This window comes from Myiozetetes cayanensis, unplaced genomic scaffold, assembly GCF_022539395.1.
Source record: "Myiozetetes cayanensis isolate MyiCay16 unplaced genomic scaffold, myiCay2020 scf7, whole genome shotgun sequence".
Taxonomy (NCBI): domain Eukaryota; kingdom Metazoa; phylum Chordata; class Aves; order Passeriformes; family Tyrannidae; genus Myiozetetes; species Myiozetetes cayanensis.
The window spans coordinates 43,629,724-43,701,812 of record NW_026087964.1 but is presented as its reverse complement, the minus strand read 5'-3'; positions in this window follow the sequence as shown (position 1 = coordinate 43,701,812).

Sequence of the window (72,089 nt, the reverse complement as noted above, 5' to 3'; positions counted from 1 at the left end):
AAAAGTGCTACATTTCCCATTTTAGGTAACTCTTTCGAATCACATCACAGGACAGTGAAGTAGATGTTGTCAGCAACAGAGTGTTTCCAGTTTATTCTGAGGATTAGACATAGACAAGTGGTATATGCATCTATCTGTAAACATCTTTTATCACATCTGAGGAAATCAATAGGTAATAAAGCATCTGAGGTGTTCTTCTAATTGTATTTTATAAACTGTATTATTTTAGAAAAAAACTTAATTGTAAATACACTGGCTTGAATATAATCTACTACTGATAATGCAAAATTTTGATTTTTGTTTTTTCCACATTTTCTGTATGGGTCAGGATTATGACATCTCAGGGATTTGAAATGTTCAACAAGACCTTAAACTGCTTTCCTGTTTATGGAAAACATGCCTTTCTAGGAAGAGTAGCTACTAATTGCACGAGCAACCTTCTCATGTGGGAATGTAAATAATAATTTTGTTGCACAATATATTTTGCTGTATCCCAAGTCATAATGTTGTTATGAATTAGGACATATATGCAGAAATATATAGAAAGCATTGAGCTCCTAGTTAATAAAAATATTAAGCCAAAAGTGATCCTGCTGGATGAGAAGGATGAAAGGATAAAAAAATCTTAATGAAATTTTATTCTTCGTTCAAAAAAGTTTTTAAGTTTTTGCTCTCTATTAAGATTATAAATGTTGATAATGCCAATTCCAGCTCGGGAAAAAAAGTCCCCTTTGTTTCTCAGTCTCTTTGGAGAAAATTTGGAGGAGAGCACTCATCTACAAATCTGAATCCAGGCTATTTAACTTCTTCCATAACCAACCTTGGCTGTAGTATTTGAAATTTTTTCTATTCTGAGGTGTCTTTCTAGTATGAAACACGTTTCAGAAATATTCAAAGAGGTTGATATGCGCTTCTAATTTAAATAAAACACTTTGAAAATTTTCTTTGTAGAACTGAACATTAAAAAATCAAAGAAAAAGGGAGGAGTCAGCACTTTCATTTATTAAGTAATAAGCTTCATTTTTTGGTATCTGATTTCCATTCCCTGAACTTCATGCACAGTCAATCACTGTGCCTGGTTTTACAAACTTAGATGCAGAACTGAAGCAGAGGGGCTTTGGAAGAGAAGACAGTTCTGGCAAAACAAACCCAATGAGCAGCCACAGGGTTTGCCAGAGCTCTTGCTTGGCATTGTTGCTGTGAGCACAGGAATATGTGGGAGCAGGGGTGGTGGGAGCTGCTCAGACAACCCCATGGGTGGGCAGAGAAGCAGCTTTGCAGGGACCCAGAGCGCAGCCCCAGCTGCACTGTGCCCAGTGCTGGTAAATAATACAGCTCCTGCTGCAGAATTGCTCCTTGATGTGATGTCTAATTTTGTCTGCCCTTGCATTTGTTGGGAAGGTGATTCCTGTTCAAAGGTGTTTTACAACAACCCTCTCTGCAAGGAGTGACATGTGAGCGTGACATGTGAGCATGACATGTAGACAGGTGAAAAAGATGTGTCACCCCTAGCCTTCTGAAGGCATGGTGCATCTAGGCCCACAGATGGGACACTTTTGAGTGGTTGAACACACAGCTAACTACAGTAAGCAATGCTCTAAACCTACATGTCCTGCCAATGATAAGAAAAAGAAAGTGTTTCTTCCTTGTTTTTTTAATCATACATCAATCTGTTTTGACTACCTTGTAACACAGTAACATACTCTAGTAAAATTTCCAATACAAGTGTGCCTTTCATTAGGGTGCTATTCTAGGTGCTCACCCAGGACCATTGGGCTGCAGAACTGCCCAGAGTTTGAGCGAAAGAGCTCTTCTCTACAGACGCTACTGGGACTTTGGCAACAGTCCTGTTGGATGAGATTAGCAAAGAACTTGTTTTGCTTTTCACTACTTTACTATTATTCAGTGTGAATCAAAAGCTTGGTTCTTCAGCTGAAATAAAGTTGTAAACAAGTACTGTTATCTACAAATAATAGAGCTTTTTTCTGCCTTCAAATAAACAACATATTTAAGTTTACTTTTTTTTCCTTTCATACTTCATAGATAATATAGCTCTCTAACTGGTACCTTTCAGGAAACAGGTTTTAACTGTGATGTGGTTCTCAAGGTGTGTAAATGACTCCAAAAAAATCTCAGAATTTGAACCATCCACATTTTTGTAATGTGGTGTGAGTTACAGTTAAACCATAGTATGTGCATTTGTTTTGTGCTACATGGAAAGGCAGTGCTAAAATTGCTATTGTTATATTCTGCGGCCCAAGTCAACTGGCTGTTCTTCCAGGCAGCTTATACTGTGTTCATTAAGAGAATATTAATTTGCAGAATGATAGGGTGTCCTTTTCTGGTCTCATTCTACTAGCTTGTCTTATGTAGAAGAACATCGATCTTCATGCACCTCCACGTGCAGACATGAGTGCAGCTTTGGAGGATGAGGACAGTGATGTTTCCTGAGAAATTATTACAATTAAATCAGAGCATAAATTAATGATTCTAGAAATGAGTCAGAGCTTCCTTCTGTAATACAAGTAGTATATCTCCATTATATCACTACACCTGGTTATGGAAGAATGCAATTCCCTCTCTGGTCTGCAGAAATCTGTAACTGATAGATATGCTTTTACATCTTAACTTGGCAAAATCTGGTAGCATACTATGCTTGCCAAATTGTTTAGCTTTGTGTACTAAACAAAAACACAGTAAATTAAAGCAGGTATTTGAAATCTGTAAACTTTGGTAAGCATACAGTTGCAAGACTAAGGAATGAATGAAATACAGTAATCTGGAAAAATAAAGGCATTTACACTGGCTTCTGTTGCCTTTCAGAAACTTTCAAGGCAAGGTGACATGCATACACCCATCACCATTGTTTTTTAGAGCAAGTAATCAACAAATCCACCCAAATGCAAAATTACCAAGAACTAGCAGTAAGGCCCCTGTAAGTGTTGAACCCTTTCTTGTACCTGCAAAAGCTATGGCACAGGAATCCAAAACTGATGCCTGTTGTTGGAGTCATCCTTGCCCCCTTGTTTCCTGACTTTAATGTGATAGTTCCCAAAAAGATGGGGCAAATTTTTTGGAATTTATTTCCATTCAAGGTGTGGATCCATAGAACACCAGAGATCTGTGATGTCTCAATTCTTGCCATAAATATGGGGCTCCATAATCTTCCAGCTTGCTTTGCTATTAGTCTACTATATAACTTCCTTCCACATTTGTAAGGCCTCTTCCCCCGATGTTAACATTTACATAGGCACTTCTGTCAAAAAAAAAAAGAATTAATAAGATGCTTTGTGAGTCTTAGCCCTGTTATATACCAAAATGGTAATCAACAGGCTGAGCAATAAATCATTCTTAAATTTTTAGCCCCTTATGTTCAGCCAGCCAGTTATTATCCAGCATGCAGAAAACAGAGTATGGATCATAAAAAACATGTAAGGGGTAGTTAAACTGAGAAATGCCAATGATTTTTGTTTAGTGCATACATATATTTTCCTTTTGTACAGAAGTACTTGCTTTGACACCATCAACCTGGATCAGTATTAGGACACTGAAATGAATGTCCACATATAAAGGTGGTTTAGAATTATTTTTTTTAACTATATAGCTGAAAATTACAACTTAATTCTCTAAAGTTCAAAAATGCATGCATTTAAATTTAGTTGGCTAATTTTGTATATAAAATAAAAAAAAGAACAGAATGACCTTTTGACTGTCAGGTATAAAGATCATTATGTTCAGCTTGATTTTTGCCAGGTGTTATTTGTTTGGTTTGGAGGTTTTTTTCTGCTTAGTCAAAGAACCTCATGTCCTCCCTCTGTTAAAATGTTGGAGAGTTTTGGCTGTTAATTTCAGTGGTGGCAGGACCAGACCTCTCATTATTGATGGTTTCTTCAGGCATTCAGAAAGAAAAGTGTTTGAAATGTCCAGATTCTGTTGGAGATATAACCTTTAGAAAAGTTTGTCTCTATCATAAATATTAATCACAGTGCAGTGGTTGGTCTATAATGTTCAACAGATGGGATTTAAATGTCTGGAAGGAGTCTGCTGTTATCAGTTATGAACAACTAATTGCTGTCCACATTAGAGCATTTACTTTGGTTTACGGTAATTAGGTTTTAACACTCTGCCATCAGAGGTCCTATGGTATATTTATACTTAGTAGAACTTCGCCATTGCCACGTGGGAGCTCAGCTCTGGCTCCTGTTACTACATCAGTGCCTGTGTGTTGGGTGGCCCTGCAGTGGGGACCTGATTTCTTCCTCTGCCTCTGCAGGCCACCTTCCTGGAAGGACCTGAAGTGTTGCTAGCAGTTTGGTGAAGGGTCCTTACAGCGAGCCTTCAACCATGTGGGCTCAAAAACCCCTCATGTTCTGTTCAGTAAACAGCAGACACCTGGGAAGTTGATTCTTCGTTCAGACATAAACCTGTTCCCCCTGTTGTAACCCAACTAGGAGCTGAGGTGGCTTCCCACAAGGTCACATGCTTCTACCAGCAGCCCTGAACAGAGTAGTTTACATTTTAGTCAGCAGTGTTAAAAGCAGCATATCCTGATGCAGTACAGGATGATGGGGAAAAAAACTTGATTTTTACAGTGGGTTTCTGTGCTGCTTTTCTCCTTTTTTTGTTGCTTGTTTGTTTGTTTTGTGGTTTGTTTTTTTTTTTTAGTCTCTCTATGAAGTATTAAGGTAGCACTGAATAGTTTAGCTTAAAACCCAGACCTCACCCTCTATGTTTCAGCAGATGTAGAAATTATATCACCTCCAACATTGTGTGAAACTTGTGAATATATGAATGTGTTTGACTGCAGAAATCATTTTGTATAAACTCCATAAACTCCATGTGTAAGTTCAGCGTCCCAGTCTGTTTTAATTGCTTAGTTCAGCAATATCTCTGTTTCCATCTTGGGCCAGTAGTTCACGTCAGAGTTGGGATAAGTCAAAGCTATCAGAAAAAGACTGGTGAATTCAGGAGTTTTCTTCAAAATTAGCACTCTGATAATCACTCTGCGAAGGATTTTTCTTGACTTAAAATGTTAAACTATGAATTCACATTGCCTTTGCTAAATAGTTTATTTCTTTTAGTTTCCTTTGTGGGTGTGTATGGGTACGTATCACCAAACAGCTCTAGCTAAAGTGGTAACAGTGCTTAGTGCCGATGGTTTTAAGAAGCGATTCATCAGCTCAACAGGGAGATTTTCAAGCGACAGTTTTCTTTCAAAATCATCTTTCCTGATACAAGAAACTGTTGGCTCCTGTGTTTGTGGGTAGGATGAACCATTGCCTAGAACAAATCAGTCTGAGTATGAAGTACCTAGGAGTGTAATACTGCACTACATTTAGTCTTACAGAAACTATATGAATAAAAGTGGTTTAGATGCCCAAAAATAAGTTATGTAAACCTAACATTCTGGGTTTGGGAATTGTTTGACATGTATATTCTTTATGTCACTAGTAGAGTTCTTTCCACAACGCCTAACATACTAGCTGTAGTGTCACAGGCAGGACAATAGACAGGTAAGCTTCAATGAGAAATCAGAATTGTTTAAATACATGCCCTTGTTGCTATTGAATTACATTAACAAAGAGGAGAAATCAATTTACTAACATGCTAGATGTGTTTTTTCACATGAGCCAGGTTACACCTCTGGAACTCAAACTCTTCGCAAGCAAAACTGCACAGATGGTTTGCAGACTTTAAGTACTTGTCTACGACAAAAATCTCTGTGGGTTTTGTGGTTCTCTGTTTTTTCCCAAAACATTCTAACATCCTATGACGTATTTAGATAATTGATGTCACTTCCATCAGGGCGCAATACGCTTTCCCAAGAGAAGTGGTGAAAGCTCCAGATTTTGAATCATTTAAATTAGGATTGGGGGAGTTCAGTCATAAAAAACCCAAACCCGTTCACGGTTAAGTTGATGTTCAGTTTTGCCTACCATCATCCTTCTGCCAACAGGTCCTGTGATTCTGACACAATGAGTTGCGCTGCCCTCAAAATGAATATAAAAAATATATATAACTATCAAATAGACAGCTCCTTGGCTGTAGCAGACACAAAAGGTTCAAATTTTAATATTCCTCTCAAAAAGACATTCCTCATGATAAAGCTCCACTGAGTACCTGGGAAATGGGTCTATGCAGCATCAAAAACTGTGCCTGGGAGCAATTAATAATGACTTTTAAGCAGCTTCTTCTGGGTATTACAACTGATGAACTTGACTATAGATGCCATTACTGCCCCTCTGTGCCTGGTGCCAGCAGTTCTGTACCTGGTTTGCATTTCATTGCTACCCATTTGACCCCTGAAAGCTAACATATGCTAATATTTAATTCTTATCAGTGCTTACTCTATCCCAGAATATGACTGTGAGAGAGCATGGCTAAAATAAATCACTGAACCATAAACTGAGTCCTAGCATTGTAGGAACAGGAACTTTTTTTTGCCCTGGATGAAGTACAAAATATATGTTTCTCATAGGTATATCTACATATGGGCTAGCTGCATTTATGGGTAAAAGAAAAACTTAAAGAAACTTTTATGGCAGCAAGAGGTCACATACTTTTCAGAAGTACCAACAAACAACCAAAGTTATTTAGTTTTTTTGTACTTCTTAATCGTACAAAATATGAGCTGTAACTGTAATATGTAACAACCACGATTGCCAGAGAACAAGAATTTCACACATCAATGGGGTTTGTAATTTTTTTTTTCTTCTTTCAGAACCAGAAGCTTTGAATACAGATCTAGATGGGGGTTTTAAGTCACGTGTTTTCATTCATGTGAAAGTAAGGAGCTGCTAATGAACTGGGTGCTCATTATGCCCACTGACACTAGGCACAAGGGTTGTAGGAAGGATGATTCACGTCCAGTACACATCAAATAGTCTATGTCAAAGCCTTTGGTATATTGATGGTTAGAGAACATACACTAACAGAATTCTTTGTGATGAATGTCCCAGTGATATATGACAGTTTGCTGCCAGATTAAAATGACAGGAATTTAACACTAACTGTGAGCATAGGAGAGAAAGCAATTTTTCACCTACAGTTATTGTTCGCGCAGCTAAAATAATGGCTGACAAAAACAGCATTCTGCAAAACACTTTGCCAAACAGCTTTATATTCCTGTTTAAATATGAATAAGCATATTACTTTTTTAACCTTGCATTTCCAATAATTCCTTTGAACTTCAAGATTCCCAGAAAAACAGCCTGAATCTAGACAAATTTTTTTGCTAAATTTTATAAAGAATAGAGGGATCTTTTCACACCATGCTGGACTTAACCTTAACCATGTAAGATGAAGAAATATGTTGTCTGGCTCAATAATATCTGCAGTTTTAGGAAGATATTGAAGAGATTACATTCTTCTGGAAGTGACATCCTAGAGCACATTTTCTTGAAATGGGCCCAACTCAGAAATTTGTACAGAAATCATAAGGAGTCATCACAGAGGGAAAGTATGTTGTTATTGATGCAGGTTCTCAATCTTGGACGAACTGGTCTCATAATTTATTTTTAAATACAAAAGATCTTGAGTATTTCTTCTACTGTTCTCTAGAGATTATTCCAAGCATTAGAATTAGACATGGGATACACACTGGTTTTTATGCTAAATGTATGGCAATTTTAAATTCTTTAGTTCATGTTAATTTTTTTTTAATTCTTGACAAATAATTTAAAGGTAATCATAGTAAAGAATTTGTTTCCTGCTTTCTAGAGAAAATTCTATTCTAATTCAGGCAGTTGTCATATTTATATTTGGGTGTGGTGGAAAGGATATAGCATATATGTGTCTGTGCAAAGGCAGGAGCTTAAAGCCTGAAAGTATTGGTAAGAGACAACTAAGAGGCTTCTCAAAGCACTTCAGCAGCACCTCGGGTCACAATGGCAAGCCCTCTCTGCTATTTCAGCTCTTGGGAAGATGTTGCTGTGCCAAATCACTGTGATGTGTTAGACCCTTTAGCAGCTCAGTGCAAAGTGGGTGGATGCTCACTTATCACTTGACTGGTGCTAAAGAGTTATTTTACTCATGACTGGAGCAGTGCTTGGACCCCCGGTGTCAGTTCCTGGCCCTGCTGACATCAGTGAGACTTTGCTGTGGACTTCAACAGAATCAGTGTTTCACCTCAGGTCTCCAGATGTGAAAGGTTAATGCATTAACCCACTGCAGCATTTAAGCTCCATGGGCTTGATACCTATTTCAATATATTTTAGTGCAAGTCTGTAAATATGACATTCAGAGGTGGTTCCCAAGAGAACAGGGTACCTGGTAATCAGAAATGGTGCTAGCGTGAATAATGTATATCACAGGGATTTTGCGAGACTGTCAAAAGGGAGATATGACTTACCCAGAGCTTGTGTTTGAGGCAGTACTCTAGGAATTGTAAGTTGACAGAGCCTTTAAGAATTTCTATATGCATAAAGCATATCTGCATGATGGTGATATCTAGAGTCCCCAGTAGATTATCCAAACCCCATTGTGCCAGGCACTATACAAATACAGTCTTTCTCCACAGAACTTGCAATGTAAGCATATAAGATGTGTAAAGTGCTGGATAATGAAGTCTTGTTATTCTTATTTTACAAACTGGGAACCTGGGCCTTGAAAGGTTAAGTGATTTGCCCAGGAGCACATAAGATTTCTGTGGTAGAGCTATGGTTTGAATCCAGATTAGCAACTTCCTTAATCCAACTCCTTAATGAAATAAGTGCTTCATAAAGCATAATCAAAGCTATCCTTACTTAAAAACCTATATTGACATCACAAGGAAAAACGAACCTGAGCATTCTTCCAATGGCATTGTGATTATCCCTGGAAAGTATTAATATATCTGCATATAACTTTAGCTTGTGTCAGGGAAAAAAAAAAAAAAAAAGTGTTTTTTCCATTAAATTGAACAGAAGTTATAATACTCTCTAGTTCACTGACTGGTTATCCCAGAAATGCTAAAGTTCTACAGCACACACAGTACTACGCTAATGCAGCAGAAATGTGTAAAATCTTGTGTGCATTCAAGTGATACGCATCTAAACCAGAAAAAATGAGGCTTCACCTTGGACTTACTGTTCAGTGAACTATTTTCACTAGAGTGCGTGTGTATTTTATATGGTAAACTGCACCTTCTTTGCACATCATAGAGTAGCTCTTTTTCAGAGCTTGGGAAGCTTCAACGCTTCAGGGATGGAACTTTTCTTTTTAAGATTGTTAAATCCTGGGATCTAGTTTCTAATCTCTCCGGTGTCCTGTTGTTTCCTTATTTTCCAAGGTGAAGGAAAAAGAAGACAATATTAACTATTCCAGTGCCTGCTGTCAGTGTAAATTGTGGAAACAGGTCCAGTCTTACTTGCATAGCTACTGTCAAGATGAAAAAATTATACTTTCCAGTGAAATTTTTATCCATTAGTGTTTCAGTAACATCAGAGGGTTATAGAAAAGCTTTTGCAGCCAAAAAAATGTGGATCTATTTTTTAGATCATTGACTCTGCTTATTTTAAAATGTTTCTTTCCTCAAATAATTTCAGTTCCAACTTTCCGTCTCTCTATTTTTTTTTTCAGTGAAAAAGACCATGCAGAGGAAAAATTTGAAAAACTTTTTAAAATAGAAAAAAGGTGACTGTAAAATCATGAAGAGCACCTTGGCCATTTAAAACCTCTGAAACCACTTTTTTCCACGTTTCATTAAACTCTAGATCTCAGGTTGACAAGTTTCTGCAACAGAAGTCACTGACAATTGTTTGGCTTTGTAGCAAGAAAAATAACTAAATTAAACTAGTGAGAGCTGAGGGGTTGAACACATGATTTTAGTTCCAATATCACCAAACTCAAAGCAGTTACAAGAACAAGTTTACAAGAGGATCCAGTTTTGCAAACTTTAAACCCACTCCAGCAAAATTAATGACTTATGACAAAGAAGCAGAGAAAGCTACAGACTAACAGAAAGCCTAAAGAAGGCAAATTGCATTTCATCAATAGTAGAACACCTCCTAAAATAGAGCTTTAGAGACAGTTAAAATTCAGAATAGACATTTTAAAGTGCTTTAAGAAGTTCAAACTCTAGTAATATAACAAACTGCACCTTTGCTAAACTACTAAGAGAAGCAGAAAAGCTGTTATTTAAAACATCTTCAATGCAACTGTCTGTGTGATGTTAATATTTAAGGACAAACTTTGGTTTTCAAGTTTACACTGTTTTGGAAATTGTTGTAATATGAAATTTACATTCACATTGTCAGACTTAGAGGGTTACACGAGCAAACACACACACGTATTGAAATTACTCCCATGAAGTCCAATTCAAACACTAAAAGATCACTTTTTTCAAGCTTCCAACTTTCAGCTGGCACTCTCTTTGTTCACTAGACAATGACAAAAAAGGCACAGACATATATCAGGTGCAGTCCTGGCCTGAAAAATCAAGTCATTCTACAAATTATGTTCTCTTGCCCCAGAAACCTGATTGCTGTGTAGATAGCTATACCTGACTTCTGTGAGAAAATCAATTCTTACTACTCCTTTAATCCTGCTCACTCTGCAAAGCCAAGGCAGCGATTTGAAAGGGAGTTCAGACCTTCTGTATCATCCATGCAGTTTTCTGATTTTTATCTGTCCATGCCAGCCACGGGTACATTATGAAGGGGTTAATTATAGCCTTGCTTGCCCTTTGAAATAGCAACTAGTAGTAGCAATAAAAAGGAACAGCAAACATTTGAGGAAATCTGCAGAGCTGAGAGGGAAACGGACATTTGCTACTGAGTAGGCAACCACTTAAAACTGGAAATCAACAGAGGTAGTGCACTGGGATCCTGCTACACTGGGATCTTACTACACTGCTTTTACAGAGGTGGGAGCAGAGCTCTGCTTTGTGAGTTGCTTAAGGTGAGAGAGAAAATATCTGGTAGCCCAATACCCACTGAGGTAAATTTTGGGTTATCTTCCCTGAATTGTACTTCTCTACTGGAAGGGGAAACTAGATTTTTAGTGAGTGTCTTGACTTAGTTCTCATGGTAAGGGCCATGCAAATTACAAAGTGTCTTACCAAATGCTTTCAGCTGCAGCTGCCTCCCAAGTCCAAGAAAAAAAATTGTAGTTGGTTGTTTCTCTGCTATAAGCTCAATGATGCAATGCTTTGTGAAATCCAGGTACACAATTCAGATTGAAACCTCTTTCTCAGAATCAGTGAATCGCACCTCTGAAAACTTGACTCTAGGCCAAAGTAGATGGAAGTTTTTTAGCCAGCTTACAGTTGCATAATGCATAATAGTCTTTTGACTTACTGACTTGGAACTTGTAACCATTTGTCTTGTTTTAGTGCAGAGTTGATATTTGATGATTAGTAAATCCAGAAGATATCAACACAGTTTGAAAATGAAGTTCACAGTGCATTTACTGCTCGACTGCCAAAAAAAAAAAAAAAAAAAAAATTCAAGTGCATGGTTCTATTCTCTCAGATGAAAAGAAAATGGCTAGGGTTACTAGCTGGCTCTGTGCAGCATGTGGAGTACTGTAGTTTTACTGTGTGATAATCAGTGCTTCAGAACGTGTTTTCAATTACCAGCAAGTCCCAAGTCTGCTGCTGACTCTGTCCCAGATACACAATGTTTAACATGATTTGGAGCATTGCATAATACGGAATGGAAGGTAAACCAAACTCTCTGAAAAGACATTTTTGCAAACATTTTTAGTCTTCTAATCTGTGAGAAAATTCTCTTATTCTGAGAATTTAAGTGTTGAGATTGCCTCCAACTTGAAGTCATTAGGTTCTATTTTATTAATTCGGTCTATGTGATGCTGATCTCTACCATTTGTTTTTCTTAATTTATGTGCATTAAAGCATTGCCCAGAGGCTTGAGAATTGTAGGGAGTGCTTTCAGAAGGACAGAACATCAATGCCTATCAGTGAATGAAATACTTATTAGGAGCAAGAGTTCATTCCTTGCCTTAAATGGGCAACTGAATTCTTCAAAGGATATGTCTATGGAAGCCAATCTCCAAACAGTATAAACGAAAGAGGAGCAGGCTAAGGAGAAAGGAAGGTAATAATGACTGTGAGGAGTAAGAATGAAAGGAGTAGCTGGGAAAGACATTTAAAAACATGGGGAGAAGTGTCAGTGATCAGCAGAGGCATATATATATATGTGTGTATGTGTACTTTTTCCTAAATGACTGATGTGCAGATTGAAGGTCTGAGGTACAATTCAGTTATAAAGGCTTCACTGCTCTACTGTAAGCAATGCTCCATCCAGTTGCTATAACCCTGCTGTGACTGCAAGATCACATGAATTACTAAAAGCTAAGCCATATTATCTTGCAGTTATAGAATCCTAGAATGGTTTGGGTTGGATGGGACCTTAAAGGTTGTCTAGTTCCAACTCCACTGCCATGGGCAGTGATACCTTCCACTAGACCAGGTTGTTCAAAGCCCCATCCAACCTCGCTTTGAACACTTCCATGTTGAGGTGGACAAAGAGTTTACAAATGACTTGTTATTACAGGTCAGCAGCTGTTACCTGTTTCATTGCTTTAGATTGGACAGTCAGGGCCTAGGGGATAAATAGAGACAGAACTCACTGGTATGGATGAGAGTTTTCAGGAAAGGAAGGCTAGTTTTGAATATTCTCGTCTCCTTACATGTCTAATACTGCTTTTGGTTCTGGAATTACAAATCTGAACCCTTCATAGGCAAACAGATCTTACTCTGTGTTCTATTACAAGTGCTATCTTGTTTGTGCAAACTCTGTAAAAACTGTTTGGAGCTAGGGTGTAGGGAGACATTCTGGCTGGGACTACTTCATTTATTATGCCAGCATGTATGCTGGCAACAACTAACCAGTATGTCTAACGATGATATGGCTAGTATTGCTAACATAAGTATTTCTACCTTTTCTTCTGGATAACTTTAGATTTAAGGAGTCCTCAAGCTTTGACAAATTCTGGCAACAGCTATAAATCAACTTCATTTAATACCCAGTATTTCCCTAAGGCATTTACTTTCAAAGGCTCTTAGGCTCCTTTCTGTACTTTTGGTAAATTTCCAGCTTTTATGTCCTTGCAATAAAATGGAAATAACACAGTTGGGTCTATATAAATGGCCATATAGTAATAATATATCAACAGAAACTTTGCTAGGAGAGGACTCTGCAAAATGTAGTTGTAACAGAGCTTACAGGCAGAATGTACTAGATATTAAAAACAAGTAGAGTGAGATCAAGAATATTCTTCATTTCAGATGTGACTGTTGGCAACCTGATCTGGTCTACCTCCACACAAACCAACTGAAGCAGCTGAAAAATTATATACATGTAGCCCACATACTAAGCTAATATCAGATGTACAGTATACTGCACAGCATCCCAAAGTAGGTTAGATAGAATGTAGGGTGATTTAAATGGCAAGAGGAACAGGGAGGTGCAACCACACTAAAATATTTCATGTTTCTAGGAAGAATCAAGGGCTGGCTGTGGCAGGTAGTAAGTTGATCACTAGGCATCCCAGTACTGGCACATGGCAACAGAAATTTCTGAGCCAGCAGGCTTGGCTTTATAATTGTAAGGGGAGTTCAGGTAAAACAAAGAAGATTCAGCACTCTCCCTTTTTGGGAGATTAGAGTTAGTTATTTCTGAATTAATAGGGTATTAGGCAAGTATGAACACACTATAATTGATTCAGTTATTTCCAATTGACTCTTTGTCAGGAACTTCTAAAACAAAAGTATATCCATAAAATTACCTTCAGGAAACATTGGTATTATTTAACCATAAGAAAAGGCATCAGCTTTTTTTTTTAACTCAAGTATGAGAAAACACAACTAGTAAGAGACTTTTTTTTCAGCACCTGAAAAAAAAAAAAATCCAACAGATGGTTTCCATTTGCCAAAGAAGTGACCAAAAATCTGATTGCTTAAAACCAAAATTAATCTATATCTATATATAGTTAATAGCAGTAAGAATTCTTTAGCCTTGGAATAAGAAAATGTTTTTTTATAATCATGGAGTAAATGACTTTATCAAATAGATTTTTTTTTTCCAGTCTAAACTGGTATTTATAATCACTGTAAGACTTAAGCAGTGAGTAAGATGAGTGTTGCTATGCACCAGTTCATATTTATCTTGTTTAAGATGAATCATTGCCATTGAAGTTTAGGGCAAAAAACTCAGGAGTGGCTAAAGAGCTAGGATTGTGTATCCTGAAGAAAAGGAGGCTCGAAGGAGACCTTATTGTTCCCTACAACTACCTGAAAGGAGGTTGTTGTGAGGTGGGAATTGGTCTCTTCTCCCACATTACAAGCAATAGGACAAGAGGAAATGGCCTCAAGTGGCATCAGGGGAAGTTTAGATTGTATATTAGGAAAAATTACTGGTTATTGTTCATTGGAACAGACTGCGTTGGGAAGTGGTTGAGTCACCACCTCTGGAAGTATTTAAAAGGTGTGTAGATGTTGCACTTAGGGTTATGGTTTAGTGGTGGGTGGGTTTTACACAAGTTAACAGCTGGACTTAATGATCTTCGAGGTCTTTTCCGACCTAAATAATTCTATGATTTCTTATGTCAAATTATGGTCTTAATCTCTGGCTTCTCCTGCACTTATCTGGGGGAAAAGACAACTGGCATAGTGGTTCTGACCCTTTTCTGAAGCACGATGTAACTAGGACCCTCCACGCCTTTCTGAATCATGACGTCTGCCTAAGTCTTAAGCTAAAAGAGGTTTGACCAAGACTTGGATTCTTATCCAATCTGAAAAAATCTATATTTTTGGAAGTTCACGTTTCAGGCCCACTTGCAAACAAAATTAATCATAGTCTATCCTGCTCTCTTCCCTTTAGAAACTGTTGTTGCAATTCACCTTGAGCATCTTGGCTATGCTAAATACGCAGCATATTAGTTATCCCTTCTTTGAAGTGAAACTTTCATCATGCAAGGACAAAACAAAAATGAAATTTGTATATTTTCATGCAAATACATCATCATGATTATTTGCTATCAAAGTTAAAAGCCAATTGATCTCATCATTTCCAGACAGAGTGAATTGAGGACTATTACATCAATATTCATGTAAGCAGAGCTTAGAGACTTTGATTGTCAATAACTTTTTAAAATCAGATTCTTGGGTATCATATTTTATAGGAAAATATGAAGAAAGAAATATTCAGTTGGTTATATGCATTCTTTTAGTCCTTCAAATGGCAAGCCAAGAAATATGAATAAAGCAAATTCCCTTCTAGCTCACTAGTCCGTAAGTGCTCATATTTTCATCCCATTTCTCTTGGAACTTGAGATCAGAGATGTTTCTGGGGTTGCATTTTTAACTATTTGTTGTTGTTGTTACATTCAATATTCACATGAGCAGGCTCCTAGTTTTTTGTTTCCTTGGTTTTGTTTAGTTGTTTAGGCTTCACTAAAGGGTCTTGTTCATAAAAACATATATATTATTCAAGCAACATCTAACAATTGTTGTTACCTTCAAAAGTGTGGAATTTGTTTGGATATCACCAGATATGATTTGTAGTTCACTTAATCACACTTCTCTTAGTAGAAGTGAGAACCTATTCGTTACTTAGAGAATGTATAATTGTAGTAAGAATTAGATAAAAAAGGGGCACTGAAATTCAAGACAGAAATATTTAATAAACTATAAAGAGACACTACCCCTTTCTTTTTATTTTTTACACAAACAGAAGAGCACAAACCGAAAACCTAGACTGGGAATAAACTGCACATAAGCAAATAATAAGAGACATGAATTAATTTGCTTAGCAACTGAAATAAGATCTCCTAGGTTTGTCTTACTTTCACTTTAACCTACACTAAATGCTTTGGAAGAAAGTTCAAACAATGTTTCCCTAATTCTGTAAATATGCTATATATTGAGGAGGAGCTCTACTGTTTCAAGCAATCCCCACAAGCTTGTCATGTAAAACTGGTGTAGGCAAACTAATTCAGTCTTCTGAACATTTATATTCTTTCACATGACGCAAGTCAGGGATAATTGTACTGAAATAATCTTGTGCTGGTACAATTTCAATCAAGGTGGCATTGAGAATAATTAATTCCAGGATGAAAAAGATGTGAAAGCCGTTCAAACATTTAATAGAGAACGTGACTGATACTGCTCCCACCCTGTCAATCCTTGGGAATAAGGCCTTATAGTAACCCTTATAAGGGCTTAAGCTTTCCTTCAGACTAGTTCATAGGATATCCAAAACTTTTGTGGTTGCTTCAGACCCACCTCTGATTTAAGCGCATGAAAGAATGGTGGCACAGACCCCACAAGATTGGGGAGAACTCTTCTCTCCTGTGGATGTTGTGGAGCATATCATAGAATCATAGAATGGCTTGGGTTGAAAGGGATCCTAAAGATTGTCTAATTCCAACCTCCCTGCCATGGACAGGAATGTCTTTCACTATACCAGATTGCTTAGATTCCATCCAAACTGGCCTTGAACACTTGCAGGGATGAGGCATCCACAACTTCTCGGGGGGAACCTGTTTCAGTGCCTCACCACCCTCACACTTGAGGATTTCTTTCTGTCATCTAATCTAAATCTACTCTTTCATGTTCTGCACAAAGATAGCAATCTCAGTTGTGTGCAATATTTGGCAATAATAGGTTGACAATAGTAAATGGGCTTCTTTAAATAATTATAAATATGTTTGACTTATGAGATATATGTTGGGTAAATTTTCTTGTTTCTTAAAAATAATTTTTTTCTTATTGGACATCACTAATGTCACTTTAGCTCCATTTACAGATAGCTGAAGACTCTTTGGCAGTGTATCCTCTCTTCTTAATTATAATTTCTTGTGCAAAAGCTTCACGTCTCTAGATCATATTCTTACAATGTTTAAATTTTGCCTGAAAAATGCTGAGGCAAGGCTAGGTCATCTATATTTTTGGTTAAGAATTTAGCAATCTCTAGACACTAAGTGATACTGGTGTAGTCTAGTCTGTGTTGCTGTCAGCACATTTAAAATGGTGTTGAAAAACTGAAGAGGTCAAAGAGGACATAAAAATGAATTAAGGACAAAGGGAGAAAATGTACTGTGGTGAGGGAATTAAAAGTAATGCAGATATAATTGTATTACAATGTTAAATGTCTTTATGGGGAGAAGAGGAATGGATAGTAAAAGGGCTTTTCCATCTAGTAGAGAAGCATGACAAGAAACTATGGCCTTCTAGTTAAAAATGAACTACAAAGGTTTGAGAGAGAATAACCAACTAAACAGGGAAACCTCAGCAGTAACATTAGGAGTCCATTCTCCACCTTTTACTTTCTTCATATTTAAGATGAAATACATTTCTACAACAGATTTTGCACTAAAAAAATTAACTTTTGGATTGAATGTAGGCACACTTCAGTTACTTTTATTGCTTTTGTAGGAAAGTGTAAATAAAAGACCTATTTTTCTAGATCATTAACGTTTTGTGGTGGGTTTGTTTGGTTGTATTTTGGTTTTTATTCATAATAAGACCATGGGATGCCTTATATGCATACTGGATTTCTAGGTACCCCTAAAACACTTTATCAATATCTTGGACCACCTCACAATAAGCTTATGTAGTCTTAGAGGTTCTCCAAACTGCTTAAGTAACCTGTTTTGTCTCTCTGTGTTGGTTACAGGTCCTAATTCTTAGAGTTAAGATACAGTAAACACTAGCTTTTTTCTTTCCTATGTTTCTTACAGAAAGAGACGCGTATGTGAAAAAATAAACCTCAGCCTATTGTTCCTCTTTTACCTCAAATCTTAACAGATTTTTTTTTTTTTTTTGGTCCTAAACTTTGCCTAAAGGTTGCCAAGTCTCTAGTACTGTTCTTCCAGTCTACCCAAAAGGCAAATGTAGATTAGGTGCACAGCTGGCCTGAACTGGTGTTGAAATGGAGCTTTTTGGCTGCATCATGGCAGACTCCTTTCCTCCCTGGAGCTGCTTTCTCTTACCCTTCACTCATTCAGCATGGTGTATAAACAGAGAAACTGAGTGTATCTGTGCTTTTTGCTGTTCTTTTCTAAAGAGAGTGCCCAAAACAGCACAGTGGCTCATAAAATAATTGTGATATGCTTTATCAGCACAGTATACAAGCCAGTACACTGGCACTGGAATTATAATATGACTCCAACACTACTTAACTGCTCAGATAAAAGGAGAGTTGGACTTGATTGTATCATTGAGAGGAGAGTGGTTGTAGGCTTGTATGTGTAGGTTTCTTCATAATTAGTTCTCCCCTTTTGATGGGAAAAATTTCTCTGGCAGACTCATTTTGTAGCTGAAGCTCCAGCACATGGTGATGCTGGGAGAAATAACGTGGCTTATTTTATTCAGAAGATAAGATATACTACAATCGCCTGATCTTGCAGGGTTTGTAGCTTATTCAGTAAGCACTAATGCAACAACACAGGGAACTGCAGACTTTGGGGTCTAATATGGACTTCTCTCTTTTTTTTTTCCTTTTTTATCCTCCTTTTCATTAGCTGTTTGAGATCTACTACCCCAGTTCCATCCTGACTCTGAACAAAATGCCCAGTGTGAGTATACCCCTTACTTTTACTTATTTCTGGCATTTTCCAGTCAGGACCCTTCTTGCCTGCCTTACTAGAGCAAATGGCCTAGCAGAGCTAGATAGCAGGCTAAGAGACTGGGCAGGATTTGGACAAGGAAAACGGGAGGTTAGTGACTAAAAAAATGGTATAGCAGAGAAAGACTGGGCTGGCTGCACCAGGCTATGCATTTAGTGCAGAACAGGTAATAATATTTATGTCTATAATAATGATGTCCTTTTAGCTCAGTAAAAGTTATATCAAGATCAGACAAAAAAGAATCCAAACAGGCTAGGAAGTGGGACACAGCAGAAATTCTCCACTAAATAAGGACTTGCTTCCAGCTATCCATTCCTGCTAAAACTGGCTACACAATTCCTGTAAAGTATATATGCAGTTTTAAGCATATGTGAGAGTAGGGTTAGTCTGAGAAACAGGTATCATTATGGCCTGACAAAACACAGGTGTACCAAATGTTCGCTCGCTTTTAGATGTTTTGATAGCTTGTGTCACACCAGAAGCCCCGGTTTTCTTCTACTTTTGGCCAAATTACTCTTCCTTTGAAGTCCAATGGGTATTGATAGGGCTGCGTTTCCATAAATAGTCTATACATATGTACTTACATTTTGGGAGAGTCTAGAGAACTGTAATTAATTCTGTTTCACATTCACTTTCTTAACCCTTAAAAGTCAATAGATAAAATCACTTTATAGCATGTTTTTCCTGAAAGATTGCTACTATTTCTTGTATAGTATATACTGTAAGAAGCAATACCTTTTTAAATTTAAAATTTGTCACATGTGCAGCTATTGCAGCAACATTTTTTTATATATAAAGGTGAAAACCACATTTCTTAATTTTGTTTTTCTCAGATTCTTATTTTTAATCACAAACTTTTCAGATAAAAATTTACATAGAATTAATTAGCTGCAAAAATGATACATATCTTACAATCAATATTTTATGAGAATACTATATACTTTACAAACGTCTTAAGGATTAAAATTGTTTGTTTCTGCACATAAGTTTCATGAGGAAAAAGTACTTTTGCTCCGTTTAAGCTCTAGTGAAAACAGCACTACTAACAAGGATAAAGAAAAATGTACCCTTTTTCATTTATGGTTAATGTTTAGATATTCATTACTTCTGCAAAATGCTTTAAAGAATGCTCTGAGTATTGCAATAGCCTTAAACTACTAAACAACACTATTGATTAGTTTTAAAAATTGCTATATAGCATAATATCAGTCAGCAGTTGCTTAAAAAAAACAATAACAGAGAATTATATCTAGTCACATCAGAGTGCAAGGTTTAATTTAATTTCTAGTGTTTCTGACCCATTAACCACTATTGAGAGCATATTGTGATACAGTCTGTATTACCACCTAGCTACAAGACTTGTTTTCATCAGCACCTGAGACTGGAGGCAGAGGGGAAAGAGAGAGGGTCTGGGAATTATAATGCCTCATCTGCTCAGGTCATTCAGTGCCTTGCAAGTTTAATCAGGCTTTCTTCATCCTCCATTAAACTCATTAGGTCCTGTTAGGTTAGTGCTCAATGTTGATCTGTATCTTGGTGAAGACAATTGCTGCTGATTAACTATAATTACCAGTAATGGTCCCAACCTGCTTTCAAGCAGACTGTTGCTGTCATCTTGTCCAGGCCCCTGCTCTGTGATGAGCAGTCCAAATCTGCTAACAGTTTGCTGGCTTGCTGTTTGAACCAACAAGTTGCTTCTTGTGTGGGCTCATACCCTCACCCTTGTACCTGCCATCTGTAAACATCCCAGCTCTGCTCCAGGTATGCAAAAATGTATAGGTAAAGAAAACAGGAATGACTGGTATGGGGAGGGAGAAACAACAAAAGCAAGGAATTAAAAATAAAATACAAAATAGGACAAATAACTAAGGATTAAAAAGGCTATAAAGCTCAATGCTAACAAAGGAATCTAATACTTTGTGCTTTGAAGTCCAAGGTAATAAAAGTAGGGCCCAATCTCTAAATGTGTCCCGTGTGTGAATAATCTTAGTTTGAGTCTGCTTTTCTATGTATTTCTATCAGATTATTTTGCAAATAGCTGTCCTTAGCATCAGACCTTCTATATTGCAAATACTGCTTAAAGCAATTTTAAGTTGTGGATGGGTTTCTAGTTAGCCTTGTGAAAGCGCCTCTATATGCTTACACTTCACAAAGACCATAAATAATCATGAGTCGGGTCAGAATTTATAGTTAATTGTGGTGTGAATGCCAAGGTCATATAAATGTTTATGTTCCCGATTCATAGTTACAAATAATGCCTGCTAAATTTCTAGCAGACTGTAAGTAATCCGGGGAGTGAAACTCAACCCTAGTTATTTATGCCTCTTTTCTGCAAACATCAAAAGAATTATTATCTTAAAACAAAAGCAATAACAAAAAGCATTGCCATGGTCTGGACATAAGGGCAGTGTGTAATGCCACTCTAGGCAGCCAACATAACGGGCAAACTCTCATAAAGCCCAGATTTCAAACATGCACCTAATATTCAATCTGATGGGGCAAAATCAGATAATTTCACCAGAGGGCAGAGTCTCACAGAGAATCCTTTGGGCTAACACTCTCGTGTGTTTGTAGACAAGCCTGTAATTTCCCTTGCTGATAGCAGTTCTCACAGTGAGATGAGCAGTGTGGGTGGGGTAAGTGTGAGCTCCCTCAGCTGAAGCTGTAACAAACTAAAGCGGTCACATAGAATCTGGGTCTTGCCTGGCCATCCTGCAGTGTGAAGGCAGAGCATGTGTTCACTGGTGTGTACCTGGCAGATCTGACATAGCCAAGAGCTGGGAATACTGGAATTTGACACAGACTGTAGCAACTCCATTGTCACAGAATCACAGAATATGCTGAGTTGGAAGGGACTCACCAAGGATCATCGAGTCCAACCCTACTCCGGACTGTGCACTTAGTGTGATCTTCAAAAGAGTAATTTAAGGCAAGAAATTTATGAGGAGGGAGAATACAGTGAAGAAATCCCAATATTTACATATTTACTCAACATGTATCTCAAAAATTCTCCTTGAGGATAAAAGAAAGCCATTTAGGTTGCAAAGTTAAAGTCTTAAATATTGCATCTGTTTGTCCAGCATTAATTGCATTAGGAGCTGATCTCCCTCAAAGCACTGAATAAAGCAAGGAAAATTAATATTCTCATGTAATTACAGACTGTATAGTAGTTGGGGTTTTTAAATATATGTATGTAAGATCAGAAGTAGAATTGACCAGCAGTTCTAAACATGGTATTTTCTTACTTCCAAATACTTGGATTTTGCATTCTAGGTGATTCTTTTTTAACATATTCAACACTTACTATGCTTCATTTAAAGAAAGGAAAAATAATATTTTCTGCTGATTTAGCAGGCCTTATTATGGGTACAGCCTTATTGAAGTTTCTAGACACATAATTTTACTGATACCAGAATGCATCCAGAAAAATTGTCATTTTTAAAGATGACTCTGTACCTACCATTTTATGTTTCTTTATGTGGTAAAATGTAATGGCAATCAATACTGGTTTACAATTGCTTTATGTCTCTACAACAGATTCATATCTTTCAACACAGCAAAGTACAAGAATAAGTCTCTTTGTTTTTAAATAAACATCTGCAAAAAATTATTTTTCTCTAGTATGTACAGTCTCTGCGAAAAGGATCTGATAAATTGAAATAACACCCATTAACTGCTCAATCCTGAGATGAGCTAGATAGCTATTTTCGACATAGTTTTCCTTGAAACACATGCGTCTCAAATTTCATCATAAAAGAATCTTTTGTATCACACTAAAGCACCTTCAATGTATAATACACCCAAGGCTTATCTATATTTATGTACTGTAGTCATACTTGTATAAACAAATACACACTGCATAAATGTATGTGTTCTACTTCTGGGAGTATTTATGGTTCTAAAGCATATGTGCTTTCAGAATCTGCACATTTATATACCTAAATATTTGTGCATGACATGTATGTGTTTTACAGACAGACACAAAACACACTACATGCTCTGTGTAGTTTAATTTTTTCTGTCAAGTGTTTTCATTCCACATTGAATATTTGGCCTGTAAAATTAAGCCAATTTCTAGGCGAGAAATAGTAAAACTTTAGCATAAAGAAATGTAATGGACATGATATATAGCAAATGTATTCAGCATTCTGATTGCCAAATTACATTTAATCAAGATTGGCCCGTGTTTTTTTAACACTGGCTATAGCTTTAAAGAGGATTCTCTTATATACTTTATATATATATACATTTGTGGGTTTATCTCTCTCTCTAAAAATATACATATACATATAAATACTACTACTTTTTTTTTTTTTTTTTTAAAACCAAAATGACTAAGTCTTTGCAGTTTTTGCAAGGAAATGGAGACTTCTGGCCAGGAAATCACATCCCAGAAAGATCACGTTCTTGTGACAATTTATCATGGAAAAAGCCATGTCTTTCAATTGAGATGTAAAGCTGTGGTCTTGCAGTTTTGTGGTCAATGAAGATGCTTGGGGATTTTTTTGCTATCTCTTGCAAGAAAAGCATTATTAGCCCCTGAAGTCTTGGTTGCATTCCAATCTTAATAACTATATTTTGCCTACATAATTCCCACTGTAGCTTCAGGTGGATTGTGGAATTTTCTTCACTTCCTGTCATAAACTACTCTGTGGTGTTGCTGTGTGCTGTGTAACAGCTGCTGTGCTCCTCTGCTACTGTTCAGTGCTTCTCCCCAAACTTCTGACCCTCTTTATTTAATCCTCCATCATCTTTTGTTGAGTTTGTACCAGTATTTCAAACAGAACATATTACAAACCATTACCAAATGGGAGTTCATACAAAAGCTTAATGTACTATTTTTCAGTTGCATCTCCTGTATCTGCTTGACACTCTACGCATGGCATATCAAGAACTTAAAAAAAAACATATGCAAGCAATACAGACTTTGGGGGGCTCCACCTGCTCTGCAAGTCTCATCCATTAGTGATAAATGGGGATTAAACAGCAATTAAATGTATTTCAGACAGGCTGCACCCAGGTAGTGTCATAAGCACATAACTTTCTTGCAGAAGATGCTGAGGCAGCAGGGGAAAAGGAGGGTGTTAGATGATTTTTCTTTTTTCTCCTCCTCCCCTTCCTGCCCACCAAAATAATAATATTTTTACTGGAATTTTGGTCAAAAGATATTCCAAATTTTTACTCTTTTCTGTTTCAGTTTTAGGGATTTTGTTCAGGGAAAAGACTCACACTTTTTCTCCAATAATTTATTTCTTGATTGACCTATTTTTTTATAATTTTTTTACTATTTGTTTCATCATAACTTCTTAATTCATACATGTTCTTGTTTTTATTTAATAGCCAGAGCACTGTCTTCTTCTGTTTAGGATTGACTGACAGTGGAATATTCTGGCTAAGAGCTATAGAGTCAAACCACAGACCGAGACACTGTACAGACTGTACATCCTCAGAGTCTGCCAGCAGACTGTTCCTCACAAAATATTACCAAGTCTAACTATGAATTCTGGAATAACACTTTCTTGGCAATTTGTAAAGACAATGCGGAGTATAGTTAGTAAGTTTACATTTCTTGCCAGAAAACCATAATCCATTGCATGCGTTGATACATGACAAACCTTTGCTATGATTATTTGTCAGCAGTTGTGCATATAAGAATTGTGTGCTTTCATTCATCGGCATTCTCTGTGCTTGTACATCCTCTTGGCCTCGTTGTTCCCATTTTGGTGAAGCAGGGAGGGCTGGAAATCGCAGCACCTTGCAGTGATGCATTCCTCATAGCGGCACTGTGTGGGTGCTGGTTTCTGGGTGGTTACCTTCTTGCTTGTCCTTCCTTGTAGCAGCACTTGTGGGAGTTGTACCTGCACAAGATAGAATTCCAGTGACTGTCCTCTGGATGGGCAATACTCTGAAACAAAGGACTAAACATTAGTGGATTCTGCCTTTAGCTGTTTTTGCAAGGGGTGGTGTGTTGGGAGAGCTGCTACAGGGTAACAAGCTCGATTGGTGCTCTTGCCAGGTCCCTGCCATGCCTCCAGAAGGCCAGAGTGGCAGCAGCTGAGAGCCCCTTGCTTACGTGGTAGATCACAAATTTTATGGCTTGCCCATTTGTTTGGAAGACAGTTTTACATACAGGTTATTTCATGTCAATTTTAACTTCCTGTCTTTTTAAAGCAGCGTAGAGATAGAAAACTCTGTAAACCAGTAACTGTTTGTGCTAATTGTATTGCTGTCGTAAAAAATCTGCAAAATGAACGAAACCCAACTATACACAAAATACGAACAAACTTGGATTACCTGTTAAGAGCTCTCATTTCCTTACTATTGTCATCATCCCTAATAAATAGGATTGAAGCTGTCTTTTACCCATCATTTCGAAGGACTTCTCATTGCTGCCGTTTGAAGCTGCAGATAAGTTGCAAAAAACTAATTTGTCTTGTAAAGAAAAAATATTATGTTTTAAAAAACGAGACAGAACAAGAGCAGCACTGAAAAAATATATTGCCCCACTCCTTTGAACTCAACCCCACTGCTACTGCTGTCAACAGAGAAAATCCCATCCTCTCCCCCAGCATGAGGCAATACTTAAATATTTATCTTCCTCCGAAATGGCAGACAAGACTTCATGTTATTTCTGTCAATTCCGAGGAGGTGGCTTCCTCTCCAGCGTGAGCCTCACTACGTTTGGGAGTGGGGGGGTGTAATATTTATTATTATTGTTATTCTTACTACTCCCCGTACCCCCGTGCGCACTTGCGGGTGCTGTTCCATGGGCGGTGCTGCCCCCGCCGCCCGGCCCGGCGATGAAGTTCAAAGCCGGTCCCTGACCCCCCCCTAGGCCGTGCGGCCGCGGCCAGCGCCATTTCCCGGCATTCCGCAAGCGGGTGCTGCCATCTAGTGCCAGGGACGGCGCCGCGCCGGGGGCGGCCGGAGCGGCTCGCCGCGCCAGCCCTCGGGGCGTTCGGGAAGCGGCGCCGATGCCCGGCCGTGCCGATGGGTGCGCATCGCGGGGAGCGGGGGGGATGGGGTGTGGGAAGGCGCCCGCCGGCTTCGTCCCGTGGCCGCCCGGGCCCCTCCGGCAGCGGAGCCGTGTGCTCCGAGCGCCCCGCGGGCGGGCAAGGCGGCGGTGCCGTGGCCGGGGCTGAGCCGAGGGGCAGCAGCGCTCTCCCGGCGACCGCTCCCGGGAAAGGCTCGTCCGCTGTGCCAAGGGCGAAGCCTCGAGGTTCTGCTGATCTGTTTTGGTTTTGTTTCGGAGGGTTCTTTTGGTTTGGTGATTTTTGTTTGTTTGTTTCTTTGTTTTTGTTTTTGTTTTTGTTTTTGTTTTTTCGCGTTTGACTGTCACGGCTCTAGGGCGCTTTTGACTTTAAAAAAAAGCTTTTTGCTCTGCGATACCGATCTGACGCACCCCGGGTATTTCAAGTAACAAAATCGACTTTAGAACACCTGGCGTAAATAGACGTTTTTGTAGTTTGCTTTTTAGCGCAGGTGAAGCGGGGTTTAGGTTTAGTTCGGTTTAGAAATTTTGCTGCAGTTTTCCAAAGCCAGATCCTGAACCAGGATGCTCCCAGCAATGACAGCTATAAACTTAATATAACCGAACAAAGCACACACGTGTTTCCCCTTAGTTACAGTGAGTGACATACACTAAGGTAACTGAAAACTAAAGAACTTCAGCATTAATTATTTATATATACTTTTAAAATCTGATTCTTAAGAAGTAAGTATACTGTGCCAGATTTTACAAATATGTAATTACCATCACGTTGATGAAGCTGTAAGTGTGCTTATTATGAAAGTGCTGCATCTCAACCTTGCACTAACAGTTTTGCCTGGCTAAGTGCCTCTGGTTGTCATGATCAGGCTTTAAAAAGCAAGAGAAGTATTTTCTGAGATCCATGCGGCAGCAATCTTCTCTAATATCCTGCTCTCCTGAATTTCCAATGAGAACAGAGAGAACAATTTTACCCTTCATATTTAAAGGAAAAAAACATTCTTCTCATCCTATAAACGCTGAAGAACATTTCCTCCCTTCTATAAAATCGTATTTTGAGTCTGGGAAATACATGATACTTTGAATAATTTGTAGCATGGCTTTTTGGGGGTTGAGAAGCCAGTTTCAAGAGGCTGTTTTTAAGTTTTCCTCTTTAAGTTCGAAATCTGGTATGTGATGTTTTTGAGAAATTTTAGGAACAATACTCTGATTTCATCTTGATCTCTCCTCTCTCTTTTCCAGCTCATGTGCTGGGGTGCTGAGAAGCAAGAAACCAGCGGAAGGTCAAAGAGGAAGATTTTGGGGAGAAGAGGCATCACCTGCGGTAAGTGAGGAGCAATGTTGGGAGAGGGATGAAGTGAGTCAGCATGACACAGATGTGTCCACTTGGAAACCACAGCAAGGTCTTCCCACTGCACTATGTGAGCCTCTTAAAAGCAAAATCCAGACACAGTCTGTTTCTCTATAAATCTTTCCCCGCTTTACATTACTAGTTGGGTATTGTTGGCTTTAAGCCACCTGATTTTACTATGATTTATTAACTGCTATGCATTATATATGAGATTCAGGTTTACTGAAGAGTTACCCTTATGGTCAATGTTGCATACAAATCAGCTACTGTTAGAGAGGTTTATTGCATCTTTTTATGCAGCTAGCAGTTTTGTTAGGCAGTGTTAGAATTTCTGACTTGTAGAACAATACCTAAAAAAAAAAATAATAAATCCTCATCTGTATTTCACGTGGTTCGTGTATTACATAGAGTTCATCATATAGTACTGTTTGGTTTCTGATCGCTCCTAAAAGCCTGAGTACCTGGGGATGGGGGAACAGGATGGGACAGATTGACATTTCACAAAATTCCTAATAAGCATATAAAATTACATAAATTGGTGTTTTATACCAAAAGAAAAAATGTTCTTTTGTGTGGAGATATGATTTGCCAGAGTATCTGTGACTTAAATGGTGATATGGCACATTTGAGAGATGCTGCTACCTGAGGACATTGGGCTGTTATGAATTGCTTATTGCTGTTCTTTCTCACTTGACTTGGTAGAAGCTTTGCAGAAGAGTTTGGCCTTTGGTCATATCCTTGTCTGTGATGACCAGTGTCTCTGTTTCAACACCAAGTATTGCTTTATGGCATCTTTGTTTTTTTCATTTTCTGCATGCATGTTAAATGTGCTCTAAGGATAAGTAAATCTAGAGAGAAAAAAAAAAAAGATGATTTTAAACTCACCATAAAATAATTTAAAATGTGGGACTTTAGTGCAAAGGGTTGGGGAGAAGGGCAGGAAGAAGAAAGTGTGTTTCTTTTTTAATAAAATAGTACAGCAAGTTGCAGAGGCAGAAATTACCATAGGGATGTCAAGAGGATGCAGGTGGGATAAAATGTGGAATACAGTTTCACCATGCCTGAAATTTCGCTGTTATATTCAAACCACAAGCATTGCAATGTGTTTCAGACTGGTATGTGTTATGAAGTGTCAGTGAAGAAAGCAGTTATTGCTAGGTAACAGCATTACGTAGTAAACCAGAATTAAGGAAATATTTCTGATATTATCTCCCTGGGAAAGATATTGCTAGCAAACTACAGAAATGTTTACAGACATTATCTTTTTATGTAAATGTTCCTTACATTACACTCCTTATTTTAAATTTATTTAATAGTGGAAAAACATGAAAGAATTAGTGACTTCAATTAACTTTTTACTAAATTGCGTGGCAAATTTAGACACTGTTCCTAGAAGGCAGTTTATAGAGAGCCATGTTATGAGAATATGAAAGACAGGAGAAAGATTTTTGCTTCTCAGGATATGAATTTGGTGTCATTTCGTGTGTTCCAGATATGTATATCCTGAAGGCTTCAGGTAACATATAATTGACTCTCCTAATACTATTTACTCATCATTATACTGTTTCATTTTGGTTTGTTCTATTTTTTTCCCCAAAAGAATGAGACAGGAAGAGAAAACTTTGTTGGACTCTGCTGGGATGATATCCCATTAAAGATATTTAACCGGGCAGAGATTACCCAGGAAAGATTTCAGATTACCTTTTCAGACTTCTTTTGAGTTGACTTACTTAGGGCATTTTATAAATAATACAAGCTTCTGCATTTGAAATATGTTTGAACATACAAGTGCTGTCTTTAGGAGCCTGTTTTATTTTTATGTACAGATGAAATGGAAGATATATTAAAAAAAGAAAACCACAACAAAACAGATGTTTTGACTTTATCTAAATGCAGGGCTAATGCTGAAACGCATTTTGTTTCTCTCTCATTGACACTTGGAACTGACCCAAAGTCCTCTATCCTTGCAAAGCAGAGAGTGTTCTACAGACAAAAACGTAATTGAACTGAGTGCTACCTGTGGCAAGGACATTTAGAAAATCAGAGAGTTCAAGCAAACAAAACAAAGCATTGGTTTTCAGCTTTCAGATCTGGTCTTGATAAAGTGCTGCATTGGGTTTTTTCCTAATGTGTTTTAATGTGAGTTTTTTTGAGAACTGTGGTCTTGCAAGAAGCCAAAAATGAGGCAATTTTAATAGTAGCAAATATTCTCATTGTGTGTCACTGTTTCTGTTTGTTTACCATGTGCTGCATTCCATGTGTAAAATAATACTCTCTCATAAGGGAAAATTGGTGCAGAGAAATCAGATAAATAAAAGTGAAACATTTAACAGATGACTAGGACTTTGTTATTAGCTACTGGAATGATATGGCTTGATGAAATCATAGCACTGAGGCAATGTTTTGACTGACTTTTTGAGTTTCCTGTGTGAGTGACACAGCAAAAATGTCTTGTCTTCTTACATTGGCATTTAAAATACTCCTTGTCAAAGTTAGTGGAAACATAGCGTTCTCTCATGCCCTTGCCATCTGAGTATAAAATGCAAGGCAACTCACTAGTTCATCTCTAATCTGCTTGCAATCCTCAACTCATTTGTGTGTTTTTCTACTTTACCGGTGCCAAAGAGTAGAAAATGATCCCTACCAAAATATACTGAAAAGAACATTTTGAGGACAGAGCTAACATTATGAGAAACCTCCTACCTGTGCTGGGAGGATTGAAATAGAAATCTGTTTTTCTTGAATGCGTTATATAGTTCTTACTATGTTACTGACTGAACAGGACAAAGAAGGAAGGAATGGGTAAATATTGTGATATTGATATGCATCTGATTATACTTACTATTGAGTATACAGTTTTCAGCTCACAACATAATTGTGAAGTGTTTCAAGATAATGCTATCTTTTAAATCACCAAGAGATGGTGATTTTTTTTTTAAGGCAAAGATATTGGCATCTGATACGGTGATCTTGTGCCATATTGTCATGAGAAAGGTTACTATGTAGCAACAATTCGATACATCCTTTGGACTTTTCTGATAGACTACTTAACTATATCAGCTTTTCCAGTGATCATCTCATTTATCTAGGATTATTGCAGTGAATTTACTGTTTGGTTTTCTTCCAGAACTGAAATGTCAAGTCCGGTGTCATGTATGCAGTAGCTTTGTGCTGTGAGAGCTCAACAGATCCACCAAAAGCTGCTAGTAGTTGATCTTTGGATAGAGCTAGAAATAAATAAATCCTCTTTAGCAGATCAATATTCATCCCATTTAATGCTTGATGTGAAACTTGTGGATTTGAAGTAGTAATGCTGATGTACAGCTAATCGTTGAAATGGGCATTAGGGCTTTTATAGCATGGCAACATATTGTCAGACAGGAAGGAGGAGAGTGTTGAGTGCATCCTAAGGGGGGGGAAAACTGTAACAATATTTAATTTAATGCACATTTGTAATCCACGCAATGTCCTACATTGCAGTGATCTGCTAGGTTACAGACTAATACTGGACATCCAGTGTTTGTTCCAGGAGTTTACTTAGTAAAGCAGATGATTCCCTTCTTCAGTGGATCTTTCAGAGTCTAAATATAATCCCCCAGGCATATTTCAAGCCATAATTTTCCTCTTTAGTACTCTCCATAGTTGCTTATCTATCCACTGTACAAGTACACGGAATGTGTACTTCCCATGACACAAAATATGTAAGTATTAAAGTATCTCGTAATGAACATATGTATACATTTGTGTAGGTCTGTATTACCTACTTATTAGACTTCTGTCTAGAATCTGTATTGTACGTATTTTGGAGAAATGTAAGGAGAATTTCCAGAGAAAGGATAAAATATCAGTAAAAAAGTTCTGGGAAAGTTTAAGAGCACATTTGAAAAGGTTTTGTGGGTTGGCTTCCCTTTTTTTTCTTTTTTAAGATGTGGTTTAAGAATTTTTTTTTCCTCTTTAGTCTGCTCTGATCTTTATTTTCATATATATCATTGTAAATAGCTTTCTAATATTTTGCCACAATGAGCTCTGGCATTCAGTTTCAGCTGCAGAGTTTCCAGATGCTGTGCTAGCCGGTATATACTTTGGTGGATCATTACTGTAAGGTGATGCGAGCAAAATGAGCCTCTTTGGCAGACCTTAGTCCTTTGGCAACTGTAGGAAATAGCCCATTTCCTTTTCAGCAGAGAGAATAACTTCCACAAAATTGAGAAGTCTCATTATCTCTAAAGGTAAAGCAAAAAATGCACTTGTTTCGTTCTCCCCTTACATAAGAGATACTGGTGTAAAACACGTTTATGAATACTCTGCAATGTAAAAGGATATGTTTGTATCGTAGTCCTTTGCCATTATCATTGTGTTTTGCTGATCTTTAATCTTAAAATTTAAAACTACAAGAAACATACAGAGCACTGCCTGCTGATGCAGTGTCTAGTGAACTTCTACCCCTCTGAAGCCAAGGTAAGGGGCAGTAGGACTGTTACCTTCCTTTATAGTAGCATATCTGTATGCCTTTTAGTAAATCTTTCTTGGGTCCAAGTTTTTGCAGAAAAAATATGTGTGAGACTGTGGGGAGGATTAAAAACAGTAAATCACTGGGAAGGGAAGGAAAGAAATGTCTAGCTGTATTTCATACCATGGAAGGGAGATGGTTTGGAGGGCATAGGTAGTGACAGAGTGGGAACTTTGTGGGTTACTCTGTCTTCTGTCAGTGAAGGTTAGATAGTCTGGTTAAGCACTTTTCTAATCCTACTTCACTGCCCATGATAAAAAGTGGTATGGGCAATAGGTGTTTCCTGTGTTGTGAGGAAGGAATGCTGATCAGATTTTATCATACTCACCATCCTATTTTTTCTGCTACCTTTTTGCATTACCCGCAGCAATATTACACGTTCTTTACTGTTAAAAAAATGTTATCAAAATAAAAGCCATTCTATTTATAAACACTGTTGTAAGCTTAAAACACTTCAGAAAATGGCAAGAATAACTGTTTTTCTTCCTATCATGAAACACAAAAAAGGTCAAGAAATGTACATCTGCTTTTTTTTCCAAAGAATAATGAAGGAAAATCTATGCTGCCATGGGAGTTAAACAGAACGTTCTGAGCTTCACATACCCCATTTTGGAAGCAAAAATGTGTCTTGGCATACTATTAAAAACCACAACAACAAAAACAACAACAACAACAAAACGAACAAAAAACCCAAAATAAACCCAAACACAACCAAATTAAAAAATCCCCAAAACAGGAAAAAAAAAACCCCTACCTTTATTCTTTACACACCATATGTTGATATAAAAAGAACATGTACAACTTACTGTCACTTGTTTGTGGAAATGTGTGGTCTGGTCGATGCCCTGCTGTCATATTCTCTTTCTGTAGTGGGAGAAAGAGCAAGCTAATAATAGGTGTTCTGTTAGAAAAGCTAAAATTGACATCCCATGGACGTTAGTGACTTCTGAGGCACCGCTGTGCTTTCTGTAGTGCTTTTACTGGGGGTGGGAAGTTTGCCATGTTGTGGCAGAGGTTGTCAGATCAGTGTGCATGGGTAGATCATAAATTCAGAGGGAGAGAGAAATCTTCTGGCCTATCCATCATAAGAGGGTTCTTCACAGAAGTGCTCACAAAGTGACAGTCATTTGATCACTTCTATGTAAAGGCCTACTTACCTAAACACAGCCTGTGACCTGTAGAGGTAGTCGTTTGCTGAACACTTTGAAGGTTTTGCATTTGTCATTTATAGCAGTCTGAAGTTAAAATAGGGTAACAAGATGGAGGTACAGGTTCACACATCCTTGCTTACACTGCTGCCCATACGTACAGATGATCTCAGTCAATTGAAATTTGCAAACATGAAGGTCTTGACTGTGTGTAAGAGATGGTCAGTCTGGTCCTAGATTTTGATCTGTTACTAATTGTGTTCTTAGTAAATGTGGTTCTTACATCTGTTATTCACTACTGCTGTATTTTAAATAGATACTGTGAAGAATCAGATTTTTAAAATAACTTACTGATTTTAACTAAGAAAAAATATCTTTTTCATTTATTTTATGGATATCCCAATCAACTCTTGCTTATAAAGAAAAATAATCAGCCCTAGCCTTGCTTCAGTGAAGTTGTTTGAATTGTGATGATACAAACACTGCAGTTTCTTCCAATGTTGTAAAGAGGTTGGAGTTTCCCACTACTGAGGGCTCAAACGTGATCCTAGAAAAGACCCTTACACTGTATGATGAAACCAAGGAATAACTAGGATTCTACATTGTTCTTTTTTTTTTTTATTTAACATTCTTTGAAGTTCGACCTGCATAGCAAATGTTTTGGTATTTTTTTAAATGGCTCTTTGCCAAATTTTTGGGGTTTCTTTTCTTTCTGCTTTCAGAACGCATAGGCGGGTTCAGACAGGAAGCATAGCCTGAAAGGCTGGGCCAAATCCGGAGGGATTAGCTGCAGCAAAAGGCTGCTCTGTGATCCTGAGTTACTTTCTTAGTAGTATGGCAGAAAAAGAAAACGCATGCATTCTTGTATGTGTCCAGATCTTTATGCAAAGCAAATCCATCAGACAGATGGAAAATTAAATCACCCTGATAAGACATTTAGGAACATTCTTGTCAATATAAATGCTGATGGTGGTGTCCTTTTCTTCAGGGTTTTAAAAAGCAGGTGATTTCTATGAAACAAAGTCAAAGTTTCTATTTAACCATAGTTTCCAATGACGGCACGGCAATTCTTTTTTTCTCCTGTGGCATTTGGAAAAGCTTTATGCTTAAAGGGGAAATTAATACTTTTTGCTTAAGGTAGAAGTTCCAGGGTAAGTTTTCACATACTTGAAGATGTGTTAAAAATGGATAGAAAATATTTCTCCCTTTTTTATTTTCTTTTTCTTTTGTTCCACTTTCCTTTGTGACCAGTGAAAGAAATTTGTTGAAAGTGCTAAGATTTTAAACTTTTCCATCTATCTACTTAAGTGAAAAAATGAAGTCCTGACCCTCTCTTTACATATACCTCCTTGTAATGAATGTAGACAAGTCCTTGGACTTCAGAAAATTCTCTATATGGACTAAAGATTTTAAAAGATTCTAGGTTTATGTTTTTGCATGCAAATTTATCTGAAACTTTAAGAATAAAAATAGCAAAAGAATAGGCAAAAGGTTTTAGAAGACTGCTTTAGATGGTCAACAAAACACCCTTATACAGAAATAAGAAGAAAGTTTTAGGGGATGGGGAGTGCTACTGATATGCTGCTCTGTTTTTTTCCATGTCTAAAAAATAGAGGAGAGATTATTGCATTCTTTTACTGTAAGATGTGCCTTCTTTGTACTTTTAAAGGTGTGGAGGTGTGAAGGGAACATCCAGAGAGGTTTCACAATTAGCATTGATTTTTAAAACTTTGTTTCCTACATCAAGCTACTCAAATGTCATTTCTAGTAAAACCTGTAAGAATAAGACATGGTTTGAAACCACCAGTGCTCATGTAGAATATTAGCTAACTGGCATTTTTGCTGAAGGTCTTTTAAGTACCTTCAGTGTAGCCAGGTTATTTTCTTATGTTTTCACAGTCCAGAGAAGACATCTGCTATGTAAATACTTCTATATAAATACCATATATTTGCCTGAAATAATGATCTCCTATTCAGAGGTCTAATATTGAGGCCAACAGACTGAGCTAGCACAGAGGAGCAAGGAAGATAATTTGTGATGTACTGGAAGCATGTCAAAAGCCTCTCTCTCCTCCTCCTTCGCAAAAGGAAAGTGGCAAAGGAGTGGGTTGGGTTTGGGGTTTTTTTCCCCTCTTTTGTAGTTCTGAAAACAAAAGGAACAGCAGAGGTCGCCCCTGCATGGCTTAAATCGTTGGGTTTAGGGGGGGCGTGGAGGGAGCGCTGGCAGAGGGTGACGCACCTTTGCCGCCCTCTGCGGAGCCTCCAGCGCGGCCCCGCGGCATCCCCGGCAGCATCATCGCGGCTTGGGGCTCGGTGCTACCGGCAAAACGCCCTTGTGGATCACGAGGCTGTTTGTTTAATTAGCCTTCTAAATAGATATGGAATTTGGAACGGACTGCCCAGGGAGGTGGTGGAGTCGTCATCTCTGGAGATGTTCAAGGAAAGACTGGATGTGGCAATTAATGGCATGATCTAGTTGACGTGGTAGTGTTTGGTCATAGGATGGACTCGATGATCTCAGAGGTCTTTTCTAACCTAATTGATTCTGTGACTCAGTGATTTGAATGTATGGTATACTAAGTATACCACACTAAGTGATAAACTGTTTATCACATCCACACATATATATTTAGATATGTAATGTGCTAATAAAATATTTACCCTATGTGTATCAGTACATAGAATTCTGTCTTCTGTCAGCATCATTTGCAGAGATACTGAATATTTTCCATCAGTGTTATGTTGTACTGTGTTCTCACAAGCAGTTTAAACCCAAATGTGCTGGTTACTTCACTTTGAATGGATTTTGTAAGTATCTGTGTGAACGTGGCAGGCAGTGGTAGTGCAGTGAGAAACAGATCTGGCACGAAAATATCTGAAAGTTTCAAAGATGTGTGGGAGGAACATCCTTAAATTTTTAATTCTAGTTCATCAAAAAATACAGTGTCCTGTTCAAGGAACTACAGTACAGTGAAGTTGTAGCTGGTCACTTTTTGTGGAAAAGGCTTTTCTATTGCAGAATGACACATCAGTCTGTATACTCATCTGAAGATATTTATTTTGAGATGGTTCATAATAGGTGTTCTGTACTGAGTTATACAACTCAGAACAGCAGGTTACCCGTAGAGGTTCCCATATGTTTATAACAGAAACAGAATCCAAATGTGCCAACGAATAACAATGGACTATTAGTTTAGTTTTTATCTTTTCCCCTCCTAAAACGTTTGAAAGGATTTGAAATAAGGGGAAATTGTTAAAGTATGAAAAATATGCTAAGATGGGAAAGTTACTGCATTTCCTAATCCATCTATAATAATAATGAAAGATCATATGCAACCAGCCACCCTTATTGCCTCCTTCTTAATCTGAGTGAAAAACATGGGGGTCTCAAAGGCCAGGAAAGAGTTAGGATCCAAAGTACGATGGGATTCCAACACTTGTACCTGTGTTTAGTACCTGTTTGGACAGAAACATACGAGAATTTTTTGTGTGAACAGATGAGCTTGTTATTTATGCAGAGAACTATGTCTGAGCAGATCAACCTCCAGGCTGTTCCCTGCAGGCAAGTGCGTTCCTCCACCAAGCTCCACCAAGCCCCTACTACATCTTTCCATTTAACAATTCTCATTGCTGTGTGAGCATGGGATTTGCCAGGATCAGAGGTTACTAGCACACCGCCTATACTGCTATTTCACTGTGGCCTGAGAGAACCAGTCTTGAAATCTGTCTTTTATTTCTCTTTTGTGTTATTGTTGGTGGGAGATTTATTTCTATCCTGTTCCTGCTGTCGTTATTTTGTTACTCTTTTGTGTTTTTCATTTCCAGTCTCAGGGCAGTTTAAGTCCTGTGATTCTAAATCCTCCTTGCTTCAGATGTAAGAGTGTTCACCTCTATGTCTGTCTTAAAACTGTAATTACATCAGACAAATCATGTAATAATGTAACCAGCATTGGCTGGAGTTGGATTTGCTCACTGTCCTTATTCCCAGACTGAAGCAGATGGTCCACTTTTGAGTCATATTTAATGCAAGGACCTGTTCCTTCAGCAGGTCTTGGAATTAATTTATCTGGACTTGTTGTATAGGCACCCAGCAGGTCAAAGCAGCATTAAGTCTCAACTCTACTGTGTAACGAAGCAGTTGGTCTCTCTGTATCCCTCCACCACACAGTGCTGTGTCCTATAGAGATCTAAAGAAATGGGTTTCTGTATTCTGTATAAAAGTATCTTATCCAATTCTTGTTCAGTTCTCAGATGTGCTGCAGCCATTCTGCATGTTCACCAAACCTAATGAACCGTGCTTTCCTCCCTGACATCAGCTGGGAGCAAACCCACACAAAGATCTTGTGTTGGTTTTGCGCAATTGTAAGATGATAGGGATTTGTGCACGTGTTTAGCTTTTGGGATATGAGTAGTCACTGAAGCCAGTGGAACTGTTCATGTGTTTGACTTTAAACATGTTTGAAAGATCAGATCCCTGGTGACCAATTCTGTTTCCTGATGAACAAGCAGATATAAAATCCAGTCTCCATGTCAGAGCTGTAGGACCAGTTAAGTACATATTGTTTTCACTAAAGTTGGTAAGCCTTTTAGCTTGGATTGAGTGAAAAAATTAAAAAAAAAAAAAAAGTACCTTTTGTGCAGACCAGTTTTATGAGTAGGATTAAATATTAAGTTAATTTACACAATTTCAGACTTACTGGTGAAAATATTAAATATAGTTCCAAGCCTTGAAAGAAACTTCTCAGCTATCTGATGTAATTTTTTTAAGCTTTGCTGATCAACTCATTTCTGTCTTTGGAAGCAGTGAGGAGACAAAATTCCATATTTCATAAGAGAGAAGTTAATTTTTTTTTTCCAGTTGTGTATGTCCTTACAGTTAATTCCTTTTTTTGCTTGGTAAATTTGTACCATGCTTTAGATGTATTTTATGGTGGTCTTAAGGGTCCAGCCTGCTTTTCTGTCCTGTAATATCACTAATAGTAATGATTCACTGAGGCAAATTGTCTTTGAATCCATACAGCCTTGATTTTATTCTGCATCCACCCTATCAGAGTCCATTTCTCTGCCACAGTGAATGACAGAGGAGATATAAAATAGTCCAAATAAAGGTATGATTGTCTCAATACCCACCAGCTCTATAGTTTTCAGGAAATAATAAATAATAAGTAATAGATTGAAAGAACTCCTGGAACAACAGTTCTGATTATAGTGTGGCACAAGAAGTCCACATAAGGCTGTTCTAACTCATACTTGCCCATCTTTTCTACATCTCTGTCCCATTTCCAGAAACAACAAAATTGAAACCCAAGCCTATTTTGTTGGATTTCTCTGATGTAATGGTACTGGGCAGACACTTGCAGTGGAAGGGAAGGCAAAATATAGCCACATGAGGTGGTTTCATAGGACTTAAAACCAGCACAATTCTGAAAAGATGTTTTTGTCCTGAGTATGTAAAAATGTTTTTGTACTCCCAGTAAAAACCCAAAGGCTATTTTAAAGTACTGCTGTTTGGTTTGGGTATATTTCCTATGCCGTACTACCTTTTCCAAGAAACAAAAATCCCTTTTTTTTTTTTTTACTAATTTAATTTTACTATGGAAAACATTCAGTTGAATAAAAATTCAGATTATAATTTATGGAGTGGACTGAGATTAACTTTTATCAAGCTAAAATACTCCTAAAACCCAAAAAATAGTACTTAATCATTTAAGCCAAAGGCTTTGCATTGCTGTGCTTGTGACTGAAAGTTCAGTGTGATGTACCAAGTGAAAGTATTGATTTCTTCTACATCTTATCTGCTGCATCAGAAAACAAAATAATCAGAATCTTAGTGTGAAAATATGAAGCTTCAAAAAACCCCACAAAGCACTAGAGGGGGGGATAGAGGTTCATTTTGCATTATAGGCATTTGTATCTTGTTTGGGTTTTTCACTAGAAGAAAATGCTATTCAAATACAATTTGCAATCACTGTAAAATACATACCAGGGTTTGTAAGCTCATATTTTTTATCCTGGATCTAAGAACTTTTCCCAACCTCTCTCAGCAAATGGTTACTTGGGTCCTAGTGCCAAGGAGTAGATTGACAGCCAGAGAGCTGAGTCCAGTAAGCTCTGTGTGATTCTCATAACCCCTCTGTTTCATTTTGATTGCAAAAATCTGTCCTCATGCCTGCTGCAGTGCAGACTGGATCTGTGTATATGTTCTTTCTGACCATTTCTTGTGTAAACAAAAGCTATGTAGTACATCCAAATATGCCTTGTAGAGTCATGTAAACCTCACTACTCTGTATTTAGGCAGAGGGACAAAATTCATGGGGTTTTTTCCAACCTTCAAGATCTTTCAAGTCTTATTCTAACTCATTTGCCATTCTCTAGGACACAGTCAGCTAAGTGACTTTCCAAGTTGCTATAACTTGCTTTGATTCTAATTTTATTATTCCTTTTTATAATCTCTTGAATATTAGGGGGAAAAACCAAAAATGCCAGGTTATAAACATCATTTGGGCCTTTCTTCCTTACCAGATACTCTAATGGAAGCCACACTTCTTCAGATACTGATATTAAACTGGTGAAATACTAAAACCCACATAGATACTATTTTCTCCTTTTGAATTTCACTGTTATTCTAGCTTATTCATACTTTACTTGTCTCTGTATTTTTATTCTTTATTTTTCTTTCCCCCTCTGTATCACAGGTGGTCTACCATCAGCAGTAGTGCTTTTGTAAATCACTGCTGCTCAGCAAATCTAGTCCTGGCACAGGTGGTATCAAAGCATTCTTCCTAAGGGGCTGAATTTTGGTTTAATTCCATCACTGTATATATCCATATGATTCACTGTCTGGGTTGAATGTATGTAAACAGTTTAATTGTTTAGAACGTGATTAGTAGGACAAGTTAGCACATGTGATACTGATCTCCAGGAAGGGCTGTAAGGACAATTTGGGGAACTACAGGTCTGTTTGACCTAAGTTCTGGAAAAAGTTATGTAACAGATCATCTTGAGTGCTGTCACATGGCACATGCAAGACAATCCCCAGGGGATAGACACAACCAGTATGAATTCATGGAAGACAGGTCCTACTTGACCAACCTGATCTCCTTCTGTGGCAAGGTGTTAGTTAATGGATGAGGGAAAGGCGGTGGATGTAGTCTATCTAGGTTTTAGTAAACCCTCTGACACTGTTTCCTACAACATTTTCCTGAAGAAACTGGATGATCATGGCTTGGAACTGTTCACTGGGTAAAAAACTGGCTGGATGGCTGGGCCCAGAGTGTGGCGGTGAGTGGAGTTACATCCAGCTGGTGGCCAGTCACTAGGGGGATTCCCCAGACCTCATTGTTGGGACCAGTTGTATTTAATATCTCTATCAGTGGTCTGGACAAGGAGATTGAGTGCACCCTCAGTCAGTTCACAGATGGCACTAAGTTGGTTGGGAGTGTTGATCTGCTGGAGGGTAGGAAGGGGTCAGCAGAGGAATCTGGACAGGCTGGATTGGTGGGCTGTGACCAGTTGTATGAGGTTCAATAAGGTGAAGTACCAAGTCCTGCCCTTGCATCACAACAACCCCAGGCAGTGCTACAGGCTTGAGGCAGAGTGGTTGGAAAGCTACCCAGCAGAAAAGGACCTGGGGTTGTTGGCTGGCAGCTGCTGAACAGGAGCCAGCAATGTGCCCAGGTGGCCAAGAAGGTCAATGGCATCCAGGTTTGGATCAGAAATAATGTGACCAGCAGGACCAGAGCAGTGATTGTTCTCCTATACTCAGCACCTCAAACCCTGTGTTCAGATTTTGTCCTCTCACTACAAGAAGGACATTGAGGTGGCAAAGTAAGTCCAGAGAAGCAAGGGATCTGGTGCACAAGTCTTGTGAGGAGAGAGCTGGGGTTGTTTAGTATGGAGAAAAGGAGGCTCAGGGGAGACTCTCTACAACCACCTGAAAGGAGCTTGAAGTGAGATGGGTATTCATCTCTTCTACCAAGTAACAAGCCATTTAACAAGAGCAAACAACCCCAAGTTGTGCCAGTCTTATATTGGTTATTAGGAAAAATTTCTTCACTGAAAGTATTACCAAGCACTGGAAAAGGCTGCCCAGGGAAGTGGTGGAGTCACTATCCCTGGAGGCGTTCAAAAGGTGTATAGATGTTGTGCTTAGGGACATGGCTGAGTGGTGGCCTTGGCAGTGATGGGTTAACAGTTGGTATTGATGGCTTTCAGGGTCTTTTCCAACCTTAATAATTCTATGAATCTATGATTAGATCTGTAGCGTACCACAATCACTGTGAAATAATTTCTAATGATGAAATAAGGCACAACAGCAGAATGATCTGATTTATTCTCTCCGTGCACATGACTGATGGTTTTCTTTGGTTCAGTTTGTAGAGCCAGACCATAATTCATACAGCAAAATCTGGTTTGCTTAGGTGCTTTTGGAGTGCTGGCTGCTGAGGTTGCACCTACTAACAGCCCAGTCTTCATACATGGGCCAGTCTTCTTGTTATTTGGGCAGAATAGCAAGGAGTCTGTCAGTCAGAATCTACATTTGCTTTGCCTTTTTGTAAAGGTATGGTGACAGTGAAAAAACCCTCTCTGAGATGAGCTTACTCTGTTTTAGAAATGTACTACTCCTTTGAGGGTGGGTTTGTTCCCAGTGAAGTTTTATTATAGCCATAATCCCTCACTGTTAGAAGTTATGCTCTCACTCAAATCCTTTAAGGTTTTATTTTACAAACTGCATCTGCAGACTTACATTTGTCCTTTTACAAAAGTGAAAATATGAGTTTAGGGAACAGGAAAGTTCCTTTTTTTTTTCCTTTCTTAGAAGTGATTAAAAAATGTAGAACAGAAAGGGAACTTCATCTGATAGAGTGGTTAAGTGCCTACCTTGCTTTGGGCTTTGCACCACTAGTGCTAATGACAGCAGACTGATTGATCTTTCTAAGTATGCACACTTGGAAAAATGAAATGTCTCATTTTGGTGTAATCCACTAGAGAAGTCAGTCATGCAAGAACAATTTCTGTCCAGAAGATCAGTATACAGATCAGGCCTGTGGTCAAGCTTTTTTTTTTATTCTTTAATGATTTTTTTTCATATTTAAATCGTTATATTTAATGGAAGTACCACTTCATTTGTATTCCCAGAAAGAGTGATGTTCATTGCTGGTCTCAATCTCTGTGAAGAAAAATAATCCTGTTTTAAATCAAACACTTGTTTATATGATCTAATAGAAAACACCAGGCTCTATATCAAATTCAAATGGAAAACAGATGTATTAAATTGACAGTAAGAATAAATTTGTCACAGCTATAAATGCTTATTGAGATATATGTTTATATACATATGTGTATGTACATATATAATTCCTTCTTTCTTGAGGCTTGGTGGAGAGGACAGAAAAAGAACATTCCTTTAGAGAACATCACCAAAGGGATGCAGTGTTGTTGCTTCAGATTTAAAATTATCTTTAAAGAGAGCATGGAAACAGAGACTAGGCACATATGAAATTTTAATTTAAGGGTTTGAAGATTTAATTTCAGGGTTGGAGAGGTTTAATTTTCTTAAGTAGTCCAAAATGTGTTTTGCAAAATTTCTCAAACTACAAAGGATGTGGTAAGCCCAAAGTACTTGGGAAAAATATTGCATTGAACTGATACAAGACACTCCAGTTTGGGAAAGAAACACCCCTACAGTGCTTCATAGCCAACTGTCAGCTAGCAATTTTTAGTTTAGATTCTGGCCCAAAACTTGCGATAGATGGACTTGTAAGTCTTCATTTCCATATACCTTTCCTTCCTGAACACACTCTTAAAAAACAGGTCTCAAATGCTTTACAAGATTTTTAAATGTAATTGTGAAATTAATCCAGTCCTGAAGCACATGAGTCCTTTCCTGTCTCCCAGGTTCCAACTCAGTCCTTTAGTATCAGCAGGCTATCATTTCACTGTAAACTACCTGTGCAATGCAATTTTGTCACCTTTAAAAAAGCTGGGGCACGCTATACCTTTCTTCCACTGTTCCAAAATTTTTTTGATTCGCCATGCCTAGAATTTTTTGTAATCCTTTCAGAGCACATCTGACATTAGGACAGCAGGTTAACTAAACATTTTAAAACCTGTTTTGTACGACATGGCATACGACTCGGGTGATAGAGAATGTGTGAATGGTACCCCCAATGTCTAAGCCCTCACAGAGCAGGAGGAACCCTGGACTGACAGGTGAAGCTTCCTGATATGAGCCTTTTCACCAGGGGAGCTACCCAGCTTCATCTGAGCCTTGGAGGTGCTCCTGCAGTCGTGGTTACTCGGCCATAAATCCAGCTAGTTCTACTGCAGTGCCAATAAAGATTCAGCTGTTGATTTTCACCCACTGCCACCCATAGTGCATTTACAGAGCAAAATTTGTCAGTCTTGGCTGGTCACCTGTCATACATATCGTCAAAACCGCCTTTTCCTGATACCTGTTTCATCATCTAGTCTTTTCCTGGGTCATTATGAGCTAGGTGTTCACTGCAATACAGTGTCTGTTAAGACACCTAGAATTAAGCTCTAAATTTCGTGTCCTCCTTAATGTGTAAAATTTTAGGTGGTGGGAGATTATGCCCCATGTGAGCGAACATTATTGACTTACAGAATGCATATTGGAGAATACAGTTCACTCTGAGTTTATGGATTACATAGCAGGATGGTGTTAATATTTTGGTGAGAGATTGGGCAATGGCAGTTATGTAATTGTTTCTAAAATCCCTGAGTTTTCTTGCCTTTTTAGAGGATAATTGTCTGTTTAGAAATGCATCTGCATGTTCAGTGCTTATCATGGGTCTGTGCACACTGGAATAATCAAGAAGAGTTAGAGAAATTTTAGAGTAGTATTTTCTTAACTATGTATACAGTACACTTCTTTTTTTCCCTGGGTATGGCCTAGTGAAAAAGTAGTGACACCCTCTCCTGAATTGGAAGAGACACCCACCCCTGCACAAACAAACCTGTTTCCAGCTTCCTGGCTTGTGCAGAAGGAGCATTTTGTCCTTGTTTATTCATTCACAGAGTTCAGCTGAGATGCTAAGTGGGCACTTCACATCGAAGTAACCTTGAATATGCTCATTGCATGTTCAGTACTTACTTGCTCTGAAATCTGAATTATTAGGCCGAAGTCCAAATGCTGCATACTGCTGTGGTAATGTATCTTTCATAAGGAAATGAAGGCATGTGAAGTGGTGTGCCCAGGGATGCAGACAGGGTCATGAAGGAAGTGCAGGAGACTGATTCCTGACCCCTCATGTTAAAACACAAGTAGCAAGACAATGAATTACAAACACATGAGCCACTGCACAATATCCTTTTAGCTTGATATTTAAAATAATAATGCAAAAGAAAAATTCCAGACATCTTTCCTGTCTGACGATTATACTCCCTCACTTCCTCCAAATCCTAGCACTCTCTTCTTGTTGATTTTACTTCAGTACCTACTATCTATTTCTCTAACTTGATCTTCTCTTGATTAGCTTTATTTTTTCTTGACTGGCTTCAGTGTCCTCTTACAGCTATCTCATTGCTTTGCTTCATGATCCTAGTCATACAGGGATGTCAGTGACCTTTTGGCATATTTAAAACCTTTACATTTGAGGAATATGTAAAAAAGTAGTAGAGAGGAGGAGAGGGGAGACAGTCACAGCACCAAGCCTGCCAGACTTCAAGAAGCGTTTAGGCAACGCTCTCAGGCACATTGTATGATTCCTGGGGCTGTTCTGGTGGGGCCAAGAGTTGGACTTCGATGATCCTTGTGAGTCCCTTCCAACTCAGGGTATTCTGTGATTCTATTATTCTAATATTGGGAACTCGAATATCTTATAACAATTCTTGTTATAAAACATTATAAACCAGCTAACAGATTATTGTCACCTTTGATTTTGTTTCCCTGCCTACTTGATCTACAGTGTTCTGTTATTTTGAATTGAGATTAACCCTCTATATTTGTTCCAGGTTTAGGCCCCTAGTGTGTTTAATAGTAATTAATAAATAACACTAGTTACTCATAACTAGTGCTAATTAAGCATAGTAAAGATTTAGCGAGTACATGCAGATGGATCAGGGTTTGTGAACCTCTCTTGTTTTGTAGCCCATCTCTTATCCACAGTTGGAAGCAGGCAGAAGAAGAAACTCTCAACACAAATCCAGATGTGCACAAACAGGGCATCTGTCACAAGTATGCATAACATGCATGCCATTATTTAAGGGCAGTTGACCACTGAGGCTTTCTGTCTATGACTTATGTTTTATGAGTGCTCCTTCTATAGATTTTGCAGAGAGAAAGCGTCTTCAAAGAAAAGAGATTTTACATACAACGGGAAGCATCCACGGCAAACAAAACAGACTGAGAAATTTGAGCAAGTGACAGAGGGTTTTCCATAGCTGAACCATTAAAAACCAGTATGACTTAGAGTTGGAACTTCTTTTTGAGAGGAGTGTCTCAAATGCTGTGTAGTACCTGAGCCTAAAGAGACCTTTAGAAAAATGTCATGAAAACAAAAGGGAAATTGTACCAGAATATTAACCTAATTGTCTCTATAGACAAAGTTATTATTTAAAAGCAGTAACGTTAAACAAACTGGATGGAAGTTAATAACCAAGAACAGTAATAATTTTCTGAAGTTATAGATCTGGAAACCATTGATCTCATTATACTAATGTTGCAAAAATCACTGAATGATTTCTATTAATTGCATCAGCCTGTGTAAAGTTCAACTAGCTCATTCATGTTCTACTCCTACACTGTCGTAAAGGCCCTTTCCCTCATATCAACAATCCCATTATCAGAGCATACTGTTATCATATTTATTGAACTGGACCAGTTGCACTGTTTGCTGTAGTTGTTATTTTAATTTTTATTACTCATTTATCTATTAAGTTGGAAAACAGAGGCTTATTACCACTCAGGAGGAGCTTCTGTCTGAGTCATGTTGATACAATGGTGTACACATAACACAAAAGGTGTAGAAGATGCAGAGTTGATTGTTAGCTTCCTCAGCCATGCCATAATATTAAAAAAAAAGAAAACACAACCCTCCTCCCCCCCAAAAAAAACCAACCAAAAAAACCCCACAACCAAACCCCCCCAAAAAAAACCAAACAAAAAACCCAACCAACCAAAAAAAAAACGAACACCAAAGCAAAAAAAAAAACCATTCAGCAAATCAGTAAGTACCTCTAGCTTTGAAAAGTTGCTAAAATAGTGGATTTAGTTATAATATGTAGTGTTTACATTTTCAGAAAATCATAAATTTTCCCAAAGTGTTCAAAACGAGGTAACTATATCTTTTCTCTCAGTATCTGAGATACTTATAGGATTTTTTTTTTCCCCGATAGCATGTTATAGAAAAACTTTCAAAATGACCTTGCTGGGCAGTAAACAGATATTGCTAATTTTTAGGCCAGCTCATGAATTTGGTGATATTTAAATATGGAAGCTTTGAAATATTGACAGGATATTACAGATTAATTTCTGTTTGCACCATTAGGTTCAAAACACCGCAAAATTCCATGTGAAAGAAAATAGAGATGGATTTGTGCAATTTCTCTTGTCATATTTTTAACATGTTAACAACATTTCTAAATTACTATGTGTATTGAATTTGCAGCTATGTAGTTGTATTTTACTTATTGTCTGTATATCCTGAGGCATTTTTAGTATTTGGTTTTCAAGAAAGTATAAATTATATAATTTGTTTGCTTAAACTGAGTTTTGTACTTTATAATAATCTTCGAGTTGTGCTTATACCTTTTTCTTCATCAGTATTCTGTAAATTATAGTATTCATAGAATTAGCATGCTTCAGAGTGCAAGAGAATATCTTTCTTTTAAATATCAGAGATCATTCTTATTCTCCTTCTCATAGGCCAGTTGAACAAGAGAGAGACAAAGATTAGTGTTTCCATCTCACTTTTCAGATTATGCTGCTTTAGCACTAGAGTACTCAGTACTGGGTGTTTCCTATCAAAAAATTGTATTAATTCATGTTTCAGGAAATAAACAGGAGTTTAAAATAAAATCCTCTAGGATATTTTGTTGTTTTGAAATCGAAGGGGCTTTATAATCCTTTAAACCTGTAAACACAAAAAGACCACTGTCACTAAATCAAATTCATTTTTGTTGAAACAGTATGCTGCAGAGTTCTTCATGCTATTCAGTGAGTGAGCCTCACCTCTGCTATAACTCCAGTCCCTTAGTACTCCAATAACTGATCAGTTTGGCTAATATCTTGAAAATTAATAAACATTCATGGAACAGTGAGTTGACCACTTCCCAGCTCCCTGCTTGAATAGGGTTTTTTTAATCATTTCTTTAAACTGTTGCCTTGTTTAACATTTAAGGTTATGTTAGGTCAATTCTTAATACAATAGCGTATTTGGCAAGAGTAGATGAGGATTAATTAGTAATGTTTGCAGAAGACTTTGAAAATGTAAAGTGCTATGGGGACGTAAATGAGTGTATCTCCTTTCTCTGGCCTAGGAATAGGTGGTACCTGCAGAATGCTGTTTTCATGCTTGGAAAACATTAACTTTTCATGGATTTTATAGTAAATTCTGAGTTTTCAGGTTAATTGTTTGTACTTTTAAACAGTGGTTCATAACTCGAAAAATGTGTGGCCTGCAAAAAATAGTCAGATAAGTAGTTGGTTTACAGCAAGCTGCACATGTGAAATTCATAAAAGGGCTCAAACAGCCAGTGGAAATATGTTATGGAGTCCTGAAATACAGATCTTTGAATCCACTGGATGTATTTTATAACTTGGAGTTTGGCATTTTCAGAGGACGTACAGGTCTTCAGAAGTATCAGATTATTTATGAAGCTGATATTGTACAATTTATGAGTTTTCTTACACTGACTTGCAAACATTACGTCTTCCCTGCAGAGAATGTTTCCCGCTGTTCCTTTCTCTGTATGAACCTTGTGAGATAAAACCAGCTGAGGTGCTGGCAGGCTGGGGTAGGTGGCAGAACTGATATCCAAGTGAGCTATAGAAAAGTCTTCAAAACATCATCTCTTTAAGTGAACTAGTACTTTAAGTGAACTAGATTTAAACTGCTCTTTCAAGGTGAAAGGTCATTGTGCCCAACTCTCTCTTAGAGACATTTCATCCCCCACACTTTTACCTTTTCCAGGATGTAGAATATACACTGATATTTTCAGCAGTACTCCCCTGTATAAGATAGTAAGTTTTCACATCTAAACATTTCTAAAAAAGGCAAATGATGGATTGCACAGTGTGCACTTCCCCATCTTCCTTTCACACTAGCTTCAATAATTCTGCTTGTAATTCTTGGAGATGAGATACAAGGCTGATGTGGCTGATGACAGCAGCAGACAAAAATTTAGAGGCAGTACAGTTCCTTCAAACAGATGTTTCCCAGACAGACTGATAACACCTCAACTTTCAAGTGACACCTCTTCTTAAAATCTCTGACTACAAGAAAAGAAAAGGTATAATGTCATACAGTGTCAGATGTGAAGTAAAGCTTGATTCATCTTTAGCATTTGATTATTCCTCCTTTACTGCCTATGTTCAAACAAATAGTATTTTTTCAAACCTCTGATTTGACAAAAGTTGTGGATGTCTCATATATCTCCCTTTTTTTCTTTTTTGTTAACAAACCCAACCGTTTTCTGGCATTTAGGGATTTTCCTTCCTAACACCTCTTGACATCTGACTATTTTCTGCTTTATTTAGAAGTAAATATCCCCCATTTTTGGGCTAGGGCACCATTAAAATTTGCAGTTCATGTTATACGGTGAATAAATTAAGTACTTTTTTATTTATAAGATTTTTTTTAGAGCAGCACAAAACAGTTGTAGGGCAACTGAAGTGTAGGGCAATTTGCCTGCTTGGTATTTCCCAGTTAAAAAAAAAAAAACGTGTAAAAAGCTAAACTGGAAAAGGATAACTTTAAACCACTTATGTATTTCTCAGAGCAGGGAACTCTGATCCTACCTATATATCCGATGTTTTGTTGCTGCATGCAACAAATATCCTGTTAGTGGTAAAAGAGTTAATTTGATGTTTCTTTCCCTTTCTCATTTTGTTTTAAAGAAATCTAGCAGTACTTTGTTGTATTTTTTATACCCTATTGTAGTGTTTATTTCTCCTCACCTATAATGCAAACTCTTTGATCTGCAACTTTTTTTTTTTTTCCTCTGAGCTCAGTGATGGAAATATTAACAACTGTAAGGACCCATGATGAATGTTCAGTGGGGTGAAATCTCTTTCCGTAACGTTAAAAAATTAAAGCTTTGTCTGCAAGGACAGAGGCTCAAGAAGTTCCACTGGTCCCTGCAGACTGAAAAACATTTGCTACTTAAGAACATTGCATTAACCTAGAAAAGGCTAGGAGTATATGGCTAGACCTGATTTTCTGTTATACTATGTAATTTCCTCCTTCTTACAGTCTTTGAGAAATTGTAAATGAAGTTTCTTCCATTTGTATACAGCCTCCTTTTAAGATACAACAGAATACCCAACCATAATGTAGACTCTCCTTTCTTTAAATCTTACCCCCACAGTTGTACTAAAAATTCCACATAAATTTCCCTTGTATGTGTTGGGTTTACCTGGAGTCTCATTTATAGAAGGTTGACCTAAATTTGACAGATGTGTGTTGTACTCTTAAAAATTTTTGATGGAAGTTTCTACAAATACCGCCATGTAGGAGTTATGGAGAGTTCTGCAAATTATTGAATGACTACATTTTTAAGACATTGTTTCTCTTTTTAAGATCCTTTTGAGGTAGAATCTATGCTGCTCTTGAATGGGAGATTGAATAATGAAGTTGATGTCAGGCATGAGCTTTAGCCCTGCTCAACAATGGCCTACCCTGGGGATGTAGGGAGGAGGGAGCAATAAAAACAAAATAGGAGTATTCCCTGTTCTTTTCTTAGCTTTCTCACTTTTATAACCCATTATCATTCTCTGTTAAGAGCTTAGACACCAGTATAATTATTAACATAAAGCTAATCCCATCTTCGATCCTTCCTGTAGTTTGTATTCTTTTCTGTCCTAAGTTTTAGAATATATTGTACTCTTGTAGGTGAGCTGTTTTCTGAATTCAGGCTTCCCTGGATATGAGTGCCTTGTTGCAGTTTGTCTTCAACACCAGAGTTGTTTGCTTATATGTGTCTGTACTTATTGCTAAACTTGTACTTTTGTTGCTTTTGGATCCTGTGCTGCCATGTATTTTTGCTAAATTTGAAGTAAAGGTGATAAGCTTTTTCAAACCTACTTGGATCTCAGATTTTCACTGTCACTTTGGTAAAGGAAACATATAAGAAGACAATTTGATTTTCACAGTCTTAACACTCCTGTAGACTCTTTCATATAACCCTATTATCACCACAATTTTTGTTATGCTTTTGTGGATGTAACCTTGCACAAATATTTGTTATCACATAAAACAAACCTTTGTTCAACTACACATTGGCAGTTTTAAGAGAAGGTTGTTGATCAGAAAAAGACTTTTTTTTTCCCTAATCTCTGGTTCTTTTCTGACAGTTAGGAGGATCAGTGTTTAGATTATTTCCAGAGAGGGGACAGCCCTTTCTGCAATGACTGGAAAATGTCAAGGGGTCATCTGAGAGTGCATTCACTGTTTGAGCCCAGCAGGAATGTGTTTAGGGTTTTTTGTTGGTTTTTGATTTAGTTTTTTAAAACTTCCATTTCATCAAGGTTGTCACAACCTGGGAAAAATTAAGGTGTTGCAGAATGGCTAAAAATGTTTATGGACCTTAATGCTAGAATGTTTATGAAGCTTAGTACTAGACAAACTGGGAACCACTACTCTTGAGTCACAAACTAAAATACCCCCAAGGCCAATAGGAGCCTTGTCTGAATTGCAGTCACCTTTCCTTTCTGATTTCTATCAGATAGAACAGTTAGCTCTACTGATTGAACGCATTGATCATTGAAGTGGTAATCAGAGTATATTAGTGAAGATACACTGAGTAAAGGAGGTTTGAGGTTGTTTTTTGAACGGTATTACCTACAAACCCTTCTTTTTTCTCCTCATTCCCAATTGTTTAATCTTCAGTGAGGAAATGGCACCATGGTAGTATTACACTTCATCCCTAGCCTGACTAGTGTGGCAAAACCAGTGTTATGAACATAAGGTTCATAACAAAGGCTACACTTATTTATTTCCAAAGCAAAGAGAACACAGAGCAAGGAAAGCTGAGAACTTGACTGGTGCTTTTGCTGACCACATGCTTTGAAAAGTGGGAGAGCCATTTTTTTCTGTGTGGTCTCAAATCCCTAAAGCAGGCAAAGTATCTGTTGAGTCTTGTTCAGTAAAGGGGAGGTCTCAAAAGCTGAGAAACATGAAGTCAATAAGCTGCAAATGCAGAAATAGCAGCTTGTGCCCAGCTCTTTGGTGTGCCCAGGAGGTTTCAGGATCCCCCAGTATAGTAAGACGTGGTGATTAAAAGCCTGAGTGAATGAGCCTGCTGCTTCCTCTTCATAAAAGCTTTTGAATGCATACATATGCACATACGGGGCTTCAGTTGCCATAAAGATTGTAAAGCCAGTAATGAAGGGCACAGGATAGATACCCAGGTTGTAGAAATTCGTGTAACTCCATTGAGATTTTTATTCTAAAATTTATCTTAATAGGGATAATGTCATACTACCTGGAAATTTGGTCACAAATCACTTTTAAAAGAATCCTGACAGGGTTACTTCCATATTTTAAGATGCTTACTAGCTTACCTGTGCAATATACCTTGTTTACAGAGTGTGAAAAGGAAAAAGTCTATTCTGTCTTACACTTTGCACTCTCTTGATGAAAGTTATGGGAACACATGTATGGCTATGTACAAAATTGCCATTTATAGGAAATCCTGTTTTTCTCTCATTTTGGTTTTACTTTTTCTCTCCAAACAGCAGCAATTTGTCTAAATGAAAGGCTGTATGGGAGATTCCAGGAACCAATTTGCATGGCCCTGTTGGAAATCATGGTCAAAACTACTAGCTGTTAATAATGTGACTTGTATCTCAGCGGGATGCCCTAGGAGGTGGATTAGCAGTGCTCTAAACATCATCAGGGATAAACAACAGGAAACTCGCCCTAGGAGAAAGTGCCAGTAGCTTGACATAAACTCCCATAAAGAGCTTCAGGCAAGACTTGTTCTTAATAAATATCCCAATATTGAATCTGAGGGACTTTAAATTCGCTTTGCAAGATTACCAACACATGTAGAAGTTCTTCCCAGGGCCTGGCACTGCTGTAACTTCCCTCCAAAGCAAGCAAACAGTAGTGGGCTGGAGAAAAGCTTTAAACGTGGATTTAATTTCTGGCAAATGAAACAAATATGTCTTTTTGAAAGCTTTCTCCTCTTATACCAAAAGACAAAGAAGTAAAATTCTGACTGTTTCTTGATTAGCCTGGATATTTTCTTCTTTAGAATAAGGAAATGTGCTGCTCTTTATTTAAGGAGCTTCTTAAAGAAGAGAAAAATTGCTCAAGGGAGCTCATGCTTTGAGAAAGCACACATTTTGGACTAGTAAAAGAAAACATTAATCTGCTTTGCTATGGTCAGTTTTGGTTCAAAGAAGCATACCCAAATGGGTCATTTCATTGTCATAGAGTGTTGTTTGCCTGCTTATCCAGTGCATACATTATTATGGCTTCTAGACCATAATGCCAAAGTTGTATTCTCCACAGAGAAACCACAATGGATATTCTGTTCAGTTTGGATTTTTGATGGGGGCATAATACTTGTGAGGGATGAAGCTGGAGGTGAATTACATAAGGCATATGCAAGCTGGTAAAAACATTGCCTTAAATCACTACACCACGTATTTTGTATGCTCAGCTTAGGAAAACTATACAAGGAATGATTTTTAAGAAGTAAAATATTTGTGACTGTTTTGCACATCTTTCCATCTTAAGTAAGACGCTCTAGCTGCTCTGGCTCCAAGAAGACAGGGATTGGGGAAAATCCCCATTTTGAAGTCCTCAGTCTTGAGACATTAAGGAGTTAATGGCAGGTGGTCTGTGTTCAGATAGGAGCTCTCACATTTCCAAAGTTTGGTAGCATTTAGGTGTGTATAAATGGAAGCGAGTACTGTAGGGTAATAATTAATTTTACTCCACAGTGAATTGCATAAAGGTTGGTTTAAATTTTATGAAAGGCATTTCGAGTAATCTCTGATCTCTTTGCTGATCATCCCCAGCCCTACCTGTCAGTATGGAATGGCAAGCTGTCCCTTTGACAGAAATCCTATGAAAGGACATCTGTGCTGTGTGACAATGTCATATGGAAGGATTACTGGTTTAATAGAGTTGAGTTTTGTTCTTGCTCAAGCAGATGCATCTGTCAGTCAGGCTAAAAAAAGGAACCAATTATGGCAATAATTTCCACTTTGAAATTTCTGTGCAAATACAGTAATAAAAGGAACAAAAAATTATAAACAATTTTTGCCGAAAGTATGGTTCATGTAGCTGTTGAAAAACAGCAGTAACTGTGCTTGGAGTATCACATGCTTGATATTAATCAAGTATGACAAGGAAACGTTAGTACAACAGATATAATCTTATTTGGCTGCATTTTGGACAGCTTCTAAGCACAGCTTGAAAAAGAGTATTTAAAAGATCACTTTCCAGTATGGCATCTCCCCATTTTTTTCCAAGCTATATTTTCCTCCTTTCCTTTTTTATTTCTCTTTCCTGACTTCCAAACCAATCCTCTCTTTGAATACTGCCTCTTTTTGATATGTGTGTGTGTGTATATATATGTGTATGCACAACACTTTCTTTTGTTTAAAACAAACTGAAGACAAAAAATTTTAAGAGTCTTGCCTCTAAGGAATTTTGTGACTTCCGATTTTTTTTGTCTATGCTAAGTATTTAATTTCAATTGTTACAATATTACATGTACACAGGGAAGAATATGATGATTGTCTCATGCACATGAAGACCTTGTATGTGGTAAAAGGCTGGTTTGTAGCCAGGTCTTTTGCTCAACTGAACTTAATACGAAGACCATAATATCAAGGAGCTGGATCCTTAGAAACCTTCATATATATACAGTGATAGTGGAAAGCAGATGCCTCAGCATCTACTGCAGCTGAGAATTATTTTTCGTTTTTTTAACGGGGGGATGAAAAAGAAAGTTTCCATGGTTTTAAGATAGTCATTTTTTCAGTAAAGTGTATCAAAGTTTGCCTCCAATAATCTGTAGTTGTTATTTATATCTGCCAAGGAGAGCTATAAATTCAGCCTTGACATGGTTTCAATAGTGTGAACCTCCAGATCTGCTCTAATCCCAAGATTAGATACTGAAGTGCTGCTTCAATTGTGCAGTATTATCACGTACTATCGCTTGGCCCTATTTCAAACTGGAGTTTTATTGACAATACTTTCAAAGCTGTTGCTAAGTTGTGAGCACTCTCCTTTATCTGTTACTGCTTTTACAGCTTGAGCAAGGTATACTTTCTTGCAGGAAGCACTATGCTAAGAATAATCACTAGACAAAACAGTCATCTGTATTTAACCTTTTCTTCATACGGGAGACTCTGTTCTATTCACAGACTCTTTTGCATCCTTAACAAGTTAAACTGATTTTCCTTACACCCTCGTATCACTTCTACCTGGACAATTCTTCAAAGCAATCCTAAAAAGCTCTATATTTTTATCATGGAACTAAGTGCTCTAAATTTAACTCGCGTTGTTGGTGGTTGTTCTTCCTTTTCCAAATGTCGTGGTTCATTCCTACTTTCAGTCATAGGACTTTTCCCCAAAGTGTGGTTGAATTGGTCTGTTTTAATTCCCATGAGGCATGTAAAGATTATGTGCAAAATAGAGATGACTAAAATATACAGATGCATCCATTAACCTAGGCAGAGCAGAGAGCAAAGTCAAGTTATATGTGCTTGCCTTTCACAAATGAGGGGGTGCGTTAATAAAATCCTTTACCAGCTATAGAGGAGAAAACTGCATTTTGTTGAATCCTTTGGGATACAAAGGGACTAAACTAGATTTTGAGAACCTGCTTGGAAGAGACACTGTCAGAAAGCAACTGCTCATCCTAATGTCCGGTGAGAGTGGCTGCCAAAACAGCTGCTGACAAAGCTGTGTTTATTTTGGGAAGGTCTGTTAGCTGTTTTGCTGCCAATGTGCTGAATAGGTTACAGCGAAAAGCAGTGCTGCCCGGTGTGGGGGATATGACACAGACGATCACTTCAGAAGAGAAATGTGGCTGTACAGCTGCTCCTTTGAAGGCTTGGTGGCAGCCCCGTTTCTTTCTCTGTCCCACACCTATACACTGTTAACTGGGGGAGGTCAGCAGTCACCTCTGCTTCTGTTTACTTGCCTGCTTTTTCTCCTTCAGGGTAGGGACCACTGTCCCTGTTTCATTTCTGTAATACAGTTGGCGCTGTGTTTTACACAGATAGTGTGAATTAAGAAAATAGAGTTGAATACTGGGAAATCTTAAACCATCACTGCTTATAGCTCATCAGTAGGATGGGACACTGCCCTCAGACTTCAGTCAGATGCTGACGTCTGCACAGATATATGCTTTGACAACAATAACAAAAGATTTTAATGGAAATGAAGAGTACTGGTGCTGCATTTTCCTATGTCAAATGCTTTAGCTTGATGTGTTCTGCAGCTTAGAAAAGTAAATACTGATTCAGAAAAATGACACCTACACCTGCACTTCTCCCGTGTTTTTAAAGGCCAGAAGTCTTAAAACACACAAAAAACATAGGACAAGAGGGCATGGGCTTAAGCTCTGCCAGGGGAGGTTTAGGTTGGATATTAGAAAGAAGTTCTTTACAGAGAGAGTGATCAGGCATTGGAATGGCCTGCCCAGAGAGGTGGTGGATTCACCATCCCTGGAGGTTTTTAAGATGAGGCTGGATGTGACATTAGTGCCATGATCTAGTAATCACAGTGGGATTGGATCAAGGGTTGGACTTGATGATCTCAGGTCTCTTCCAACCCAGTGAATTCTGTGATTCTATGATTCTATACATTGTTATGCCTCTGGTCCACTCAGGGTCAATTTGCATAATGTGGGGTTCTTTTACTACAAGCTTTAGTTACAAGTAAGTAATAGGAACTCAATTTTTAAACTTATTGTGGTTTCACTCTAAGTTAGCACTCATTGACATACATGGTATTGTTTTTATGAGACTTTTAAAAAGCAGTTTTTCTCCACACACATAATAGCAAGAAGTATTTTTTTTAAGTAATAGCTGAAATCCTCACTAGCAACTGAGAAGTCTGCTGTGTTCCCAGATTTATCCTCTGTACTCTCCTACCTGTTGGGAATGCTGTCAATAAGCATAACCTCATATGATGCACACTGCTTTGGTTGGTATACTCAAGACAAAAGCAGTTTTACTGCTCTGATTTCCCTTCTCTTGCGAATTATTGAATTTCTCATATATCTTGGTGAATCTTTCTGTATCCTTGAATTTACAATCTTATTGGTATGCTACTGCATCACAAAAACAATTTAGTGCACTATCTTATAGAAACTTCTCAGAGCAATAGATTCTGTGCAGTCTGTTCTGTATTTTCTAAAAAGTTTGATTAAAACAGTAATACAAAAAGAGTATGTAAAATTGAGTTGCTTATCAGTGAAAAATATTCCTTTGCGTTTTCAGTTTATATACTATAAATTCTGCCATATAAATTCTTGCGTTCACGCGCAAATAGATGTAGAAAAGTCTTAACTTAGAGTCTTGAGCAGCCTGTTTTTATACATATCGAAGTGCTTATGGGAAACATGGATCATGGCCAGTGGCACAACTTAGCTTTTCTTCACCTCATAGCTAGGGGCATACAGTTATATTGCCTTACGCATATGCTGGGATAAAAATATTTTGTATGAAGAACGAGGATTTCCCTCTGAACATACAGCCTGAATTTAGCTGCCCTTCAGACCTGAGAGTTAACCTTCTAGGAGGTATTTATTGAGATTCATAGACATCTTTGTATTTTTAAGTGAGCCTATGCATGTGTCTTTGCTTAATGCATGCGTTTAATCATACCCTTCAAATAGACATTTTTGTTCCTTACTTACATTGTAGTTTGCTTTTACCAGGCTTTCTGTGGGCTGTTCTAGATTGCCAGCTATGATATTCATCTGGTTTCAAATTGATCTGGTTTACTGGTTTGAATTTACAGGACTTTTTAAGGATACTATGTCATGTAAAACAAGTCGTTGGGTTTTGTTAGTTGTTGGAAGGACAACAAAAGAAGATAGCTGCGTGAATGATACCTGCAGTGCAGAGACCTCAGGTTCACAAACTTCTGCAGAACACTGGCCTGCAGTCACAAATACTCCTGGCAATCCAGGCCATCTGATAGAAGTAGAGGTGCAATCCAGTGTCATTCCATTGTGAACTCCAGCATTGAAGAACAGTGTTTGATGAGAAAAGGTTTTGTCTGCGTTCTGCAGAATGCTGCTGCTGTAATTTGTTTTGGGGCTGAGAAAGCTGCAAACAAAATGCAAGAAAACAGGCAGAGCAGGTGGGCTATGAATGTCCAGGAGATGACCTGTGCATAATCTTAACGCCCTATATGAATAATAGTGACTGTTATAGATGGTTGCAATTGCCTCAGAAATGTTTGTAATGTTATCTCTGCTTTCCTGTAGTGCGGCAAGCATCTACAGGCTGGATCTTCTGTGATTCCATTAAGTTATACTGTAAGGATGTAGTGGTACTATGGACTTACTCCAAAATTATTTTGGAGTAAATGGGACTAAACCAGATATTTACACTTAACCTCGTTTCCTGAGTTGCTCTGTTGCTATCATTGGGTTTTGTGGGGTTTTGTTCTTGCTACAAGAACTCGCTATGCACGGTCTGGTTGAATGTGTCAATTTAAACTGTGGTAGGTGTAAACAAGTGTCATGGAGGGAGCAGAATAGCTGGAGGACTCATGATAAATATTTTCAGATAGTCAAGTCTACTAAGAGTTAAAAAAAGTAACATGGCTAGTTGAGCAAAATAATAAAACTGAAGGGTCTTACAGCAAAAATTACTGTTACTACATCAAATGAAAAACACAGGGGTTTGCATTAGTTCTCCAAGTGGAAAACAAGAACATTAGGCTCTCTACTGGCATGATGAAAAGGATTGTCAAGGAGAAGCCTTTTGCTACAGAGAAAAAGGCAGGAATGAAGTCAGAGTTGCAATAGCATGTTTTCCTGAGAGACTTGGGGAAGTGGCCTGAAGTGGGGATTATGAGCCAAAGCTGAGAGAGAGATAAGGAAAGGATAAAAGAGTGTGTATGTGTCTGTGTGTGTGTGTATGTGTGGAGCACAGAGGATTGGAAAGAGAACTGAGCACCAATTTCCTGCTCATAGTCCCTGGCTGGAACTTACAGAGCAGGTAGAAAGAAGTCTAGTTTTGAGAAAACCCAGTACAGAGGTGCTTGCTTGGGTACTGTAAAACTGCTATGTCTAGAGAGAACAACCAATTACTGAAATAAATCCCTCTTTTTATCAGTTAGAGACACTGAAAAATAAGAGATTTTTATGGTTGGATGTAGTGTGGAGGACTTAGTGTAAGGCCCATATGACTGAATTTCACAAAGTAAGATAGGTATCAAAAGCACTGTCTATAATAAGGACTTTGTAAAAAAAAGACCTTTGGCTTAAAAGGCATATTTCATGAAGGGATGCTGGAAATTTCTAGTTACACCCTGAAATGATAGATTGTTTAAGATACTGAAATAAGAACAAGACTCTGAGAAGGGAAGTAATGAGCTTCATTGTATTTCCACTGAAGCTCTGAGAAGTATGTGAGCATTGCAGACTATGCAACTGGCCTTTGTAGAATTGTTCTTAGTTTGGTGGAATAGATTTGCAAACTCTTTTGCAGCCAGATCAATGTAGCCTTAAGAACACAACCTGGTAAAATAAGAACCTGTTCCTGTGAACACTTCCCAAGAGAGTGGTCATACCTCTTTCCCTGACACAAAAATGAATATTGCATTTGGTAGGTCCCAAAATGGAAACTTCAGCATCTCCCCATCATCATTCAAGATGTCAGATGTGTTTTTAGAGGCTATTGTTTTAGATATTCTTTAATTATAAATTGTTAGCAACATATTAGACTGTTGAACACAAAAGGAAAACAGGTATTTGCAGGGTATTTCAAAACTTGTATCAACAGCTTTACAACACAGTAGCCCTAGAAGAATGGGACTGTATAGCTTAAAAAGCAATATTAGCTAAACCAGCCATTAGGTATGTCATATGGCTAAGAATAGCTCCTCCATCATCCTTCTGTCAGCATGTGAAGGGATAGGATTTCGCGAGGTCACACAAGAACTTCAGTCAGAAAAAATACCCAACAGCTTCAGCAAGAAAAACCAATACAAGAAACTTCTGGAGCACTTGGTGAGATTTCTGCTTTCAGGGGAAAATTTCCTTTTTATTTCATTGTTAAAGTCCATCATTAATACAATAGTATACAGTTAGCAATTACTGTAAACCTCTGCTGCTAAGGTTGTCTACAGGAAGGATGCTTTTTTCGCTTATAGAAAACAGCCTCAGATGTCATCCTTATAGCATGCAGCTCCTCTGCAGGCCACCTCCCCCTTCTGCTAGATCTCTTTGACCTCTCTTCAAGGACAGGCCCAGACACAACATAAATGCATCATTTGCATTTTCTAATATTACATGTCCACTTTCTGCACATGCAAGTGCCTGTATATGATGAAGGTATAGGAATCCTGGCTTCCATGCCTGCAGTCAAATCAATTTGGAGAGAGACTGAGCGTTAGTTGTGTGCCAATTTTAGAAATGGATGTTAAATTTTATATGAAACTTAAATAAGGAGTGGTTGATATGAAGTTGCAGTTGTTTTTAACTCTTGCTCATGCCACCAGATTGAAGCATCTTTTGCTTACCCTCTCTGAGTAATGAAGATGCTGAAAAGAGATGACAGCTGATTTGCTTTGGCTTGTGTCTTTTCTCTGTTGATTCTAGCTCAGCTTCCTCTTTTTCTTGTTCTTGCCCCTGAGCAACCTGGAAACTTAAAGTGACCTCTTACATTCAACAATTCCCTCCATTTAAGAAGTATTATGAAACTGTCCATGAGAGGAAAAGGTTGTTTGGTTGGTTTGGTTTTGAGGGGTTTTTCGTTACTCTGAATTTCTCCTCTCACTAAAAGCAGTAAACTAAAACAACTTTGATTGTGGTAAAGTAGAACATATTTTGGAGTATGCTATAGCTGTTTAGGTGTTGGTTACCTACAGTTCCTCTAAAAATGTGACTTTAGCTTTTTAACTCTAAAAAGAGTTTCATGCTACAGTTTTAGCTTTGGAATATGACTATGACTTTTTATGGCATTTCTTCCTCCCAAATAGAATTATATAATGATGCCTCTTCTGTTTTACTTTTCAAAGTCTCCTTTAGGACTACATGGCTTTTTAGGCTTTGGTCTGTAATTTCAATTTAGGAATTACAAATTGATTTAGAGACTCCAGTGTCCATCTGTATATTTTTAAGTGTTGTACTAGCTGAAGTCTGAGTGCTGTAACATGATAAGTAAAACCTACTTACCCTTTAACTTTATTACTTCAAAAAATGGCTAGTGCTCCAGTTTGTGGTATGTTGCATAACACAAGACTCCCATGTATGATTTATAACATTGACATCACAGCCTGTGCTGGTTAATGTCATCCCTGGACTGCTGCTTTATATCAGGAGCTATCAAGCTTATTCGTTATCAATAAATAAGAAACACCGAATAGTTTCATTTAGCTTTTTTGAAAAATGTTGTATTGTTTTTTATTTTGAACTATAGGTATTGATTTAATTATCTGATTATATTAATTACGAAAGGAAGAAAAACAAAGAAAGTTACTCCATTTTCAAAGTGTTTGTTCTCACTGGCAAGATCTCTTTTGCTTTTCTGTCCCCATATACCTTCATTTGAGGCTGAATTCATTCCACACAGATGCGAGGAGTCATTGATGGTGGCTTTTATTTTTTCAGTTCATGAAGTTGCCCTGTGTCCATCTGACCTTCTGCACAAGGTAGAGCACTTACTGAAGCCTTGCAGAGTTGAGGGTCCAGAATGATAGTCCATTCTCCTCCCATCATAGAAAGCTCTTGCTGCAACTAACTTTGCACCTATAAACATCCCTTTAACCCTTTGGAGGCAAGCAGGGTAAAGACTTCCATGTGGCCGTGTGCTGGGTCAACATGTCATCAATCAGCTTCAGTTCATGATGAGGAGAGATGCAAGATTAGCTGTGTGTAGCCGAGCCATGGTGGTGACTGTGGGGTGGCATCCTCACATCTGATGTCTGTCCATGTACTTGCAGCACTTACTGATGTCACATATGTTAGCAGAGTTCTTCTCATAGTACAGTTTCATGGACTGGGTCTTTGCTTTTATCTGTCTGTGTGTTTGTCTAAAACCTTGCTGTACTGGGAAATAGGAAATCTCTTTAGGGATGAAGGAAATATTCTTGTACAAAATAAAAAAAATGGATTTGGGTTTCTTAAAGTTCTCATAAGATTTATTTTTATATAATACAAATTACATTTATTTAGTTAAATGGTGCTGGATCTTTTCACTACTGGCCAAGTAATTAATAGTGCTGTCCACATTTTTAATTACTTTGGTAATTACTACTAGAATTTTATATATTAGAGCAATGGCATGGTACTCATGATGTCATTTCAGTTATTATTCTAAATTGGACTAAGATCGTTACATTGGACTGTGATCAAAGGTCCTCTTCTAAATCCTGTTAAATCTTGATCTTCATTTTGCCTTTTTTTTTTTCCTTGAAGTTCTCTGAGGGAGCATCTATCTGAGGATTATTTCTGAGAAAGTTCTCATTTGTTCAAACAAAACTTGCTCGCCCAACAAAGATTATGCAGTTGGAAAACATAAGGAAATTAAATGGGTTATTGTAAGTGGGAGATGTTGGTAGAACTCTGCAGAATAAGAAGAGTTATCCTCAAACCCTCACAACATCCACTGAATCTTTTTTTTCATTCATACCACCCAGTTTGTAACTGCAACTTTTTTTCTGAAATTCAGTGTGAAATTAGATGGTGAAAGTTAATAGTTTTTCTCAGTCTCCTGGGTCCAATGAGGTGTAATATGATAACATAGGACTTGAAAGACTAGCTTTAGTCATATAATTTAGACCACTGAACATATGCAAATTTCCATATATTTGAACTATATTGTAAGGTCATTTTTCATGGTTATATTGCAAGTCTCATAGTATCTTTTATTTACCTAATGCTTGACATTCTAAATGTGAGAAAGTGAGAACTTGGTTTCCAGGGCTATTTAGTGACCTTCTGTGGTTCAAATGTGATTTTATTTCTCTACTAGAACATAGTACAAAATTTCATAACAAGAGAAGGGAAATCAAAAGAACCCAAAATGCTGAGAGGAGGGGAAAGAAAAGAAGAGAGGGGAAAATAAAGAACAAGACTTTATATGAGGGAGGTAGGCCTTGAGCCGTCTTCCCTGGCTGAACCTTCTTTAGGTTGGGGGACTGGACTACAGACCTGCAGAAGTGCCTTCCAGTCTCAGACATCCTGTGATTTGCTGTTCACTTCCACACGATGTGGTGGATCACCTTTGCTGGTGATTTTTTTGAGCGACCTTAAAACACTCGTTTCACGGCATCAGGGTATTAAAACGTGCCAAGCATTTCTGTGGGGCTTTTGTTTTCCATTATTGAATCAGTCACTAACAAACTATGATGGACAAACTAGCCTCACTGCTCTCAAAACTTTTAATCAAACAGTTTGCATGAAGGCATTTGATTCCTGGAGGTCCATGTAAGTGTTTCTGCCCTGCATTAGTTAACTGTACTGCGTTACGCCCTGCCACCTTCTGATTGTACATGTTCCTTGAGATTAATGGTTAGAGATCTTTCTGGATACTGTAAATAAACACTAGTCATCTGCTTTCAAATAGGTAACATGGTCCTTGAGTAAATGATAGAATGAACCCTTTTTTATAATGTAGTGGACTAGATCACTAATTAGATTGTAATATAAAAGACTAGATCATGACAATACTTTATGCGTCTGGTTGTATTTATGCTAGACCATAGATCTATTAAGGTCAACTCAGATACTTGCAAAAGCCTTTGTGGAACAGCAATATACTGTCAAATATACTGGCAGCAATATACTGGCAAATACTGTCTTGTAATTCATTCAATTGACAAAAAGAAGATACATTGCTTGCTAACAAAGAGCATGGAGATTGTGTGAGTAGAACATGTAAAACTAATGGTGTTGAAGCCTATAGATTAGTACAGAAAAATAGGAACTCAATTAAAATAGAAAATCTTTCCTGTGTGTTCTTCCATGATATTACAATTTCTCTGCACATGGGGAAGTTACTACATAGTTAGGTAAACTGTGAATGTCTGAAGTATCAGCTATGGTATGTTAGCTTTCCCATATGCACACATAATGATAAAATTAGTTACAGGTAGGAGGGATTATCCCACTTTCAAAACAGAGTAAAAAGTTCTGCAGAGAGCTGCCTACACAGGAACTGTGTATGTGTTACTGACAACATGGGAAAATTGCACTGAATTCTTGTATAGTGAGTTCCCCATGGAAACAAAGGCTTAGAGAGTAGGCTCTTTGCAGCAAAAACCTGGGTTTGCCTGTGAATTAGTGGGAGCATCTAGCAAAAATTTGCATGCCCTTGACTTATTGCCCTTTTACTCTACCTAAATTACTCTTCTATAATTTTTGCCATGTATATACAACTCTTGCATTTCACATACGTATTGGTGGTAAAACAATTTCATTCAAAAGCCTTTCACAGAGAAAGATTACTGGAGTTGGCTGTGAGATTAGAGCATTACCTACAAATGTGTGCTTTGCTGTCACTGGTGATAATATGAAAGTGTGGCTTAAAACTGGGAGCAAACATCTGAAAATTACCCAGTAGATACAAAGGCCAGTTACTCAGTTGCTCTTCATGTACTTGTATAAAAAACATTTTTTTAGAGCTTCAGTTTTCAGCTATAAAGAAGAGGAATCTGTATGTGTAGCTAAATACATATTTAAAATGTATATATTTAAGTCTTGTGTAGCGATATGTAGCATTCTTATATATGACAACTATGTATCTAGGTAACAATACATATATCATTCAAATATGAGAACGGCCAAAACAAATGTAAATATGAATCTGAACTTCTTGTCCATCCCTTAGTATGAGAGATCAGTGTGAAAACCTGTCTAAAATTGTCTAAATTTCGTGCCAGCTTTATAGTGACACCTATGACTAGGATATGGTGCAAAGCAGTGTAGAATTCGACTTCTATTTTTTTCAGTCTGTTTATGATATTCCTTGTCATTACTTTTGTCATTCACAGTTTCCACCTTCAAAGCACAGGTCATTTAGACTTGTTTTGTCTTGTCACCTAAAAGCTGTGTTCTAATTATAAACCTCCATCCCATACCATTTCTGATGAGAGTGACATACTCGTTTACAGATTTCACCAAACCTGTTTGATTCATGGGTGGCTGTGACCTGGCAGTGCAGTGTTTGACAAAGGCCATAATTCATTCAAGAACCCACATAGCTTTTATTTAGAAAGGCTCGGTTTTGAAAGGAGTTAAAAGGAGCAACCTTCCTAAATAATTTCTAAAGTACCCCATGATGCACTCCTTTTTTAACATCCAGAAAAATCTTGATTTTTGTTTACCTGCTTACTTGATTAGTTTGTCTAGAAAAAAAGTCAGGTTGCTTCTATAAATTTGATTTATCAATTACCTCTAGCACAGATATAATTAACTAATATTTTTCAGCCCAAACTAAAATTTGATACTTTGTTAGTATTCTTTATTGACTGGATTTTTTTAATAGTGTGTTCTGATTTAAATAATAAAGTCTAAGTATTATACAGTTTATTGGCACAAGTATACTAAAGCCATTGGCAGAACTTGTTTTTGTGAGATAGCTCACATGACATGAGCAATTTGCCTTATCTGGATACTTTGTGAAGCTAGCCAGACTCTCAGAGTAAAATCAGCAAAAATGAGAAGTCTACACAAAGATACTGTTACCACTCCCTTTTATGGCATTTAAATAGATATGTAAATTGTGAAGTAATGAAAAATCTACACCCAGAAATAAATTCATTCACTTTAAGAAATGAATCGTGAAAAAAACACTTAGAAATGAGAGAGAGAGAAGCTGTGCATCACCTCATTAAAAGCAGTATTGCTTATTTAGCTCAGATCTCAGTTGCATTAAAAAAATTTTTTGCCAGTAAAATGAAATTAATTGGCAGGGCTGAATCAGTTGATCTTTTACATTTATAGACGTTTCACAACAGACTTAACACAGTAGTATTTCGCAGCAGCTGTTTTTCAAATATGAACAAAAGGCTGTGCAGAGGAAGGATGACCTTTTTATCTTTGTAGTGAAAAAGCTCATAGATTTATTTTTAGACATGATGCATATGGTAAAATAGCCAAAAATTTTCCACAAGTGCCAGGTTGTGAGTGGTTCTGATGCAGAAGGAAGACTTTTGTTAAAGGAAATATTGTGCTGAATGCATGAAACACTTTCCTATAATAAAGATCAGGGGGAGGGTGAAGGGAGGAGAGAGAGAAATGTACAGCTAAATGTCTCTGTCTCCTAAACACTCACAGAAGTGCTGTTTGAAATTGAGCAGAAATGGGCAAGCTCCACATTCCTCCTGTGGTCATAGAGCTTCCCACTCTTCTAATGCACTCCAGTAGACTTGCAGAGTTCAGCTGCCACCGCAGAGCTCACATCTGGTATGGAGAGCATGCTTTAATAATCCTAGAAATAATTTAGAAATACCTACTTGTCTTGGAAGCAGTTCTCCTTTGAGACAGGAGGCCATAGTGACCTACAATGAGGCCCTGCAGCCCTCCACGATCGATTTTCAGTGCACAAGTGCTCTGTCAGATATGTTGCAGCTACTGTGCATCCCTGTGCACTTGTGTGGGAGTTCTGAATTCCACATCTTAAAGCTGTACGTATCCGAGCAGGATTGTTCTCCAGAATCCTGGAGATGCTGGGCCCTGCGTTTGTCCAGAAAGCTGATTTGTAGTATATCCAGTCTCCACCTCCTATGTTCATCAGTTTACATGCTTGTGTGTTCATGTGCTAATTTGGGGATGTATCATAGAATTAAAGAATGACTTATGTTGGAAGGGACCTCAGCTGGACGTACCACTCTGAGCATGTTCTCGTGAGAGCGGAGTAAAGGGGCAGAATCCCCTCCCTCAACCTGCTGGCCATGCTGCTTTTGATGCAACCAGGACACAGTTGGCCTTCTGGGCTGCAGGCACACATTGCTGGCTGATGTTGAGCTTCTTGTCAAGACAACACCCTCAGATCTACCCCCAAGTGTATATGCAGTAGATCTAATTTATGCTTGTGTATTGCAGACAGTAAGATCTTTTGGCTTCCTAATCGCTCACTGAAGTCAATGAAGGAATGATTCTCCCCCTGCTGAACAACCACTTTAGCTTAGCTCAAAACCATTGTTGGGAGGCTTCGTTTCTAGGAGGGGAAGTAGAGCCACATCTGTCAGAAGTTCCCTGGAGTTGCTCTGTCACCAGCTGAGGCCTGGACATCTGTAAATCAAAATATGATTGTTAGTATTTTCGTGTTTGTTTTCCTGGTTTATACATTTAAGGTGAAGCTGAAATACTGAATAAAGATATTCATCCTACACATAGCTGAGAACCAGTTAATTAATACGTGTACTTGCTTTTTATTATTAATTCCTACTCAAGTCAAAAAATATTTAATCAAGAGGTAGATTCAGGTTTTTCTGGTCTGAAATATGGAGAGTTTCTGAGGTATAGGCTTTGTATCAGTTTATTCCTACCTATGATAAAAATGAAGATTATAGTAGGCATCCAAAGTCAATGAATAATCAAGATTTTTTGCAGTATAATAGTGTATTGTGCAGTCTAAAATTACTGTCCCATATTCTTCCACAGATCTTTAATGAAATCAGCAGGGCTTCTTAAGTACAACTGAATAAAAAAGAACTGGTCCTTAACTTATAAAATCAGAGATCTTAATATATTTTGCCCGATTTTGCAAGTAGGTTTAAAAAATACAGCTTCATGACTGTCCTTTTAAGATTTGATGAACAACTTTTGGCTACTCAGCAAGACCAGTTTTTCAAAAAGCTTCTGACAAGCTTATGGTGCTTATAATGAAAATAAATAAAAAAAGTCTTGCAAGACCTAGAAGGCAGGGTGGCAAGTTTTTACAGGATTAGAATGATTCCACATTTAAGAAAGAATACATCTGGTAGACAGAAACAAAACCTGCATATATATTTACCCAGGAAGGCATGAACTGAGCTTAAGATACTTTTAGGCCAGTGATGGAGTGCTTGGATGTATGAAGATTTGGCTGTTCTTTATACTTAGATTAAGATAGTTCAGAATGGACTGCCAAATCAGGCTAACGAAAAGTACTTTTCAAACTTCCTATGTGCCAAGAGGAGCACAAGAACCTTGCACTGGGGGAGGAAGGAATTTTGTTGTCCAACTTGCTGAGCACCAGGGCCATAGCTGCCCCTGTGGGACGGTTTCATGAGGGGTGTGAGAATGGCTGTGGTATGTACGTCAGAGCTCAGAACACGTGGAAACAGTACACTGAAAGGATGGCTTGCACTTGTTTAGTGAAATTAGACCTGTCTCAAGCTGTCTGAGGGTAATTTAGAAGAAAGGGTGATCCTTCAGAACCTGTGGATTTGGATTTCCACTGGAATCTTGTCTGGGAAAGATTTAGACTTGGTAAGGAGCCAGACCACAGTCCTTAAACTTTCCTCTTTCTGCAAATCACTGTGGAGGCTTGGCTTTGTTACATGCCAAGGTCATTTTTCTACAGGTAATGTGCAGTGATGTGAGAATTGGCCAGTCTGATTGTTGCCCACTGGATAGCCTTTTGCTCAGTGGAATTTTCCTCCAAAATGGTTTTATAGAAGAAGAGATTATGCCTCTCTAGTCATGCATTCTGTGTGACTCTTACTAATAAGTGTCACCTTTAGCTAAGAAATTTGTGTTTGTTGTTGTAACTGGCCTGGAGAGGACTGCTAGAGAAAGGATAGGACTGATAAGTTATTGTTACTTGTAGGTAATTTTACTGCTATGTGTACTTACCTTCCTTATCTTCCCAGATCTTAAAATCCCCAAAACTAAAATGCCTTAGTCTCCTCCAAATTAAATTGAGTAAAAAGTTAATTTCACTGAGTTGTATAAACAGAGGAAGGAAAATATGTGGGGTTTTGTATACCTTCTGTCAATCAGTTCTGGTCGAGAAACTGTTTTACTACAATCTCAGCCTTTTCTTTGTCTATTACTGTTAAATTTATGACCTATACCTACAGAAATCACTTGTAACCTCTAGCGGTTTGCAAGGACTGTTTCTTTATTGTGTTGCATCAAATCTCAGTTATTTAAATTCTTAACATCTCTCATGCCCATGTGTAACTTCATTAAAAATTGGTTACCAGACAAGCCCAAAAATGTTGCTAGAAATGGGTTTGCACAGATAACTTATGATAAACTCCACTATCACTTCTCGTAGTTAAAAACTGTATAAAAATTCATAATTTATCACTGTCCATGACATCAATCAGAACAGAAAGTTTTATTATTCAGCCATTCAGCATTAATAATTGTTACACTTTGTATAGTTTTTATACTGAAAGAACATTACAAGACTGTCTCCATTAATTGTGGCAAGCAGGGCTTAACTTCAGTTGTTTGGAGAGACTGGTACTACCTGAAATTCAATGTGATAAATTAATCTCATCTTAAAGACTCTGTATAATGATCCATGTACTTAGAGATGCACTATGCAATTTCAGAAGGACATTTTTAGAGGTTTTTGTTCTAAGAGAGAAAAAATTTAGAAGTAGACTAAATTGATATCAGATGATGGGATCTCAAGTCCATGAGTAAATACGCACATGCATGCTTTTTTTGTAACTTACATACTACTACAGGATGCATAACCATTTAATACCCATTTCGGGAGAAATCTGACTGTTTTAGTAAAAAGAGTGTGTCATGAGTTGGATTGACAGATCTGAAATGTCTTCTGTTTATATTCTGAATTATTAATGTGAGTATATAGAAATTACTCCCACATCCCTGCACATGGAAGGGGTTTCTCTGTGTTATACTGCTGTGTTTAAATGATTCCTTGTTAACGAAGCATTATTTTGCTTACCTATTCTGTTATATGATTTTGTCCCTTATTTTTCTGTGCTGCAGAGCTTTCTGTGCTGCTATTTTGTAGCATTGTAGCATTTTAGATCAACTGTCTTTGCAGCTACCATTCTGCAGTTACAAAATCCATCATGAAAGCTAATATGCATTTAAAATATAAACATACAGTGCTAGATGAAAGAATTGTGAAACAGATAAACAGAGGCAGATGGTACAGATTTAATTAATAAAAAATACAAACAGGAAAATAAATCTACTGCAATGATTTAATGCCTAATTTAATTAAGAAAAAAAATCTTGGAGTTTAGTTATTGCCAGGAAATTATGTACTATGTTGTTTCTATTTGGGGAGAAATCTTGTGTATAAACTTTACAGCATTTTATTTTATGAAGAATCTGATACAATCTGACTGAACTCCAAGAAATTTTGCTCATTACAAGGAATAAATTCAAGAGAAAGTAAGGATTGAGGCTCATGTCTCTAGTTTAGATGTACAAAGTTGGATTTTGAGGCTGAGCTCTTGGGTACCAGGTTAGTGCCTAAGCTTTTATGCTACTGACTGCCTAATTAGTGGATCTTAAGACCTGTTTTGACCATCTCCACTGAAAATGTTTTTGAAGTTAGTAGATAAGCGTATAGAGCATATAGGATTTTTTTGACAAAATGACATATTTCTAAAAAGAGGGAGAAAAAAACCCCAAATGCTTTTTATTTAAAAAGAAAAAAAAAATCAGTGCTAACTACTAGTCTAACCAATATATTAGATATATGACTAGATGACTAGAACTGGTTAAAAATGTTTAAAATAAAAATTTGGAAAATCATCAAGGAAAAAATATGGATTTCTTGACTCATTGCTTTGGATTTTGCTATGTATTGCTGCTTTCTTTTTACATAAAACTTTGAGAACTGTACATGCAAGAAGCTAATATGTGGTAGATAGTTCAATACTATTTTACTCATATGGAATAGTTTGATTTTGAAATTTAATCAGTTCCCTAAGTTGATAAATAAAATCCAATTTTACATGTCATTCTCTGGAGATAGTCTGTTGTTTGTTCTAATACAATGTTGGAGTTTATATTAGGAGATTTTGCTCCATTGCTGGTAGATGCATAATGTCACAAGGGAACAATTTGGAACCAAGTTAATTTTTGTTTCGTGCAGGACTTCACTGATGAGAAAACAAAAATAAGAGAGAAAACCTTTTGGGATCACACAGGAGATGAGTCTGTGGAATTAAAACCACAATAAATTTGGATTACATTTGAGAAGTTCTGGGCCATTCAGTCAGGGAAAGACTAGTAAGGAGATAAGTGTGTGACTGTGCTTCTGGATTTTGGTTTCAAAATTATATCATTGTTTAGGGTGCTTTAGCTTTCTGAAAAAGAGGTTGACATTGACACTCCTAAACAGAAGAAAACAAGGAGAAATAGTTCTCCTGTTATTGTTAAATCAAAGAAATGTTACTGCTTTTTCCTCAATAAATTAAAAAGTTTTTTTAAGTCAAGCTGAGATTAGTTTCCTTTCTATTGCCTCTTTTAGTCAAAGAAGCAAAAAAGTCAGCTGCTGTTAGACCCTTCAGTGTGGCACACAGACCATTGGAGACTGGTAGGAGAGATGTCAGTTTACAGGCAGCTTTCCTGTACTAAAATCTGCTAAAAGAGCCCTCTGCGCTCTCAAGGGCCTGGGAGTGAAGTGGGGACATCAGCCCTGTCTGACCCAGGTCGCAGGCGAGCTCCACTTGCAGGATGCCCTGCAGACAGTGTGGGGTCACAGGGGGCTGGAGGGATGAAGGCGTGGAGGGGTGACGTCTCCAGCCTCCAATCATCCAGCTGCTCATGTTTTTTCGAGCATGGGTTATGTTGATTGAGAGCAGTCCCAGGGTGACAGCATCATTCTTATCAATCTGCTTTCTGCTTCCATTTGCCACACAGACAGGGCTGTAGCTGCTTTCCTTAAGTTTGCTGATGTCTCGTCACCACTGTCAGTCTGCCTTCCTGGCTGAGTGAGGTCAGATTCCTGGCTCTGGGAGCAATTTTAGGAGGGCATGTGTTCCCTGCCACTTCTTTCTTCAACTGTACATCCTCTGTTAGTGTTTGTGTGTGTATGTGTAACAAGAGGGTGGGATCTTCTCCTTGGCTTATGTTTACGTATGCTATGGTTTTGGTAGGTAAATAATTCTGTAAAAATACTATTAAAAAGTTTGAGTCCTCTCATTAATTTATTTAACTAAATTTATCATTATCAGAATACCATTCTGGTCCAATTGATAGCCATCAGGAAACTAAATCTTATTATCTAACTTCTACTCAGAATTATTGTTGGAGAACACGCCTAGTACCTCAAAATAATAATACAAATATTATAGAAATTTCTTTCCTCTAATAATGTTCCATATGGGTTGTCTGTTGCTTTTATATTGCTTTTTACTGTCTTATGCCTTTTCTGTTATTTATTCTGTATTAAAACCAAAAATTCTCTCATCTGCTACATTTAAAAATTGAAGAAAATCTTCTTTGGGGTGTTCTACTGATTTATGTACAAGTCTTAGTCTTCTGGTATGAATACTAATTATCATCGGGTTATGGAAAAAAATTAATGTGAAAGAAGAATTTGGCATTTCTGCCGAGCTGAAAGAAGTAACACTAATATCTTTCAAACAGGACTTATCCTTGTTTACTGAAGCAAAATAAATTTCAGAAATAGAACTAAAAATCTAAGTTAGGATGACTTAAAGGGCACTAAAAGAAATGCTAAAATAAAGCTGGAAAGATTTTATGCTGATATTTTCTCTTCTTTTTCATTGCATTTAAGTGGAATTGTACTTCATCATTTGTCATATAGGAGATGAGGAATGCAGTATGCTCTTCTATGCAGGTATTTATGAGACAATGTACATATTAGAGTGAACCTTACTTGCTACCTTCTACGTAAGCTAATGTTCATTTAGCAATCTCCACAGTATAAACCTCTCTCAAGAAGACCGTCACATTCCTCATCTACAGCATTCTTAAAAATTTGTCTTGCTGTCAGACTGTTTTGGGTTTTTAATAGGTGTACAAAATCTTACAGACTTGTAAATCTCCTAAAACGTTCACATGAATAATGCAAAAGTTAAAATTCACATGGTTGAGAAGTTTCACAGATAAGAGACCATCTACTAAAAAAGCATATGGTTGCCCTGTGAGTGCAATTGGAGTTGTAAACATTATCTGGTAAAAGTGAGGTTTCCTGGGGCTGCAGTAAGTAAAGCCTGTTACATCTTCTGG